Source organism: Wolffia australiana, chromosome 14 (genome assembly GCF_029677425.1).
Source record: "Wolffia australiana isolate 7733 chromosome 14, ASM2967742v1".
Classification (NCBI taxonomy): Eukaryota; Viridiplantae; Streptophyta; class Magnoliopsida; order Alismatales; family Araceae; genus Wolffia; species Wolffia australiana.
The window spans coordinates 8,665,586-8,737,674 of NC_135848.1; the positions used below are offsets into that span (position 1 = coordinate 8,665,586).

At 37.5% G+C, this 72,089-nt stretch overlaps 4 protein-coding genes across 5 annotated transcripts; 2 read left to right on the forward strand and 2 right to left on the reverse strand.

The window, feature by feature from the left end:
• Positions 1 to 23,013: 23,013 nt before the first annotated feature.
• LOC144711791 (protein STAY-GREEN, chloroplastic-like) lies at positions 23,014 to 25,787 on the reverse strand. The gene is made up of 4 exons (XM_078585848.1): positions 25,438 to 25,787; positions 24,319 to 24,498; positions 24,070 to 24,237; positions 23,014 to 23,413 (listed from the first exon to the last, which is right to left on the reverse strand). Exons 1-4 carry the CDS (start codon positions 25,579 to 25,581, stop codon positions 23,132 to 23,134), a joined length of 774 nt encoding a protein of 257 aa, XP_078441974.1. The 5' UTR covers positions 25,582 to 25,787; the 3' UTR covers positions 23,014 to 23,131.
• A 12,409-nt stretch (positions 25,788 to 38,196) lies between these two features.
• On the forward strand, positions 38,197 to 45,307 carry LOC144712016 (Mechanosensitive ion channel protein). 2 transcript variants are annotated; one of them, XM_078586191.1, is made up of 7 exons: positions 38,197 to 38,355; positions 39,642 to 40,456; positions 41,213 to 41,484; positions 43,930 to 44,030; positions 44,381 to 44,488; positions 44,576 to 44,797; positions 45,084 to 45,307. In XM_078586191.1, the coding sequence occupies exons 2-7, from the start codon at positions 39,714 to 39,716 to the stop codon at positions 45,195 to 45,197; spliced, it is 1,560 nt and encodes a 519-aa protein (XP_078442317.1). In that variant the 5' UTR covers positions 38,197 to 38,355; positions 39,642 to 39,713; the 3' UTR covers positions 45,198 to 45,307. The 2 variants fall into 2 exon arrangements, with proteins under 2 accessions (XP_078442317.1, XP_078442318.1); XM_078586192.1 differs by lacking the exons at positions 44,381 to 44,488; positions 44,576 to 44,797; positions 45,084 to 45,307 and adding an exon at positions 44,117 to 44,374.
• A 4,620-nt stretch (positions 45,308 to 49,927) lies between these two features.
• Positions 49,928 to 52,911, forward strand: LOC144712289 (BTB/POZ domain-containing protein). Its single transcript, XM_078586523.1, has 2 exons — positions 49,928 to 50,674; positions 51,745 to 52,911. Exons 1-2 carry the CDS (start codon positions 50,126 to 50,128, stop codon positions 52,651 to 52,653), a joined length of 1,458 nt encoding a protein of 485 aa, XP_078442649.1. The 5' UTR covers positions 49,928 to 50,125; the 3' UTR covers positions 52,654 to 52,911.
• A 4,568-nt stretch (positions 52,912 to 57,479) lies between these two features.
• Positions 57,480 to 61,603, reverse strand: LOC144711949 (uncharacterized). The gene is made up of 2 exons (XM_078586111.1): positions 59,975 to 61,603; positions 57,480 to 57,807 (listed from the first exon to the last, which is right to left on the reverse strand). The coding sequence occupies exons 1-2, from the start codon at positions 61,529 to 61,531 to the stop codon at positions 57,706 to 57,708; spliced, it is 1,659 nt and encodes a 552-aa protein (XP_078442237.1). The 5' UTR covers positions 61,532 to 61,603; the 3' UTR covers positions 57,480 to 57,705.
• Positions 61,604 to 72,089: the final 10,486 nt, after the last annotated feature.

Consider the following 72,089-nt stretch of genomic DNA (forward strand, 5'->3'; position numbering starts at 1 on the left):
GGGTCACACGCAAATGGTCTTTTGGACATTCTAAGATATACTTAATTTTGGGGGGGTTTTATGAAAAATACCCAAATAATATAAATAGGGGAAGGCCCTGAACAAAATTCACTCAGACTAGAATTGTTCAAGGGCCTTCCCCTTCTTCTCCCGTCTCTCCATGACTCCTCTCCACTCTCGATGCAATCGGGACAGTGTAACAACGGCGACAAAGATTGAACGGGGCTCGTCAACGAGAAGGTGGAGATCCGACATGGCGCGGACCGTGTGGATACGTCTCGAGGCTGCACACTTGAGCAGCTAGACTTGTCTCACTCTGGGACCCATGAAATCAAGGATGTGATCCATGCACAGGTTCTTCGTTTCATGATTTTTTCAATGCCGTTAGGATTCTTTTACGAGTCTTCCGATGTGTGTCTTCTTGCTACACATGAGCCAACGATTAAACCAATCAAATGGGTCCAATTGGTCCTAAATTAATCAATCTATAAGTGATATAGTAAAGTAATAATTTCAGCAAAATAAAGATTACTAGGCCATTGAAGTTTTTAAGTAGACTGATACATGGCCTTAGAGGGTCAAATGCACATGGATTTTGGTGTTGGTGTATATACTCTAAGTTCAAACGCTTTTATTAGTTGTTCCCCAAGAGGGGAACTTTTTTAAAAAATTCCCCAGGACTTTAATGAAAAATTCCCCATACAGTATAAATAGAGGGGTGCAGCCTCATTTGATACCCATGCAAGTCAGCTTGAGTGCCCCTCTCTTTCTTCTCTTCCTCTTAATTGAGTGTTGCTTCTAGTGGAAACCAAAGGGAGAGGAAATCAGATATCAAACAACAGATTTTGCATGAAGAAGACGATACCACGGCTCAAAAAATCACATGGATACAGCTAGAGGTTGGAATTTTTAATGGCTTAAAGATGTTCACTCAAGGAACCAAGCAATCATGGATTCAATCTGTGCAAACATGATGATATTAGTTTCTTTATGTTTTTGGCTTTCATATCTCAACTTACTTTGATATTCCATTGCATAATTGATTTTGAACCATGTCAATCGAAGTACCAAAATTCCCATTATGCTATACAGGTGAAAATAAAACTTTTAGAATATTTATGCATATGAAAATTCCAATCAAGTCTTGGCCCTTTTAGATACATTTAAAGAATAGATAATATTGTAAAAGCCGTCGGCATAGGATCAAATCTAGACCCCATGTCGGAAACAGAAATAATTAAGATTGGTTATATTTAAGCCTTGAGAATAATACAATAGATGCTTGACAAGGATTCCATATCAGCCTTATTCTTAAGTAGAATAATATAATTTCATATCAGAATATTAGTAATTTAATATGCACCCTATACTCATGAGAATTCGCCACTAAGATTTGACCTAGATTGGAACATTATGACTAACATTTTTTTATTATAAATATGAACTAACATGTTCGAAAATGATTTGTGGAATAACGATCTGAGGAACTTCTTATTATGGTTCTCGGTCTCCATGACTTTCTCTTATTCTTATTTTTTATTTATTTCATAGTATCACAGCCATAATGTTTTTGATGTCTGAAGAATCATCCTGCATGAAATCTCCTGCAATGAATTGTAAAAATATGCTCATAACAATTCTCCTATCATGACCATCAAAATAGAATTCATAACAATTAACCTACATGAAGACTATTGTTTTAAAAGTGATGGCCATTTGTGAGTAGAAATTTCAACTTACATCCCTCATGTCTGAAACAAATGTGAATGTCATTTTGTGGTTTACCCTTGAACCACATGGGTAGAGCTATGTAACATCTGTATATAAAGTGAAATGAATATCTTAAACTAGGTAATGGTAAAGATATAATTTTTTATCTGTTAGTGGTTCTAAAATTGCTACTCATGATAGGGATCTTTATATTCCAGAAATAAAGGTTTTTTTAAGTTTATAAATTAAATTTAGATACTGATGTTTATGTTGAATTTCATTCCTCTAAGGACAAATTTAGGATGGACTTTATTACCTGGTATCTCATTTGTGCAATCCCACAACAAGCCTTGGACAAAAGGCTAAATCATAAAATTGCCACACATGACCTGGGTATCCCCAATTCTATAGTGTGCAATATGTAATAATAATTTTGAACTAGCAATCACACATGTCAATAAACACCATGTGTCGATGATATTGTTTCTCTAAATCTCATAAAACCCTCTTGCATCATACACATCATAGTTAAAGACAACCACTTAAAAGAGTCTTTCAAAATTTTCAGGACCATCAGGTTAAACATTCTATTTTGGTTTCTCATCGTGTACATTTATTTTGATAATTTAAGTAAATATATATTGCAATGTATCTTTAAAAGAAATTTTTTATTTACTATCAATATTATTTGAATTCTAAAATAGAATGGAAATCAATTCCCCACTCAAATTTAGTATTTTCAATCAGATTGAAAATACTAAATTTAGTATAGTATGAATATATTTACTCATTCTTCAAAACACAAGGAGTAGTTCATCATGGACATTTCCGTATAGCCCAAAAAAGTTGTACATAAAACATAAAAAACTTGTCGAAACAAAACTTTCAGTACTCCATGAAGCTAGTATTCCAAAACACTTCTCGTATCTGCTGCATATCTGAAAACTTGCATCTTATGCATTCATGTATAATGACTATATTTCTTTTTATGAAAATTTTATGACACTTTCATCATTACCATGCTATTGGACTAAGAGTAACATTTCATCGTTTCTTATTTTTAATGGTTACATTATAATGATTATATTGATTTTTATTAAAATTTTATGATAATTTCATCATTACAATGCTATTGGATGAAGAGTCACATTTTATATTATTTTGAGGTCTATAATGTCCCTTCTTACTGTTTAACCTTTATCAAGTTTGAGACATTTTAACTGAACCAAATTTAAAGAGTTCAATTTTTTCTGGATTTAAAATGATGAAAAAGGAAGCAAAGAGAATAAGATGAAGATTAATAGAGTTAAATTCAACTTTCAAAGCTGAAGTATTTTGAAATTTCAATTCAAACTATTTATTCTTGAAAATAATTAATTTTCTATTTAATAATTTATTCCATTTCATGGATTTAAAGAAGATCAGATATATGTTTCAATCGAGATAATTTCATTTAAGAAATACTTATAAATAATAATATATCAAAATTTGATGTCATAGTATTTTTATGGATTTTTAATGACTTTATAAGATTTAAGTAGGCTGAAAAATAAAAAAACTATGAGTATAGGATCATGGCGGCTACTGATCCAGCTATGCCACAATATCGCTCACTTGGATGTTGTATAGAAAATTATCAATGTTATTGCATATTTATAATCTGAAAATCTGGTTCATCCTGAAGCATTGCACGCGGGGACAAAATCTGCATGGAATGGCCCTACTGATGACCGTGAAGCAAATGTGGCAGCTGTAGGTGGTAGAATAAGTTTTTTGTAACTTTTACAGATGAGAAGCTTTTAAGCATATTTTTTAACTTTGGAAAGCTTCAGATCTTGGATATTTTCAGGACTAAAACCAGGAAGAAATCACAGGGAACAGGTAATCAAGAAGGGAAAATCTTACTAACCTCCTTGTCACTCTAATTAAAAGTAGATCTAATGCTTCTCCTCCAACCTTTTGATCATTTATTCTAAAATCTTTACTCCACTATCTTGGGAAATAATCTCTACTGCACTCTCAAAGGGTGAAGCGAGGTTCGTTTATAAATTCATTAATAAGTGCATAAAACAAGAAAAATAAACATTTAATGAAAATTTTAAAATATCTAATTCAAACATAAATTATTACTAATAGGTGTCCATAAATAAAAATTATTGTTATCACCATGCATTCACAAGTTTTCCTAATTAAATATCTAAGCCAAAATGTATTTTACCCAATGATCTGTATATATTTTGTCATATTTAGATTAAATATTGACACTCTATCTTTAATCTCATCTATGGCTTAACTTAGATTCACTGTTTGTTGATAATTCACAGAACCATTTTTAAGGTGTTCGTTCAATTTTTACTGGTCTAATATTAAATCAAGCCCCATTAGTCAATCCTCCCAAATCCTGATTGAGTATAACTTCTTGAGAGTGTCTCTGATTTTTATAAACTGAAGTTTTTAAAATGGTTTTATCAACTTATGTTCAAGTTTTCCCACACAATTGATAAATCTGATGTAGAGTTTCTTCATTCTGACATTTTCATGAAAAAATAATATTGTATATTATTTGATGAAATATTATTCCCTCTGCTACTTGTGGTGCACAAATTTCATCACACCATAGAATATGCAGTGTGTGGACTAGGATTTTAACTTTCTTAGGAAATATTAAATCATGTTATTTTGAGAGGCTGTAATAGCACATGATATGGATTTTCCGCCTGATATCCGTCTGATAACCAGTATTGGACATTCGATATCTGATATCCGAAAAAAACGAGATGGTGTCTGATATTAGATATTGGACAATATCCGTCCGACAGGTGAAAACGGATATCAGAGACAGATATCAAATGGGTAAGGACAAGATGGCTATCGGATACAGTATATCAAATTTTGATATCAGGATATTTGAACCATTATGCGGATATCGATATCCAGTATAAACAAAAAAAATCAATGTTGACCATCATTTTAATATGTACAGCTCAAACTTTTTGTTTTATTCCATATGGGATAATAGTATTCGGAGTATCATGAATATTAGACTATTATATATTAGTGTGTTGTGAGGTTTTCTGAAAGATAATTTGGATAACCTTCGGAACCTATCTACTCCCATGCCTTTCTTGGTCGGACCAACCCAATCGGCGATTTACGACAAAACTCAGAATCCTATTGTCCCATATGGAAGAAAATAGTAATTTTGAGCTGTATTTATTAAGCGAGGTAGGATATATATTAAATGATTTAATAAATCATTACTATATTATTACCTCATTGAATGCGTAATATATTTAATATATCACTACCTCGTGTAATATATACAGATCAATATTTTTGTTTTATTCTATATGGGATAACAGGATTCATAGGTTAACATTGGGAAAAGCGCGAAGGGATGAATGTCTGAGTGGTTGAATGAGTCGGTCTTGAAAACCAAAGTATTTCTAGGAACACAAGGGGTTTGAATCCCTCTCCATCCGTGACATCATAAGTTTTTGGACCACTCTTCAACAGCCTCCCAACTTACCATCTGGAAAAATGACTTATCCATGTTTATTTCTTTCAGAACTGCTGTGACTTTGTAACATTGTTATCCTGCTCGTAAACTCACCCCTTTTCATCGTAACCTCATAACCTTACTTTGCCACTTCATCGTAACCGCAGAAGCTCTTTTACTTGTTTTGAAACTTTTCTTATCCGTTGGATAATCTGCATCTAAATCTTCATTGACTTCGTAACATGAATTTGAATTGACATCGTAACCCGTTCATAAACTCGTCCCTCATGCTATGTTGATGCAGCCATAGATCAAGCCCTGGAAGTCCTCTTATCCTGGTTCCCTGTGTTGATATTCGAGAAAGTAGCTCTCGACACGAGGTATTGTACCTGTCATAGATCCCCAAGTTACCATGGTCGTTCTTTTTCACATTTATCTCTTTCTATTCTTCTAAGGTAATATTCATAATTCCTTGTAATTCTGAATCCTATTATCCCATATGGAAGAAAACAAAAATAGTGGGATGTATATATTAAACGACCTACTAAATAACTTGAAAAGCCCTCTGCTTACCCGCTGGCCCATGTAATTTCTCTCCAAACCATTGCATGATGACGACTACGATGATTAAATTTTATTTTTAACAACACTTCCACATTGGATATCGAAATCCGATATCCAACTCCAATATCGGACATCATCATCCTCCCCGAGAGACAGAGGCGGATGACGACATCGAGACAGATACCGATATCGGATATCGACACTGTAGCAACCAATATCCAATACCCGGATATCAAAAAAATGGATACCGAAAATTTGATTTCAGGTCTCTAATACATCGTCCGTCTTGATACCGTAATCCAATGTTGCTATCGGGACGGAAGATCCCTAGCACATGATTTGTATTGAGCCTCTAAAATTGATATCACTACTATGAGTTGCTTTCTAGAGCTCCAGGGGATAATTTTTTCTTGAATGCAGAATATGTGTATGTTTGTCCTAAGCTTTTATTATTGATATATGCTACTCAATCTGAAACAATGATTGAAAGATAAATTTATGTACTTGGTATAGGAAGACCAGGAATTATATTTCTTTCTAGAAAGTGCTGAAGGTTTTCAGTGCTTTCCAAATATCTATGTTTAGATGTGTATCTTGTGCTAGGCCTTGTAATTATGATATATTGAAGTGATCCCATTATAACATTGTACTCAGACTCATCAAATAAGTCACTATTTTTAGTAAAAAATAGGATAACAAAAATAGAAACGATACTAATTTACAGTTTTTTCATAACAATGCATTAAAATAAAGAAGAGACATATGCATTGAGAAAAAATGTATTTTTATTAATGTGGAACCAACAAGATTCCAAAAAAATATTTTGCAAGTCTTAGATCTCAACTAGAAAATGTATCTTCCAATGGTTTCATAAATTTTTGATTTCACAAAAATTGTCACAATTTAAATGTCATTGACGTAAATCTAATTAAATATAGGATTAATATGACAAAGTTTAAATAATAATAAATTACATGTCTTCCAACCAATAAAATAATTTAAATAATGAAAATAAGATATTAATTCTCACACATGATTTACAAACTCAAAAGATATTAATTCTCCCACATGATTTACAAACTCAATAATATGTATTCTTGATGATGATGAATACCAGTCAAATCCTGAGAAAAAGGCTTAACTTTTAAAACTGTTTACCCGACCTTAGATAAACTAAAATGAATAAATAATTTAGAATTATTAGAAAAAATATGTAATTTCACAGAATAAATTTAGTAATCCAAAGATTAAAAAGTGCTAAAATAAGATTACAAATCCCAGGAGAGTTAGAGACAAAATCAACTCATCCAAATCTATTTACCAAGTGAACTCACTAAATTTTTAGAGAGAAATTTTAAATATTTTTATTAGGATGCTAAATTATTAGTGAGTATTTTTACAAATATATAATGATAAAGGCATGGGATAGTCAATTATTGACACTACACTACATGTTGACTTTAGGTGAAAGGAGATTTTACAGAAATTTAATTTTTAAAAAATAAACAAATAAAAGATTTATAATAATAAATAAATGATCATTATAATAACATGATGAGATTATTCAGAGAATTTATGGAATTACTATGAATTTTCCCAATCAATGCTTAGAAAATGAATTGATTTATGAATAATTTCAAAGTCAAGAAATTGGCCCAGCAAATGATATTATAATAGGATGGGTTAAAAGGTGTAAGTAGCTTAGTTATTGAGGATTCCAAGGGAGAAAACCTAGTAAAATTGAAGGCTTATTATGAGACAATTATGATTTGCATAACAATGTTGGAGTCAAATAATGAATGAGGGGATCAAACCTCAACAGAAATACATGAATTTTATGTCCACAGAAAAAGAAATTGGAAAAGCATCACGTTCCACCAACGCTAATAAAGAGAGGATAAATCAATGGATGAACTTAACTTTGGGGATAAATGGTGGGGCTGTTTATTCAAATTCACCAAAAGTCTCTAATCAAATAATGAAATTAAATCTATCTTAACAAAAAGCCACAGGGAATAAAATTTTCTAACCTAGAATCCCCAAAATTAGGCCTTAAATCAAGTTCAAAGGTCATTAATTACTTTTTGGGACTTCCACCTTGGTTTCAATGGTTCTTCATCTTTTAATAATTTGATGAGAGTTTTGCACCAAGAAGAACATCACCAAGTCAAAAATGTAGATCACCAAAAGTATGATGAAAGAACAATTATGACAGTTGCATTCTATTGAGGTTCTTAGGTAGGTTTGTCATGATGAGAAGGATAAATAGATTCATATATACTCAAGATTTCTTAGTCATCCCTTTGTTTAAGCAAAGTTTGACGATCAAGATGGTGATGAATCATGAAAAGAAACTAGTTGTCTTGTGCACATCATGCGGCCCATATTTTTTGCCTCATCAAAACAAGTCTGGACCATTAGATACTTATCTGATGCATCAGTTGAAACCATGTGTCAATTCAAAAATGGATAAATCCAAAATTCAGCCGCAGTCACCTGATTTTTTTACAAACAAAGATATAAGTCCACAAATTCAAGAAAGTCGATCCTCAAGTTTTTAGGTATATTAGATCCAAGCTCGTGAGTTAATATAAAACATTGAATTCTCCCCATTTTACTATGTATATCTAGAAAAAAAAATCATAATCAATTAGTCCCAAACTGGATTTATAATATCCAAACTGGATATTGGTTTGAAGAGTTTTAATGGGGCAAACAAATATCCATCTTGCCCTGAAAATGTGTGGGCCATTTGTGGTCTATCCCTGAACCACATGGGCACAGATACCCTTGAACCACAAGGGCACAGATGTGGCCCATCACGAGCCTTTTTTTCTATTTAAATGGATTTAATTCCAAGAAAAACTATATAAAATTGCAAATGTTTTGGAAGCACAATTGAAAAGCAGATGAATGATTTTTAATCGAACATTTACTTATATCAATAGAGGCTTTCTGTTCACTAGAACATTGATAAATATGAATGAAAAGTAAAGTAAGTTTTCAAAATTATTTTAAATGATATTTTCAATTGTAAATTGTTGTTTCTCATTAGGTTGAACAGAAAGATTGATGACATGCAAATTAATGGGGCGTTTATGTTATATTTAAATATTTTTGCATTTGTGTTAGCATGCTTTGAATGATCAAATATATTTTTAGAGTGATTTTCTATTTTTATGGATTTAATGGTATTTTAGGAATTTTCTTATCATCACATTATCAAAGAAATTCTATTTATGATTAAAAATATGTTTTATGGTTTTTTTGAAATTATTCTCATGGAGAAAATAATTTTTATGTGAACATATGTATATCTTATATTTTATAAAAATATATTAATGTAATTTGGCCTAAAATTGCACCCACCATGTTGTGCAATTTGATTTTATCAAATGGCACCCAATCAAAAATGTCGACAAGATTTGCTGCACTAATCAATGCAAAAAAGTAAAATCATGGCATTGTGAATCCCAATGCCATAATGTGCCACCATTCATTGACAAGTCTGTTAAAAAAAATTTCAAAGAGATGAAGTGGCTCAATAAAAAGGCATGATTTACATTAGAATGAATGAAATTCAAATAGCATATAAAATAGAAAAATTCTGATTGTAAAGTCAAAAATTGTGGATGCACACGCAGGACGCACGTGTACCTTTAGAATTGACTAAAAATAGAGAATAATGATGTTGTGGCATATGGAAATGCACCCCATATTAGGCAATAATTGGGAAATATCCCCCTTTTCTGACATGAATGACATGCTTCAGCGTATCATTAATTAGAGAATATGAAAATAAAAATCTAATGATGTGGTGTACAGCAACAGGTCGCCATGTCACAATGATTAATAAACTAAGTAGTATTTTTGTGATTTCCTTCTTTTAAAGACATTTTGCACTCTCGGAGCATGTGATTGCAGGAGACAAAACTGTGTTCAAAATGAATTATGCAGTTATCTCTATTTACCTGTAAAATATGCTGAATATTTTTGTATTCAAGATTTGTGTATATATTTACTATTTAGATATCATAAATAGATATAATCGCACAATTGGTTTGGACCTAATTTTCTTTATTCTTAATTTTTTATAGCTTCCATCATTATTAATTCTGGAATTAAAGACGTTTCATTCTGTTTGAAACAACTAGGGCCTTGGCTTAATTTATTCTCAGGAACCTGTATAATTAGCCGAGGATCCTATGTGAACATATTTTCTAATATTTATGATTGAATAATTTGTAATCAAAATTCATGACAATATTTTAGTATATTTTTTTTAAGGGTAGACATATCAGGTACATACCTTTGAAAGTTTATCCTTCTCAGCAGAAAACTGATATTAATTTCTATGATTTTCTCAGTTATTTTTATACATTAATCTAGTACAGTACCTATCCCTAAAATTCATGGTATATTTTTAAATGTATAAAATAAATCTGTTTCACTTTAAGAATGGTATTTTACTTCATATAAATTTCAGAAAACATTCAAAATAATTCCAAGAAAACGTATTCCATTAGTATGCAATCCATATTTTCGATAAACATTTACAATCAATAATATTACTATGACTCTAAACTTGGGATTAGATTTCTTCAACTACATACATATTCTAACGAACAGAAAAATATACACTGGTCAATGGTTAATATGTCTATTCCTAGCTACTCTAGATTTATTTAGATAAATTCAGAATTTATTCTATAATTCTTTGGGCCAAATGTTTTTATTTTATGTTAAATTATGCGAAAAATATGGGAAATAGTGAAAATAAAATGCCTTCAAAACATAAATGATTTGGTGCATCTAATATTTAAATGACTAAATTTAGTAAATAATAGGATTATTTGACGTAAATATAAAAGAAATTGAGAAACAGTTTGACAAAGTAATTATCTCCCACTTGATTATTACATCTCTATAAAACATGATTGGTGTTACCCTAGACAAACATATGACTCCTTAGATTTACCAATTGGAGCGCCAATGCCTAATTCATAGGGCATACTTATCTTAAGAAAATCAATACGTTGGTATATATTTAGGAAAAATCTAGGTCAAAACCCCTCATAATATTTAAATATAATCATGTTGAGAGTGAATGTGAGACACACCAAAAATTCAAACGCTTCATCCACTACTTTATTCAACCTCACCTACTCTGGTATCAAACTAGTATGCTGAATACTGAATGTATTAGTCTCAAATAATGAAAATTCCAGATAAATATATCCATATTATGAATTCTTTTATAAGGACATATGTGGGAACATCTGACAACGTCAATTTAGATAACTAAAATTATGCTTTTAGGCTTATTTTTTACCACATATTTTTAGATTTTCACTAGCATTATTTACCATTTAAGGATAAAATATGAAATTTCTTATTTATTTTCCTAATCTCCATTTTTATATATTTTATTGATTTTTGAGGCTAATCCCAATTGACTCTTTAGAGTCAAATGGATTTCTCACATCTTCTTGGAGTTTTATTTGATAAACAGGGCTTAGGTATATACAGTGGTGAATTTGAGATACAAATGGGAGGAAAGTAGAAATCTAATATATAATAAGAGGTCCAATACGCAAGAAGCTCATTCTAGAAGTCCATTTAAACCATAATAAGCAAAAAAGGGGTAAATTACACAATTGAAATCCTTTGTCGTTGTTCATTTTAGCTTAAATAATAAAATTTAGAAAACCCTAACTTAAAAAGGTATATTGATAAGTATGCGTATAGTCCAAGGGAAGCTAGTAAGGTAGTTCAATTACTTATCCAATTGAATTATCTAACACTAATTAGGGTTAATTCAATCTTCATTGAAGATCAAATTAACCTAATTAACTTAATTAGGGGTAGAAGAGATGGGAAGAGTAGAGGAATTAGGGATCTCTAAGTTGACTTATTTGATCCAAAAAAAGGATCAAAGGAGTCAAGTAGACAGATTAAGAACAAATTTTAATTTTGGTTGTTTTGGGGGGAATTTGGATATCCAAATTCACTAACAGCTATCTCCTAAACACAATGTAATATTTCCTACGTTACACTCTATGTCATGTTAAATCTCTGATTAGCTGGAAAATTTTAAAGGCATTTTCATGCCTCCTCTCTTGGCGCGCCACGTACCCCTGGATGAAATATGAAAAAAAACAGATCTACATTGTACATGCACTTGTGCATTTTTACATGCACCGCCCAATCAGAAGCTGCCACATCACCTCCCGTGTATGTGCAGCACAAGCGATGCACTTATCGCCCAGGAGAAATATTTCTCTTGACCTATTCAATACCTCAGATTCTGTTTCGACGAATAAGATCAGGCCACGTGTCCCCACAAAATCAAGATCTTAGTGTTTTGCGCAAAAGTCCCTGATTTAATACACGCGTGCAAGCAGATACGACCCAAAATTATTTGTACATATGCTCCTCTGCTTTTTGTTTCTTCCACATTTCCTAAAAAATACCGTACAAAAATCATAGAAAAAATTCAATTAATTCATTGAAACCTAAGATCTTGATTTCTTAGGTTTAGATTTCTACGGCTGCAATGCATGACCAAGAGCTGTTTTAAAGGCATATTTGAGACCACAATTCAACAATAGTCCTTCTGAATTTAGATATTATTTTAAACTCACATTTTTATTATAATTATATTTTCTATTTAAAAAGCATTTCTTCCTCGAAAAAATTCCCAACAAATCCAATAAAATTCATGAAAAAATCTATAAAACTCATTAGTTCATCCCTACATTAATTAACATTAAAATTAATTTTTATACCTGCCATTTACTTTAAAAATAGTTATTCCAAGCTTAAATAAATTCTATAAAATTCATAAACTAACATAAAATTAGGGAAACATCAGAGTTCAATTGGGAAAGTAATTAAGATGTAAATGTATGATAAAAGCACCATTTTAAACTCTTTGAATGGATAAAATTATGCTAATTACTTGAATTAAACACCGAATTTAGGGTTGTATGAAACTCCTTAAAGACCAAGGCAACTAAGGCGACAATTGTGGAACTAACCCACAATTTGAATTTAAAAGGTCTATTTTCAAATCAAAAGGAGGGCACGTGGGTCCAGGCTGGAAATCAAGGAATCCTAGCCCTCCAATCCATTGGAATTAAATCCAATGGCTGGGAGAGTTTGGGCACTTCTAATTATTCTCTTCTCCCCTCTATTTGTATCTCATCTAGGATTTCTGCTCCCAACTTATTTTTCGAGGCCTAGTGCATGAGATTTCTTTGATGAACTTCTATTCTGCAAGAGTGTGTGAGAAAGAGTTCATGGGTGATGGAGATTCTAGGAAAAAGAACACCACTTGCCTTTTAGGGGAAGTGACAACAAGGTTCGTGTGATCCCCTAAATGTTTGATTTGAATTTTCTCAACATTTTTCCATAAGATATCCTACACTTCAAGCTTTCCAAGACATCAAACGATACTAAAAAATTAGTCTTGTAGCAAAAGTTACAGCAATTTTTGTCGACTACTCATTTATGCCACAATTTCACCGCCTAGGAGGGTATTACTTAACAATCTAGGATGAGACCAAATTATTTTTGTATAACTCAAGCTAAAGTATACTTAGATGTATCTATACTTATACTCTCTGTCTTAGATAGTTTCAGTTCTTAGGTCATAATTTTTACTATTATCATGCCACTATGCAATTAATACATGTTTATGTATGACAATTCATGCATTTCTTGGGCTAAATTGATAAGTTATATTCCATATTATCATTTTATTGTCTAAAATTTCCTAAATATACAACAATAATTATTTTTTAATTAATTTTAATTAATTTGATCTTTAACATTATTTTAATGGAAAATAGAATTTTAAACAATAAAATTTGGTGAAAAATTCGTGTGAAAAGGATGAATAAATCAAAGATATTTAATTTTGAATTTTTGGAATTTACATGAATTTTTTTGAACATTTTCTTAGGTTCAATTCGCAAAAGGAGGCCCATGAATCGCCCAAAGGGAACAAAGTAGCGCTGATGGGAACACGTGGGCGCACACATATAGATGTGCTTGAGGAGCAAGGGGCGCAAATGAGGAGTTTTAATGGATTACATATGCCTTAAATTTATAATCAAAAGTATTCTAAAATTTTCCCTTATGGGATTAACCTGGCTATTTGTTTAAAAGGTAAGCGTACCTCCTCTTCTTTTGTCTTTTTCTGCAGGTCAAAGGTGCATCGATCGGATGGTCCACGAGCGATCTGACTGTAAAGCAACCAGAGCCAACAGCCAAAAAAGAACCCGATTTAAAAGAAGAGATCCAGTGGTCCAAGGGAGCATTGATCGGACGGTCCACGAGCAATCCGATTATTATGGACTCAGATTTGACGGCCAATAAGCAACCCGACTTTAAAGAAGAGATCCAATGGTGAAAAATGATCCCGATCATGATGATTGGATGATCCGACGGCTGAGAATCGTTCTGATAAAAAAAAGTGATTAAATGCCATAAAAATCATTAAAAAAAATCAAAAAATCCTAAAAAGGGGCATTTCTCAAAGGGCCATAACTGTTGACCCGGAGGTTTTTTTACTCAAAATTTTTTGGTAGTTTCCTTTGATAACTACCTATTTTCTGACCTACAGACCGCCTATAAAAAGGCCTTGAAGTAATTTTGACATTTATATTTTGTTATGTACCCAAAATTTGGAAAAGTTGTGAAAGAAAAGAGTTTTCAAAGCATCCAGTTCTTTCATTTTCGTGCAGCTTCAGAAAATGGCTAGCGGGAGTGAAACTGATGGAGCACGCCCAAATGACGTCAATGAAACATCATCGGAGCCATCATCGTCATCATCAGCATCACCGCCCGTCTATGTCCAGCCCGACCGGCATGCCAAAGCATCCGTGAAGACGCCCGAGTTTAAATACTCCTAGTAGAGCACATTTGCGCAAGTGTTCACATTTTAAGTATCTATTTTCAGTCATTTTAATTTCTGTTTTTTGTGTTCGTCACCACGAGTGCACCCTACTCATCGTGACACGTCCGTATCACCGTGTTTTTGTATCTGTTCTTATCGTTTTAATTTCACGTCGTTTTATCTATTATTTTATTCATTTGTTTCGTAAAAAGGGGGGTCTCTTATTGGAATCCCCCTTGTTGGACCCATTGTAAGGGGCCCATCATGGCCCTATTTAAGGCCATGATGGGCGCCACGTTCATACTAGATTTGGAATTTGTGGAAGTTATTTTGAGTCAGTTTCTAGATCTCACGAGAGAAGAAAAGAGGAAGGAGAAGGAGAGGAGGAAGAGGAAGAAGGGATGAAGGAAGAGGAGAAGAAGACAAGGAAAAGTGGTCGAGTGGAAAATCACTACGGCCGTCCCGCATGCCCTTCCTTCCGCCCACGGCCGTCGAACCATCGCCAGATACCCGACCGTCGCACATCATCAATATTCGCAACTTGCACCGCCAAAGGCTGCGCCGTAGAGTAAATATGTTGCCGATTGACACTAGACGACCCAGCTACCAGTCACCTGTTCGGCAAGAGGGTTTGTGAGGCCACATAGGCACGGTCGCTGGTCAACTATGACACCGGAATAGATATGCCCAGGACGCTCGTGTTGGTCGCCGACAGTCGGACATTTGCTCGACGTCACGATCGAACGATACGGCTTCCTAGGCGACTCCTGGACCACGCCAGTGGTTTAACTCTTTAGGCGTCTGTGCCAGTGATTCTCAAGGCCCGGTATTGTGCAGCAGACCGCCTCCACCTCCTTGTGGTGCCGTGTGAACATGCCACCGTCCACCACCCTAGGTCGCCGTGTGAACACTCTGTAGTGCAACAATCGGTCGCGGTCACCCTGCTGGGTGTCTTCGGCCTCCTAGACTCCTTGGGTGGCACTACTATAGATACGCCCCCGTTGCCCATTTGCATGTTGGTCACACGAACCATTGGAGGAGCCAGTGCATGTGGTTACCACGCTGCTACACTCAGCCCACCCGGACGTCATTGTGGCCGCGTCGGCTATTGTATCATGCATTGTGCCACCCCGGGGCACTACACCCGCTACCGGCAGCTAACACAGTTGTCGCTTGCATCGGCACTCCTGTCGTAGTCGTCTTGATGCTACTCTTTCTCCTCCTCGTCCACGAGTGTCTCCAACACCCTGCTCCAGCGCCGTGACCACGCCGCCTGTCAAGCTACACTGTGTTCTCCTCCGTCACGCTCCAGCCGACTTGCTCGATTGTCTCACGCACTAATGCAAACACCGACGATGGACGCCGCCACCAAGGAGGTATGCCGTTCCCCTTCACTCGTCAGTTATATTTTCGACTGCACTCCACCGAGCTCGGGCTAGATTAGGTGAGAGAATATTGAAAAACAATGAGTTGAAAGTCTACCTAGGCACGGGCCGAGCCTGTCCATTACGTGTGAGCCCCTACGGAATTATTCTGTTATGTGCCATAGTCGACGTCGTCACTCCGAGGAGGGTCAGAAGGTCACTGATGGCGCGGCACCGTCTGACACCTCAGGGTCGTCACGCGAGGAGCCAGCATCGTCATCGAGCCCGCCACCGACACGTGTCCAGCCGACACGACGAGCAGCAGCCTCGACGCGCAGCCCCGGATTCAGATATACGGCGTGATGACACGCCACCTTCGGATCGTCTACTTGTTTCTTATTTTCCTGTCTTTGTTTTTCGTCTTTATCGTTTGTCGTTGTAGCAAGTGGAAGAACCCATATGAGGATATCTTCCCCTCCCACCCACCTTAATGGGCCTTACAAGCCCTCTTATTTTCTTTCCTTTCTTCTTTCCCTTAGTTGTTTAAGGGGGCCCATTTTCATCCTTCCTATATAAGGAGGGGTGGGCGCCCCCCCAGACTTACTCTTGATTTTCTTTGGAATTTATAACGTTTGAGAATTCAGAGAGTCGCTCACGTTTATGAGAAGAGGAAGAAGAAGAAAGAAGAAGAAGAAGAAAGAAGAAGAAGAAGAAGAAAGAAGAAGAAGAAGAAGAAGAAGGAAGAAGAAGAAGGAAGAAGGGGAAGAAGAAGGAGAGAAGAGACGAAAGGGAGAAAGTCGCCGGCCCCGCCGTCCTCCCGCCAGAGCACCGTCGCGCCGCCGTCCACCGCCGTCGCCACGTCGCCGCCGCCCGCCGCGTTTCCTCTTCGCTTCCTCAGCTCCGCGCGTGTCTGCAGGCCGCGCTCGCTGCTGCCCCACCGCATCTCGCGCCATCCCGGCGTGCCCGGCCGTTGTGCGCCACGCCCGGTGTCTCCGGCCGCCCTCTGCGTTGCCTCGGCCGCGCCCTCGCCGTCTGGTCACGACCGGCACGACCCTGCTTCGTCCCCTTGCCGACTCGCTGTGCCCACCGTCTCGCCGCGTCCTGGGTCGTCCCAGCCGCACTCTGCGCAGCCTCGACCCATCCCCGCCTCCTGATCGTGCCGGGCGCTACCTTGTCTCGCCCGTGCCGACTCGGTGTGCCCGCCAGCGCGCCGCAACCTGAGTGGCCCGGGTCGCGCCTCGCACTACTCCGACCACGCCTGCGCCTTCAGGCCATGCCCGACATCGTCTCGCGCCATGCCCATGCTCGGTGTGCCGCCCGTCCACGCGCTGTACTCACTAGCGCGCCGCGCCTGCTCGCGCGCCGCGCCGTCCGCCCCTCGCGCGCTTGCACTGCGCACGCCAGTGCGCTGCGCCGCCTGCGCCGCGTCTGCCTGCACGTTGCCCCGCCGCGCGCCACGCCCGCCTGCGCACCGCATCACCAGCACTGCGCCGAAGCTCCAACTCCGCGCCTCGCAAGTAGTCCTTCCTTCCCCCCCCCCCCCCAACAGTCCGACGATGGCGCCCTCAACCTACCTGCTTTTCTCCGGATCTCATTGATACGAGATATCCGTCGCCAGCGCGACGAAAGGTACCCCAATTCTGCTACTCTTCACATCTTTTACTTTCTTCAGTGCACTTTCGATTTGCCTCCTCCGCGCTCGGCTAAGACGTAGGTGAGAGTGAGACAGGTTGAGAAAATGATGAATTCAACGAGAGTCTTACCTGCCTGGTACGAGTCGGGCGAGCCCGACGAGTGGGAGCATATTAGCGGGATATTTCCCTTCGGTGACGTACTCGCCCTCGACCCTCTCGGGCGAGGTTCGGGAGGTCCATTTGGCCTCACCCATAGCGACCCCGTCAATTTCTGGAACGGCATCTCCGCATCTCGGCACTCGTACGTACGACATGTAGGATTTCTCGCATCCACGTCATCATCCATACCTGTCCATTAGCATTATCGGACGACGTCTAACGTCATTGTCCGATATACTTCCTGATTCGATACCGAGCCGCTACCCTCGATGTCGTCCGAATGACGTCTTGACGACGTCCGGCATCAGTCACCATCATCGTCATCAGTCACCTGCTCCGGAGCTCAGAACTTGGGGAATTCCCACTCCTTGGCCCTGCATGTACACTCCCCTTAGGTCATTCGCATCCACGTAGTTACATTCACCTGGTGAATTATCCATCGGACGATGCCATCAACGACGTCCGACATCAGAAACAAAGCCTTAGGAGACATGAAGGATTGTGTTTTCATCAAAAGGTTAGTGAATTTCTTCTCTTCTCATTAGTTGATTCATGTTTGAGTAAGACGCCAAGGCACCGGGCAAAATGTACAGGTCCATGAAGATATGAACGTGAAGAGAGCATCACTCACACAGAAGTGAAAGCAAGTTTAGATTAAGAATAGATTTTGTTTTAATAGTTTTATTAGAATCAATTTAGGTTTACTTAATATCCTTAATTTAAATAAACCACTTAGATCTTTATGTTTTGATCTACAAAAGGAGATAAATACATAAAGATAATTCCATCATATGAAAAAATCTAACAATGGAGGACAACTCACTTGAAAGCTTAATCATATTAAGTTTGTCTTTTTCACCTGAGGCAGGATTCTCAAGGATTTCCAAACATTTAAATGGGAATGATTTGAAATTTCTATGCAGTGGAGAAAAATCACAGTCTTTCAAAAAATTTCTTCAAGATACTTAATATTAATGACCACTATGTTGAGTTGATGAACATATAGAAGACAAAGAAAAGGTGAGTTCACACTGTGATCCTTCCTCATGAACCTTACCAATATGAACATAAAAATAAGCAGTAGTCGGAAATGCATTGTTTAATTTTGAATAATGAGATATGCATAACCCTGATAAGTATGAGTCAAACATATGTTCCAGAGTATAATAATTTCTTGATAGCTTGTCTAAAACGTATATTCTAATACAAACCCTTTTACGATAAACAAATGTAAGCCCATGGCTACAGAGAAATAAATGACGCATGAGCAAGTAACTTGTCATTTATGATGTGATGATGTAAAGTAAAAAATAGACGGCATTTTTCTTGAAAGTTACTTCTTAAGAAATTTTCAATGATATCTCCAAACACTTAAATCGCAGACATCTCTGGATCGGTCAACGTGCAGATGTTCACACCGCCATAAGAAACAGCTGAAAGATCCAATTATGGACAATGCACTAATGTTTATTGATGTCACTCATAAACCAGAAATCATGAATAACTTTGTAGTTCAATTCTTATAGTTTATACGACAATGTTTTTACTTTTTGTTACAAGCACAATGCAAGTAAGGGTTCAATCAACTGGGAGAACAAATTGAACAAAAAAAATATTCAAAAATATATTTCCATTCAAATATTGTTTTGATAACCACTTACTAACTTAGCCCAAAAAAAAACTTAATTGAAATAAAAAGTGTGTGTGGCCAACCAAATCATGAACGCCCAATATAAGATATACATATGAACCTAAAATGCTTGTTTATGGCCATTGAGTTTAAAAAGTTAGGAAGCAATATATTGAGACTCATCTCATATTATGAACATATTGTTAGTTTGAGTGGCTTAAGGATGTCCTGGGGGATGTGAATTATGTCCTCTAAACTTTTTTCTCTCAAAGTTAGTTAACTACATGAAATACATTCCACCAATCTAAGGAATGAGATGGAGGATTGAGATATTCAGTTAATTTATTTATACAGCTTAGACTAGTCTTTAATATCATATGGGGATATCAAGACTGAGGTGATGATAAGTCCTAACCAAGTTAGTGTGAATTTCCCCAAAAAAAATTCTTGTAAATAAGGCTTAACAAAATACCAATAAAGTAAAATTCTGGTGAAGCTCTGTCCTCCTAAAATCCCAAATTCTTCGAAAAAATGATGATGCCTGATCTCCTTCAACCCAGCCCCCAAAGCCTTCTCTTCTTTAGCCCCCCAAAGCCCTTCACCCAGTTGACCCCCAAAGTCTAACAGGATACACATAAATTTCACATATTTAGTGAAAACAAATACTCACAGCTACACAGATATTTTCAACCAAACAAATTTTCAAGGATATGCGATAAGAAGTTTAATTACTAAAGTTATTTCAATGGTGAGTACTTTGAACATTTAATCAATTATAACAATATAGTTAATACACCCATATTTTAACTATGTCCTGATTCAAATATTTTATTCTTGTTATTTATATTTCCTTTTGTTTTTTTATTTACATTTAGGCTTTCACACGATCAAAATCACCACCAGTTGAAGATTAGTGAAAAAAATATTCTTCATTTTCAATCTCCCTAGAGCATTTCTGAATGTTTCCTACTTTACTTACATGTAACTTTCAAAATAATGCACAAAAAAGTATGAATTAGCTATCACCAAATAAGGAGAACCTGAAGAATAAGCAATAATTGGTTTCATGATGATGAGTTGAGTGAATATCCTATAAAACGAATATGTATTTTTTGACACTGTGCTTTGTTACCCTATAAAGTTTTGAATTATGAATCAAATTTTATTATTCTAGAAGATATATAAATTTTATGAATTTTATAAATAATCTTCTGTTCAATAAAAATTCAAAAGAAATAGCGAAAATTTCCAATTGATATTCATATCATGGTCGCTACCTACATGAATTGTAGAGCACATTTTTTTTCGTCATAATTATTTCAAACCTGCATCAAATGAATGTATTATAGATGATATATATTCATATTAATGTTATAAATTTTACGTTCAACAAAATTTAAAAAATAATTAGGAGAAATATCCAAATGATGATCTTCAGAGCAAGGTCACTAATGATGTAAATCCTGGAGTGTAATTGTTTCCCCTTGAAATTTCTCATGCTGCACCGAAAAATCGGATTCCAAAACCTATGTAACTAAAAAAATGTTGAATAAAACTTGGTGTTGAAATATTTCTCAAAGACCTATCCCGTAAATTTCTATAGAAGGAGAAATCCAATTATTGCTCTTTGTAGTGCAATTTGGGGCAAAGAGAGAGAGCCAGAGAGAGAGATGCAATTTGCCAATATGGAGTTTTAAATTAAGACGATAAGGTTTTTATTTTCAAAAACCCAACAAATGCATCTTATCTAAGAGAGAAAAATAAGAAAATAACTGTTTCAATTTCGAACTGAGAGAATTACAACTTTGCCATTCACTTCAAAAGACAAAAAGATAAATCCAATTATTGCATTTCCTCCATCAATTCAACATCAAAAAATTATTGAAATTTTATTTTATACATCTTAAACCATATTCTTCAAAATATTATCAATATTTTGTCATGAAAATATTGAGGCCTAACTCAATGGTTTGGTCTATTGACCAGACGGTCTAACATAACATGTCTTTATATATGTGAAGGTACCATGTGAAAGTTGTCTTCACATGCATAATTGCTAATATGAATAAAGACATAAAAATAAGGAGTGGCACCTGTATGATCTTGTTCAAATCCTTATCTGTAATTATTTCCCTTGTCCACACTCTGCCTACGATCCCAACGGATCACAGATCCCTTAAGGGATTTCTAAAATATGCGTTAAGGCTTTGTAATTTTGAAAAACCCAGCAAATGCATGTAATATAGGAGAGAAAAATAAGAGAATAACTGTTTCAATTTCAAACTGAGAGAATTACAACTTTTCCATTCACTTCAAAAGCCAAAAAGATAAATCCACAAATTACATTTCCTCCATCAATTCAACATCAAAAAATTATTAAAAAATTGTTTATTATATCTGAAACCATATTCTTCACAATATTATTAATATTTAATTTATTGATATATTTTTAAGCTCTTGCAAAATAATGCTTTAATGCAGATATAAATATCTATGTCATTTATAAATATATGGGTTGAGAGTCCATGTTGGCCGTCATGCTTCACATGTCAAATGACACGTCTGATTCACATAAAATTTGACCAGAGACATAGGACCTGTCATCAACAGGTCAGAAAAATATTGAGGCCTATCTGGATGATTTGGCTTATTGACCAAACGGTCCAACATAACATCCCTTTATATAAGTGAAGGTAGCATGTGTAAGTTGTCTTCATATGCATAATAGCTAATGTGGATAAACACATAAAAAATAATGAGGGCTTACCTGTCATCATGTGCTTTGAACACTCGTCAGAACACATAGCCTTCATCTTCACATTGCAGACCCCAAATGCATAAGAAGCGAGAGCACGGGGTGGCATTTGTATGATCTTTGTTCATTTCCTTATCTGTAATTATTTCCCTTGTCCTACACTCGGCCTATGATCCCAACAGATCGTAGATGTTAAGGGATTTCCAAAATATTTCTTTGAACGTTGCAGATGAATCACAAATAATGGGCTATTTCCAAAATTTGAATCAAAGTAATCGATTGTTTTCCAAAGTAACAACCCATTAGCTAGCTATAGTGCCTCGTTATTGAGAACTTTTCATCAAACAGACTTGCGCGCTCTCACCCTATCCCTGGTCCAGCTTCAGGCCCGTTGAAATGAATAAGCCATAGAGATCTTCAATCGTGAAGAATGGAAGGTGGATTGTCAATTCGCCGCGCCGACGCTTCACTATCGTCAAGATCTTCTATGATACTACAGCGACGTTTAATGATACTACAGCGACGTTCTCATTGGTGAAGCCAAATGGGAACAAAGATCGCCATTTTTCAATGAACTTATCACTTTTCCGCAGACGACGGAATTTTATTTTTTCTATAAGATTGAAGAGTCAAATGGCATGTCTTGTTCTCCCTCTGGATCAATTCTTTTTCTTCCATAATGTTCAGTTTCAACTACTGCACCATCAAAAAAAATCTGGGGATGGCCCCAAATTGTTTTTTGCGTGGAAGAGAAACGCAAGACGTGGAGCTCTCATCGGCCATGCAAAGTGAGAAATATAAAAATGAATGTAGCTATAATAATCGAGTTGGAAACGTATGGTACAAGGTAACTCCTAATGAGAATTGACATTTACAACAGCATCTTTGCGTTCTGTACACGTTTTTCTCCTTGTTTAAGCTTGGTGTTGCTCAAACTCTTGCGGCCATGGAATCAAGCTCTGAGCTGGGAAGCAGCAGCTGCAGCTGGCGGGGCACTTTCTTGGCATGTCCGACGGGGGGACTAAGTCGGAAGAGTAAGCGCTGCCCACGCAGGCTGCTTCTCTGAGAGGACCCCAGCACTCTATCTTGTTGTATTGCGGCAGACTGGAGTGGAAATAGACCCAGACGAGGGCCTCCTCCAGCTCAGGGTGGGCTCTGAACAATGTTTCATCTCCATGGACGAAGGCCTTTAGCACCTGCCAACACCCGCAAGAGAAAAATATCAAAACCCTAAACAAGACAAACCCTAATATGATACTTTACCCCCCCTACAAGACTAAACCTTAAACAGTACTTTCACCCAAAACATGACTGAATTTTAAAGAAAGACTTCACCATAAACAATACTTTCACCCTAAATAAGACTTGAGTTTTAAAGAAGACTCAACTATAAACAATAATTTCACCCTAAACATGACTGAATTTGAAACAAGACTTAACCATAAAGAATATTTTCACCCTAAACAAGACGGAGTTTTAAAGAAGACTTAACTAGGAACAATAATTTCACTCCAAACACGACTGAATTTTAACCAAGACTCGAACATAAACAATACCCCCACCCTAATATGACTGAATTTTAAACAAGAATTAACCTTAAACGACCCTTTATCTAAGTGGGGAGATTATACAATGTCGCCTACTGTAGGAGATCAATATCCTGCTATGTTAGGAAGCTAGAGCTATGGCTTTTAGCGCAGTGGCAAGCTCAAGAACTCTAGCATGGTGTCAGAGCCAAGGCGTTGTGGGGCAGGGTTGGAGGTGCCTAAATCTTAAGAAGATTTGAGTAGGACCCTTGGGGCAGAGCCAAGGCATAAACTATAGCTTTTACTCTCAAATTCTAAACACTAACCACGGGTAGCTCCTTGGAGAAGATGTAGTAACGGAGCTTTGCAATGAAGTCTAGCAAGAAATGGCCGCCGCTAATATGGCAGTGAACGTGGAGGGACATATGTCCCTGCACCTTCTTCCATTCCGCAACCACTTCATCCCGTTGCAGCCGATTATACCATCCCTGCAACTGAAACAGCGGACAAAGAACAGAAAGAATCAACCCACCATCGCCGATAGATCTAGAGAAAAATTGCCTGAAATTCCCAACCTGAGAGCGATTGACAGTGTGGGAGACGGCTAGCGTGATCTTGGCGGTGATATCGCTGTGAGTTAGCGTGTATGCTCTCGCGAGATGACCAGGGTGCTTCTCCTGGTCCACCCCCAAGAACAGGACTTTAAGCTTTGAGGCCTCGAAGATCGCCGGCCCAAACAACCTCGCCACCGCGGCCTTAACCCACATCGCAACCCCATCAGTGATCGCTTCAATCAGGTGAAATTTTGAAAGAAAGAGAGAGATGGAGAAAGTAGAGGGGGAGAAGGAAAGAGAGATGGAGAAAGGAGAGAGGGAGAGAAGGAAAGAGAGATGAAGAAAGGAGAGAGAGAGAGAGAGAGAGAGAGAGAGAGAGAGAAAGAGAAAGAGAAAGGAGAGAGGGAGAGATTGAGAGAGAGATGGAGAAAGGAGAGAAGGACAGATTGAGAGAGATGGAGAAAGGAGGGAGAGATTGAGAGAGGAGAGGAAGAGAGAGATGATGAAAGGAGAGAGGAAGAGAAAGATGGAAAAAGGGGAGAGAAGAAGTGAAAGATGGAGAAAGTAGAGAGGAAGTGAAAGATGGAGAAAGGAGAGAGGAAGAGAAAGGCGGAGAAAGGAAAGAGGAAGAGAAAGGAGAGAGGAAGAGAAAGATGAAGAAAGGAGAGAGGAAGAGACAGACGGAGAAACTTTATAGAAATAGAGAACCGGAGAAAGGAGAGAGGAAGAGGGCGATGGAGAAACTAGATAGAAATAAAGAGCTGGAGAAAGGAGAGTGGAAGAGGGAGATGGAGAAACTAGATAGAAATAGCGAGCTGGAGAAAGGAGAGAGGAAGAGAAAGATAGAGAAACTAGATAGAAATAGAGAGCTGGAGGAAGGAGAGAAGAAGAGGGCGATGGAGAAACTAGATAGAAATAGATAGCTGGAGAAACTAGATAGAAGTAGCGAGCTGGAGAAAGGAGAGAGGAAGAGGGCGATGGAGAAACTAGATAGAAATAGATAGCTGGAGAAACTAGATAGAAGTAGCGAGCTGGAGAAAGGAGAGAGGAAGAGGGCGATGGAGAAACTAGATAGAAATGGAGAGTCGGAGAAAGGAGAGAGGGAGAGAAAGATAAAGGAAGGAGAGAGGAAGAGAGTACCTTAGATCCGTGCCTTTGGCCCTTCATCTGTCTTCTCCCCCAGTTCATACCCGATGATGGGCTCTTCTTCTTCAGCTCATAGGCGGCGCCGCCGCCCACCTGCGCCGCCGGTGGCGGAATTAGCGACGCCGCCGTGAATCCCATCTCGCTTGCTCAACGCAAGATCTTCAATTCAAGGCCCTTAATTGATGAAAAATTAGAAATCTCTTCTCCAAGTGCGGCTCCCGCGTTCCTCTACAATTCCTTTATAACTTCGACTAAACTTACTGAAATACTTTTGAACAGTTAGAAACATCCGGAGAACTTGGAACCGCACGTTATTTCCACGCGAGTGTCAAGAACAAATACGCCCGTTGCGTGTGAGTATGGGAAGAACAGCGTAGAAGTAGGAGAGGCGTGCCGCAATGTCCGACACGTGGCGGGCCCTGAGATTGATACCTGGTAAATTTCTATCCTGACGTGGCGGCTTGGCAAGAAGATGGAGGAGGAAGCTCCACGGCTGCTTCTAAGTATTTGACCCGTAAAACAATCATTGACTCACTTTGCACCATAGCTTTAATTATGGCGACATCTTTTATTCATACAAGTATTCTTCTGAAAAATTGACACAAGACGATTAAGGAGAGAATTGTTCTTAGGAATATAATCATTTGGAAGATTTTTTTTCAATAATGGTATTAGCAAGACGTCTAATTGAAAGTCAGGGTCATATTGAATTGGGGCGAGTCGCCAATTGAATTGGATTTTATTTATTGAATTTGATTCTTGGATGACGATGACATTTTGGGCTGATTAATGAGGTGCTCGGTAGTGACTACAAAGTGATTAGTCGGAACGTCAGGATTGGATTAGATAAAACCTCTTAAGTATGATCTTGATTAGGGGAGGGTGGTCGGTGAAAAGGTTTGAATTTGGTACCCGCATGAAGATGGATAATAAGGAGATTGTTATGGATTTTAAGATTCTATAATGACTGTATTCTTGAGAAGGGAGTTTGTCGGTGAGTAAGGATGACGACACTGGGACTTCCAACACGGCAGTCATAGCGTCTCTCTATCTTCATTTTTCTCTCTCTCTCTTTCTTTCTTTCTTTCTTTCTCTCTGTGTCTCTCTGTCTGTCTGTCTCTCTCTCTGTCTGTCTGTCTCTCTCTCTGTCTGTCTGTCTCTCTCTCTGTCTGTCTGTCTCTCTCTCTCTCTCTCTCTCTCTCTCTCTCTCTCTCTCTCTCTCTCTCTCTCTCTCTCTCTCTCTCTCTCTCTCTCTCTCTCTCTCTCTCTCTCTCTCTCTCTCTCTCTCTCTCTCTCTCTCTCTCTCTCTCTCTCTCTTTCTCTCTCTCTTTCTATCTCTCTTTCTCTCTCTCTCTCTTCTCTCTCTCTCTCTCCCTCTCTCCCTCTCTCTCTCTCTTCTCTCTCTCTTCTCTATCTCTCTCTTCTCTCTCTCTCTCTGTGCTTCCGTTTTGTCTTTATTTATTTTCTCTTTCCCTTGATCTATCCATTCTCTCTCTCGCTTCTCTTTCTTATCACTAACATTCATTATTTATTTTATTCTTTTCAGATCTCTCCCAACAGAGAAACGTGCGTAAAGATACTGACACAGAATAAGAGGGTAAGAATCCGGGTATTGCTTTCCCCTTCCGTCCGTCTCTTTGAGAGCTTTTCCATCTTTTCCTCTCTACATGAATATCTTAAACCAACGCGACTTATGAAAGACCTAACACACGCGTCCAAGTGATATATCTGAGTCTAAGATACTATCTTATTCTCTTATCTGAGTCAAAGACTCCATATTCAAAAGTTTTCATTCTCATACTTAACCGTCAAATTCCCTTCTGTAAACTTAATATTTTAGCTGTCGGATTAAATAATGAGCATCTTGGGCACTAGTTTCCTCTACCGGATTAAAACTTGAAAGTCTTCTTTTAAAGTGCCAATATCTTTGCCGTGCACGGAAACTGGGTCAAGTATGGGGAGTCTGGACATGGTTAGGCTTCCTCGCCTAACTCTTTGGTATTCTCAAGTTGGAAAGTATGGCCCTATGCGGCTTGCCTTTAATTGTGTATTGAGCCCGTTTTTAAGAAAATAGAGAAAGCTCTTCAAATGTAACAAGAAGATGTTTTTTATCATGCGGATATTTCGTGGGGATCTTAAAATAAAGTTGTCTTCATTGACCTAATCATTGAAATCTGGGTTCCCTGCATGAGCTAAAATGAGACAGGACCCACATAATAAGATTATTATACCTGAATTATGATCAAGAAATGTTGATGGTCTATAATGTTCCCAAAAAACTAAGAGGATGAGTGACGTATTTTATCTTTCCTTTTATTCGAGCATTAGAAAAGCTACTTACTAAACCTCTACATGTTTCAAATGAAAGATGTACAATGAAACAAGGATTTAGACAGTTTCAGAATAGTATCTAGTTTTATCTTGGATAATCTTTTTTCCCAGGTAGTCTAACTCTGTTGGTGGAACAAAAGTAATAATTCTCAAGGGACATAGCGCCAGAAAACTATTCTTTGACCAATGGTGTACATCAGTAAAACAGTGATAGCAGATGTTACGTCAATCCAAGGATGCATACACCAACATCAATCCAATGGTGCATACCCCAACAAAGAATATATAACATCAATCCAAGGATGCATACCCCAACATAAAATATGTTCTCGTTCCGGACCCATGTTGTGAGATATAACAAGATAGAAGTGCAGAATGATTATCTCTTAATGAATACATTGAATAACCAATTATCAAACATGTTTATCCCCAAATTGAATAAAGTTTGAAACAAATAGGAGCATATTTTGGATAATGGCAAGATAAATATCATTGTTTTTTTCATAAATTATGTATCCATCAAGCAGCTCGCCAATACTTTAATATATATAATCATCATAAATGAAGGCAACACAAATAAATAAAATAAAATTGATTGGAGATGGGGATCTTGAAATCAGCAATCCATTGGATGTAAAAAAAAATTTGGACATGGTTACCCATTTTCAAAGAAAATTCTTTTTGTTAATTTTCAACTCTCTAAAACTGAAATCAGTTAAAACTGGATTACCCTAAGTTAGGTGAGCAGGGGTAGGAGCATCGATTGCCCCCCCCCCAACCTTGGTATGCATCCATGTCCGTCATTTTCTATGCTAGTGCAGATTCTGGGTATTCGAGACCTCCTTCAATGCCTTCTTGAGCCACCCAAACCTCCTTGGAGTTGTCACCCTCTCCAAAAAAATTGAATAGCCAAAGCTCAGACAACCCTCTCCCCGTTGTGTTATCTAAGTCAGAAGATGCTGAAATTAGGTGTCGTGGACCCCGTTTAAAGTGTAGGAAGGACCTTCCCTGGCCGTCGATCTCATGGTCTGGCCTTGGGAGTCCTTCTAGGGCAACCTTATGGTGTGTGGTCCGTCCTCATCATCAAATCTGTCACGCGGTCGACGTCCAAAAGTATTGGCGATGTCCAAAAGAACTACTTACACAAACTCTTAAAACTTAAGTATATCTTCCGACGTCCAAAAGAACATTTGCATGTGACTCTCTATGCCCATGTATCAGTCTAGTTAATGACTTGAGCGGCACAACAACATTTATTGGCCTTCCAAATTAATTAACTCTATATCTACAAATAGATTAATTAAATTCGGATCGATTTAATCCAATCAATAGGTTGAGTCTCCAACACATGGGGTACCAAGATACACCTCATGCTCTAGAATATACAAAGACGTGAATATCGACTCACTCAATGAACTTTTTCATCATCACTTATCATGTACATATAATCCCTCATCCGCCTGATGTTCTAGGATATCTTAAGGTGTGGTCAACTATCAAACTATAATCGGTCATCCAAGTTAGTAGTGATGCGTTCTAAAATCATCGAAGAACTCTTCTCTAATATTTCACTACCTTAGTCAGGGACTTCATTGCATCGTCTTTCTTGAGTTGTCACCTCTTATACCGAGGGTGGACGATCCCATAGTGACCATTCAATCATCTGTGTCCCTACACTCTTATGTGTGTGACCCTCGTATATCATTCTAGTTAACTATATTAACATATAGATTATGTACCTAATGATAGATTTGATCCATTACATAGGTTAAGTTTCTAACTCGTGAGGTGCCATCTTATACCTCATGCTCTAGAAGATGTCAAGTAGTGTATGTTTGAACTATTCTATAGAACCTTTACCGTCATCAGTTATCGTATATGTGTAATCCATCATTCGCACAAGACTCTCCAATCACTTACCATATGGTTGATCGTCAAACCCTAATCCATCATTCGACTGATAATAATGCCTAATGAGGATCATTCAAAATTGCATTTTTTAATATCCTCACTACCCTAGCCAGGGATTTAGCTACATCATCTTCCTTGAGTCAATATCCTCTTATGCTAACGGTGAACTATCTTGTCTTGAACATTCAATCATCTTCGTGAGGTTCTTACTACATCCGAGCTATGATTTTTTTGAATCCCATGATTAGAGGCTCGTCAGTCGTAGTTATAATATAGTCGTCCATCTACAAGATGTCCTTAGTGTCTGAGGTTAATGTATCAATTATACGACCATGACATGAACCAACCTCATTGACGTTTAGGTATAATACCATTCAGGAATTCTTCAGATTAGTTCAGTGAAGTCTTTATCCAAAGAACACCCACTATTTGTCCTTGGTGCCGCTACACAAATACCCACATGATCAACCATAATTATCGTATAATTAGGGTCATATAGGGTTATGCTATTTCGATCATTTGATGCTCATCTTGAATATCCATCGAATAAGAATATTTAAAATACATATTTAAAGACCAGTGATCATTGTATTATGATATCATCATAATTCACTAGGTCATTGTAAGTATTCATGGACTTCATTGTAAACATTACATCATAATAATAATGAACGTAACATTTTATCCAACGACCTTAAACAAAACATAGTGGTGCGATTTAGCTTGACAGCCACATAATACTAAATATATTTTGAGAAAAACTAAAGTGAAATATAAATAAGTGAAGGGACATTCATTTCAATGACCAAGGCCAGCCACTATGATCTCTTCTCTACTCAATGAAGGAGAGAGTTCTCATGGTGACAAGATGTTCAAGATTTTTTTAGAAGAGTTGGAGAAGAAGTGGAAATTCAAGAGCAACTTGACCACGTAGATACTTTTATATGTCAGGCACATGAAAAGCTTAAGAACAATGTCAGAGTGAGCAAGTCAAGGGTGGAACAAAGTCCCCACATGTTACATATGATATATTTATTTAAAGATTGATTATAAATTGATGATAGCTTTGGTTGCATAGAAAAACTTTGTTTTCTATGATTGAACCAAGGCACCAAAATCCAACTCCAATAACATTTATTTATCAATCTTAATAATAAATAAATCAAAATATTGATTAATCCATCAAGGATGGATTAACCCAATTGATAGGTTAATATTTCAGGTCATAATTAACCCAATCGTGTACTCTAGAAGATTAAGAGTAGAATTAGAACCCCCTAATGGAACCTTTTACGTCATTGGTTTCTGTAAATGTCTAGTCCTTTAGTTGAGCGAGACTCCCAAATGATTTAGGTATGGTTAATCATGAAAACCAAAGCCAACATTTGGCTAGTACTAATGTGTAATATGGATCATTAGAGAATACATCCTCCAATATCCCCACTACATTGGTCCAATATGTAGCTGCATAATCTTTCTTGAGCCAATCTCCTCCTATACTGAGGGTGGATGATCTTGTCTTGACCACTCAATCTCCTTTGTGTACTTCTTGATATATATAAGCCAAGACTTATTTTAATCCCATGCTTGGAGACCTATTAGCCATAGTCATAACATTACAATCCATCCATGAGGTGTCTTTAGTGCCACACACCAACGGATCTCTTATACAACCATGACATAAATCAACCTCATTCGCGACTAGTTATAATGACATTTAGGGATCCATACTGACCAATTCATTCAACTCTTTATCCAAAGAGCACCCACCATGTGTCCTTTGTGTCTCCTAGTCATAGGATCCGCTATCATTATTATATAAGTAGGATCAAATAGTGATGTTCTATTTGGATAATTTAATGTCCATTTCTAATTTCCATCGAATAGGAATGTTTTTAATACATGTTTAAAGACAAATGATCATTATATTATGACCTGATCATAATTCAATTGATCATTGTATTTATTCATGGACTTCATCATAAACATCACACGAGAATAATAATAAATAAATGTTTCTTTCAATGACCTTGAATAAAACATGTTCATGTGATTAGCTTGATGGCCACATAATATCCATCATGGAAATCCAACAGTCATCTAATGAAAAGTCAATATAAAGGTATTAAATAAGATTTCATTACTGCACATTTTATTCACATTTCATATTAAATCCTAATTTGGAGCATGTGCATTTTGTGAAATATCTTGTTAGAACTATCCACATGTATTCATGTTTTAAATATTATAAAAGTATAGTTTTTTCACTTAATGTGACCCACTTGGCCAATCAGAAAAGTGGGTTGAATCTAACCTCTTCTTTGTAGAATTTTGGACCTTTTATAAGACTAGAAAAATTGTTCTCATGAAAGGACCAAGGGACTTTTCATAAAGCAAAAGGAGTTGACATTGGGCTAATGAGCCTCCCTCTTGAGAAAAGACCTAGGAAGGAGCTCCACAATACCCTTAAAAAGGATTCAGATCTTCTGGAAGGGGGACTAATGGGCCTATGGCTTGCCCTAAATCTCACCCATCAAATTGATCTATTATCTAAGGCGTGCCTATAAATGCTTTATACACTTTTTTTAAACAGGCATCCTGATTTTTTATTTGGAATTTGTGTGAAAAGTTGAGAAGATTCTTTTCTTTCTCTCTCTCTCTAGAGTTCTGAGAGTTAGTGCGGGCCAAGTGGAAGGTGAGCTGACAAGGCCTAGGTGGGAGAGAGAAGTCCTCTCTTTACTCCCTCTCCCAAGGGTTCCCTCCTCTCTCTCTCTCTCTTTACAATGGAGCTACCAAAGGATCCAAGAAGTGAGAAGCGTCTAGGGATGATGGAGGTGGAAGGGAAGGCATACTAGCCAGGTACGCCAATTCTTTCTTTCACTACCCTTCTCCTTTTGGACTAATCTCGAGTTCTTGTGGTAGAAATCAAGATTAGTGGTTCTTTCTCTCTCTAAACCACCTGCCTTGTGGGAATTGGGTGTTCCTAGCCCAAGAAAATATGCAGTTGCATTCAAAACACTTGCATATCCCACAAGTATGGGGTGACAGAGAATCTTGCAAATTTTGGTCAAAATTCAATTTCTTCTGCATTTCTTTCCAATTTAATTCTGACGAACTAAATCGGGTAAAATATCTTTAAAAATACCTAAAAATCACTAAAACATATCTTCAACTTACCTGAATTTTTTATCAATCATTAGAAATCATTTAAACATGGAAAGGCATAAGTCACTGTCGCTTACACTTCATTTAATCAAAATAAAATTGAATATAGTTCCTAAAATTCTTACATACCTGTTTTTAGTTTAAATCCACTCATATTTGGTCTAGTGCTATGTGTGATTTGACTCTCACTCGCCTATTAGTGAGGAACATAAATTTATTTACATGTCTCGTTTGAGTCCGTAAAAGCAAATCATTGTCATTATTATTCATGTGTCATGTTTATTATGAAGTCCAAGGACATGTGTAATGATGACTGAATTATGGTGAGATAATGTGTCTTTAAACAACAATTCCAAGTATTCCTATGATGGAGATATATGTGCCTAAAAATCCAGTCACACATTATAGTGCATATGTATTTTTAATAATGAAGCTTTAGAATAAATGATACAACTTAATGAATTATCATGAGATCATGATACGGAGATCACTGGTTCTTAGACATGTGTTCTAAATATTCCTATCTGAAAGATACTCGCGAATGAAAATAATATATATGTAGAGAATAGCACTATCTAGTCTCAATTATATAATAAGGATGGGTGATCTCGTAGCCATTAAAGTGGAGACACTATGCCCAAATAGAAAGTATTTTTTGCAGAAAGATTTCACTGAATTGATTCGTTTGAATCCCTGAATGGTTAATACCAAAGTATTAACCAGGTTGATTCATGGCATAGTTCTCTAAATGGTCCTTATGCATGAGTCAGAAAAGATGTCTTATGGATGGATGGTTTTACTTTGACTATGATCTACAAGTTCCAATTCATGAATTTTTAATCCCTCTTAGTTCGGGTGTAGAAAAAAGTTCAAGAATATGATCGAATGTTCAAGATGGGATCATCAACCCTCAATATAAGAGAAGACAGCTAAACAAAGAATATGAGATGAATTACTTGGTCAAGCTAGAAGAACAATCCAGAAAAGTTCACCAATGATTTGTGAACACACTATTACTAACTTCGACGACTGATTAGGGTTAGATACATAACCATACCCTAAGCCATCCTAAGAGAATCAAGCAAATGAGGTACTATACTTAATACCTAATAACATAAATGTTTCATGAGTGATTCAATACGCAACTTTCTATCCTCTTGAGCATGAGGTAGTTTGGCATCTAGTGGGTTAGAAAGGCAATGTGTTGATTGGGTTAAATACATAAATAATTAATAAATCTATTTGATAATACAGATAATTCATTTATAAGGTCAATAAAGGTTATTAGACCATGGGAGCTTTAACTAGACTAATACTTAGGCCTAGAGGGTCATATGCACATGGTCTTTTAGACCTCAGAAAATAGACTAAATTTTTTGGCTGTTTATGAGAAACACTGAGTTTGTATAAATAAGGGAACTTCATGTATGAAATTCAGCCTCACCATAATTTTTCTGGCTCTAGCCTTACTCCCCTTCTCCCCTTCACTCGTCTCCACTCCAAATGCAACTAAAAAATGTTACAATGATGGTGGAGCAATACGATGCTTGTGAAGATGAAAGAGGAGATTTAACATTCCACATTTTACATGGATATTTATATATGTTGTGCGCTTGAATTCAAGACATCTCACATAAGAACTGAGAAATCATAGATATGATCCATACACAAGAGATTTGATCAATATGTTTTGAATTTTGATATGATTCTATTTATCATTTTCCAATGAATGAATCAATTTAGTTTTATCTTAACAAACACCATAAAAAACAACATCTTATTCAAAGGATAAGGGTGTCGATTTGTCCAACAAGAATTGAACTGTCTAGTATCGTTCATATGATATGGCCAATCCCATCACCATGTGCGGTGGAACATTTGAGGAGAGATAGTGGGTGTAGTTTAGGTAAAGTGATCACATAATTGATCTTTCTGGATGGATTTATTATATTATACCTAAATATTAATCAGTGTGATTTATATAATGTTTTCTAAGTCGTCCATAGACCCCAAGACACCAAATACATATTACATCTATAGGGTTATGTGTTGACCATTATAAGTGAGCTCACAACTGCATGATTCAAAACCATCCTAATATAGGTGCAAAAAAAAGCACATGAAATTGATTTTATGGTCAAGAGGGCATTGATTGTCTATAGCGTAATAAGAGACATATCAAGGAAGACGTTTTCTTGAAGTGTTAACTAAAGTACTGGAATATGATAGTATTCATCCAATGATTTTCCAAAAGTATCAATAATAACTTGAATGACTAATTAGGGTTTGACAATGGACCATTCCCTAAGTCATCCATCCTCCAGTATGGAAGTAGCTTTTAAAGCCTAGTTATGTAGTAGATCCACAAAACATGCTCCCTTTGACTTGGCCTCCAAAGCATATTTAATTTGAGTTTTAACTCCTTAAGTATAAGGGATTATTTCTGATCTAGATTTCGGCTAAGTCTTCTCCTTATTTTTCATCAGAATTTTATAGAAATCCAAGAAAGTTGTGCAAATAATCCACTTTATTCAAGAGAATCAATTTATGTTAGTCCCAAAAACCAATAAATGTTGTAAATGGAAGAGTCAAGATGTAATTTATGTGTTTCCATTTTTAATCATATATAATGGATGGTATATATATGTATCCATAAATAATGGTGAATGATTAAATAATACATAATTATAAATAATAGCATTGTCTCTTTGATATTATCAATACTTCTTTTTGTCAGAATATTTTGATGTCCATCTTGAATATCATTTGAATATGAATATTTAGGATATGAGTTTATAGATAGCTAATCATGCTGTAGTGTATCATCATAATTCACCTACGACTTCACATATCATTATACTTAATAATAAATACCTCGGATGAAAAAAATTGATCGTGATTTGTATTAATAAATTCAGATGAGCCTTGGATGTAGGATTAGCCTGTAGGCCATAAAATTCCATCATTTTGTTGATTTATTATAGTATGCAGCCTATAAATTTATAGATTTCCATGATTCATGGCTCATTTATTATGAAACCTATCATAGTCCATCAAAATACAGTTAAAGTATGGCCCAATTCCTGAAATTATTTATCATGTCTATAAAAAAAATTCATTTTTTCTACTTATCCAAAATTTTATCGCCACCTTGATCAGAGATGATCAGTGATCATCAAACATCTACCAGTCATGTATTATATCCTTTTGAAAATAGCCAACAAATCTTCTTGCGAGTGCCTATGTGAAAAATATATATAGCACAGGTTGTAAAGCATGATGTTGGGTTTTCATAAAACTATAAATGCATTCATAATATTTTAAATGATTACTAATATATGAAAATTCTGATTGCGCTATTTAATTATAGGTTCATATATAATGAATCATTAAATACAACATTCAGTGGAATTATTGCTTAACACAGGCACAAAGAACATGATATATGATTTTTTCAATGTTATAAATTAATTTTTAACTTTCACCTTACGCATAATAATGTTAACATAGTAATGTATTCATCATTTGCATTCCTTTGACTTATTAGATAAAATAGTCCAATTTATTTATGACTTGTAGATGGCCAAATAATGTTAACTTGATATTTTCTAACAGTATTTATTCAACAAGATCTATCACTTCTCAGTTTTGGTAAATTAGTTTAGTCATTTAAATTATCTGAAAAAATTATGATGCTGAACTTTAATAATATTCATATACTTGTAGTGTAATAGAATGCAACAGAGAAAGTAATCTTTATTTGAATCAGAGGAAATTCCTTGGAGTATAATTTCCCAAATTATCTGAGATTAACATAATTAAATATGAATTGTAAATTATGATCATTTAGATAAAAGTACATTTCAAGTGATGAGAGAGACGAATTTAACTATAAACTTTGCTCAAATTTTAAGGTATATGATCTTATGTATAAATATAATGAGCTTGATAGGTTGAGCAATGTTTTTTTTTGCATTTAGACTTTATTGAGAAAACTGAATCGGGAATCACTCATAAGAGAATTATTGGAAATTTTAGACTATTCATCTGTAGATATAAAATGAGATAATATCTGTAAAAATATTTTACACATATTTTCTATGATTCATCAGTGCCTAATTATTTGAAGAATTGAGGAGACATGAAAAGATCCATCCCATTGTTTGATGATTACTAAGACATGGAGATCGAAGAATTCATGCCATAAGTATGCAATCTTTGAAGCTCAAACCTAATTATTATTCATAGTCTAGCCCTTCAAATTTCGAAGTCGATGGGGAGAAAGGATGTTCCTCTTAGTGACCAGACATAGCCTGAAACTCAAATAAAATCCTGGTATTCCAATTTTATTGTAATAAAATCCAAATCTTGTTTTCATTTATCTCTTTCAACTTAATGTAATGTGTATTAGAAACCAAGGAATCTCTGCCAAATCAAATAAAGATGAAGCTCGTGAATTATTTTCTGGTAAAAGCTTTTAGCACTCAAATCTCATGAATACACCAAGAGGTTTATAAATCTAATTAGGTGCAGCAAAATATCGTTACACAATACAACAAGTGGGTCTTTGTATCAAAGATATAAATAATTCTTGTTTCCCAAATGAGGCCATAAAATATCATTTATCTAAGGTTCCATGTCAAGTAAGTTTCAAAAACGTCTTGTTAACCTTTAATATCATATCCTTGAATATTCATTTTAATTTCAATCTTTAGTACCATATGATTCTTAACCTCCAATATTTCCTTAACAATTTAATATCATATCTTTGAATATTCATAGTGTTTGCAATCTTTAATACCATTACCATCACATGCTTCTTAGCATTTAATACCATTTCATTAACCTCTAGTATCATTACCATCACATGCTTGTTAAACTTTACTACCATTTCTTTAATCTTTGATATCATATTCTTGAAGATTCGTATTAATTTCAATATTTATTATCATATGCTTATTAACCTCTAATATCATTTCCTTAAGATTTAATATCATATTCTTGAAGATTCACAGTCACTTCAATCTTTAGTACCATTACCATCACATCCTTCTTAACCTCCAATACCATTTCATTAACCTTATCATAAATTTGTATATTCATATTATTTTCAATCTTTAGTATCATTACCATCACATGCTTGTTAACCTTTACTACCATTTCCTTAACGTTGGATATCATATCCTTGAAGATTCATATCAATTTCAATTTCTTGATATCCCTTATATCATGAAATTCCAAAGGATATTTAGAAATTGACCATTCTAGGAATTGATGTTTCTACCATAGAAATTTGAATATGAATGAGATAATGTTGCTTTGTATAATCAAACCGTTAAATGAACTCAAATCGAATTTGAAATACATTAAACCCAAATTTTTAACCCATTCAAGTTTTAAAAAAATTAGAAGATCAATCATCGGCGCTTCCTCGGAGCAGATCGAAGCTTCTGAGAGGGGATTTTTCTCGATTCCTGTTACAGTACGTCGCCGCAGGGTAGTGAGGTAATGATATCTCTTCTTCTTCCGATCTGTTTCATCTTCGAACGAGATCGAGAGTGGAATTTAAGAGGAAAATTGGGGAAACTGAGATAAAATAGGAAAATATGTTTGCCCTAATCATTATTTATGTTGCTTTCTCATGGACCAGCGTGCAATCCTCAGCTACTCTTTGGTTTCGTGGCGTCTTCGCTGATTATTGATCATTAAATTCCAAATTTTCTAAATATTTGAATAAGAGTTGATTGTGGTGTTTTTCTAATGTAGTTTCTATTCTCGTGGCGTGTTAAGATACCGTAAGTTTTTTTTTCTTCCGTCCGAAAGAAATGAAGCCAAAGTTATTCGACATACAGGAGGCATAATACTATGATTTTTAGTTAGTATGTGTTTCATAATCATTTTTTTTTTCAATTCAATGAATTATTCACTTCTCCAGTAGTGTAGCGCTGCATGGTTTTCGGTAATGTATTTTGGCTTGCGAGATAGATGAAATGCGGCAGTTTAGTATTTTTTCATTTTTATCCAGGAAACAATAAAAGAATGAACAACATTAGTCATGATTTTGAAAGGTAAATTACAAGTTATTTTTTGGATATTGTGTTTATTAAATAATTTGATACTAAGGCACGGCTGTAGGTTTCCGGTATAACAAAGGTTAGTGAAATGTTGGTTTATAGATTCTAGCCATGAGAACTTCATTGAGCCACTTTAGTCTTTGAATCCTTTTGCTCAAATGAAATAAGAGCGTAATTTTTGTATGCGCCGGAATCAATACATTGTGCCACTTAGATTTTGTTTATCATTAAAATTGCTGACAGTCCATAGGTTGTGGTTGTGAATTGTGAGGTTAAGTAGGATATCAAGGTGAGTTCGCCTTAAATGGGAAAGTCCACTTAAAATATAATGTAAAAGCCTCATCTAATTTAAAAATAGCATCATGGACCCCAATTCTTGCATTGGCTCTTGGCTGTTCTTTGATATTTAGTATCTTTGAGAAACATTATGGCGATCATGCAAAGGGGTTATTATGATACTTGTCAGGATACAAAGTGGACTACTTTTCTTCTTTTTTTGAAATATTTTTAAGTGGACTTCTAAACCGCAGCATTCGTTTTTCTGTTCATTCTGCTTACATTTAGGGGTTTTTTCACTGTATTCTTTTGAAATGTCTTAATTCCTTCTTTTCTATAAACGCCACGAACGTTTTTACTTGTTTAGAACTCAATGTTTTAGCCTTCCTGTTAAGAATATCTATTTTCCAAAGTTGAAATTGTTTTTTTTTCTTCTTGCAGAAAAAGTCTCTCATCTTTTCTTGAAGATGTCAACTGCGCATACGTAGTGGAAATTGGATATTTCAGGACAGAATGGCATCTATCATTGGAAAACACAAATCTTTTCTTGGCCTAAGATTTCAGATATCTAATATCTGCTTTGCAGCCTATTCTCATTTACCTGGAGATGCTCCAAAGTTAAGTTTAAGAGTGAAGGAATGGCCATCTTCAAGTCTTCCGGTAAAGAGACGCCACAAAGCAATCAGTTGTTTTGGTTGTCTACCTCTTCAAAACGTTTCTTCAGTGTGTAATGCAGTTCATTCGACTTCCAGAATGTCTTTTCCTGCCTTTGGAAGTCATAGCTCTGCCAATAGAGCGTATTCTTCGGCAGCCGGTAATAATCGTGATGCCATTGAATTCACTCCAGCATCGTCAAAAGCAGATTTTCCTTTACAAAATACAGATGCCGGTGGAAAAAGCTTGACTGATATCTTCAATCAAGTGTACCAATCCACTCTTGATGCTGCTAATAGTGCCGGCAAGATAGTTGACGAAGCCGCCAAAGAAGCGGGTCCTTACATTGACAAACTTTTTGAATCAAATCCATATCTTAAAGAAATTGTTGTTCCTGTTAGTTGGACTTTGTCGGCCTCAGCCTTGGCTTGGCTTGTTCTTCCAAGGATGTTGAGGAAATTTCACCATTATACCAATCAAACTCCCTTTGCAGTACTGTCAGGAAACTCGACTCAAGAACTTATTCCATATGAGAAAAGCCTGTGGGGTTCTTTGGAAGATCCTGCTAGATATCTTATCACATTTGTTGCGTTTTCTCAGCTGTGAGTATCAAATTGATATATGTTGTCAATGAGGCATTATAGATTTAGTAAATGTTGAAGATAAGGGCTTTCGCTGTAATTTTTATTCAGGATTTTTACTCCTATGTAGTGGTTGGAAACCCGCATTGTAAAATGAATATAGGTTCCCATTCAGCCCATTAAGGAAATGGGCTGATGGGCCCAACTGACACTGCCACGTCGCAAGCCCAAAATGAAAAACCAAACATTCAACTGTGGAGAAAATGATTATACCACAAAAAAGAGATTCAAATGTGGACCCAACATTCGTCATCTTCATTGCCATCCTCTGCAGCTTGAGTGACAATGATGATTTGGTCATCATCGTCATGAGCCTCCCTACAGACAAATGACGATGATGATAAAAAATTTCATCTTCTTCTGTCATCTGAGTGAGGTTAACAGACAGAGGCAAGAGCTTCAGATGCGATAAAATCGCCATCATCACCCTGGAGTGGATGAGGGATGAGGACTATAATGATTCATCATAGTCGAGATAGTTGTCGTTGTCATCATTGGCATCTTAACAAGGACGAATGGCAGTGACAACTAACTTTACTAATTATTGGGCCAGATCAATAATCAGATCAAGAGGACAGTTTGAATATAGGTCAAGGCCTGAAGGAAGGAACTCACCATCCTGCGATATCCCGATGAAATTCAACCCCAATGAAATCTATCTACAATCTATCTACCCCGATGAAATTCAACAGTTAAGCGTGGCCTTTTCTTGTACAGGAGTGTCTTTATTGTACCCAGTGTCTCCCTGTATCTTTCTCAAGCATGGAGGGGTGCACTTGTTCTTTCAGTTGTTTGGTTTTTGCACCGATGGAAGACTAGCCTGTTATCAGTTGCACTGGCCAAGCGAATATCTTCAGGCCCAGAACGTGACAGGCTTGTTGCTTTGAACAAGTTATCATCAGTAGGTTTATTTACTCTTGGCATAATGGCCCTGGCTGAGGCTTGTGGGATAGCTGTACAATCTATTCTGACTGTTGGTGGGATAGGAGGTACGTACGTGGCTTATCTATCATGTCCTTGTTTTTTTAAAAAAAATTGTTGTGATACTGTTATGGTCCCCGATCCGTATCGGGGGTATTTAATGTTATTTTCTCTCATAGTAGTTCAATTTTGATGACATGTTTACCTTCTTAATGAGGGTAGTTGCAAACTTCTTGCTGAAGGAGATGGGAGATCGATTAAGTCCATCAGGGGACCTATCGAAATAGGATCAGAATCATGGGAAACTGAAAGAAGAGGGAGGATGAATGGCTGAAGCAGGAAAGCCAGATCTCAACGAAGTAGATTGGGGATCGCGCTGGAAGTGGCTTGAGAATTCACCAAGAACTCCAGAATTCACTATTCATGTCCATAACATTTGGCTTTCATCAGATACCGGCCCATCTACAAATATTGTGATGTCCTTTTCCCTCCCACTCTCCAGGAGGCCCTTACCCCTTGCGCCAATTTAGGATTTGTAGACGGATGACAGATCATCATCAGTTGCATTCAAAACTGTCATCCTATCCCATCCAGGGACTATTCCAACAGAACCCCTTGGGCTGGAGCCAGTTAGTGGAACGAGCCAGTATACGACAGGCTTCCAGTCAGTTCGTCTGTCCCATACCAGCTCTATGAAGGGAGGGTGAGGTCGTAGTACTTAACAGTGATATGATCCCTCTCTCCTTAGGAGCAGCCTTGTCTTTTACCTTCTTCATGTTCCCTTTAAATAGGGCACCTCTCCCTTTAGGAGGCCAGCCAGGAAAAAGTACTTTGAAGTTGAATCTCCTTGTCTCTCCTCCCCTAAATGTCTCAATCCTATCTCTCCCTCTTCAATCCTTGCCCCTCATGATTATCTCTACTTCGCCACATCTTCAGGGGGCTTATCCCTGGTCGATCCCTGCCTCCTCAAGTTGACCCATCCTCTGACAATTCCCTTTCAACTCTCATCCCTAGGAACCCTTAATCTCTCTTTTCCCTCGCCTTCTCTATCGCTGGATGCGGAATAGAGACTGAATCAAACCATTTCATTATAGTTGGTTCTGGGAATTATACGGAAGATGATAAGACCTATGTCGATCGTATCAAGCAGCAGGCAGGAGACAGAAGCTAGAGATCCCCTTGATGAACAGCCTCTTCCGAGGAAGCCTTGTGGGTGATGTTCAGGGACTACATCTACATCAAGTCCAGGGAAACCACCATGGTTATTGCCACTACCTCCCCCTGTCTTCATCACCAGAAGCAATCACCGTCGCTGCTCCCCCACACCAGCTTACTGTCCGTTTCCATTGCGTCCTGTCTCGTCCAAGGGTCAGGACGGTGTCAGTTCAAATTGGAACCAGTTCCTGGACGCATGTCATTTTGACAGAATTGTTTCAGGATAAGAACCAGTAATGGATAAATTGCGTTTGGGACAAAAATTACCCACAGTGGATGGATAACTAACTTAGTGCCCCATCCTATCCATTCCATAATGGTTTAGCCATCCATCTGCAAACCCAATTGTGATAGGTCTTCCAGAGGACCCTATCAGAGATCCTTCCAGAGGGGGCGCAGGCATTGATTTGGGTTTGTTGGTATATTGTTTCTTCTTTCTTTCTCTATCTCTCTATCCACCCTTCCAATATTATTTCTACGGGAGACTTGCCCAAGGTCCCTATCAGATACCTAGTTGTCAATTATGCTGTTATGAAACATGTGATGTCATTTATATGAACAATTGAAACGACAAACATGTTATGGCCTGTCGGGTGGAACTATGTTGCATGTAATTAAATGTGTGATAAGTTCTATTCTAAAAAGTACATGAGGAGGAGGAAGCAGAGGACGGTCAAAGACAGTTGACGACATAGCTTACTAGTGGTCGATAGGAGCAGACACTATAAATAAAGAGGAGGCGTTGAGGTAAGAGGCAGGTGTTTTCTTGAAGTGCAAGCCGGCGGTTATTCGTGGGAGGCGGAGCAATTTCCGATCCAGAAGCTGTCAGATCCGGCATTCTCACCGTCGGAGAGTCGTCTCGGTCGTGGCTGCAGAAGGAACTCCACCTGAGGGTTGAGTCGTCCAGATCCACGCAGGAAGGAACTTCACCCGGAAGAATCCAGTCCAAGACCTACGTTCTACTATTTTCTCAACTATTCTTGTTCATTCGAACTTTGATTGATATTGGAATTACATTGCTAGTTGGTTCATCAGTTTCGAGTTCCATTGATACAAATATAGTGTATCAATGTGCCTTTGGTCTTTTGACCTTGTTCCTTGGAGTTCCACTAAAAATTTGGATAAAACATGAATTTTATAGCATAGGGTTAGGTATGACTTTAGGATATATATGGATATGTGTCAGTTATGTTAACAGAACACAAAGAAAACTCTGTACTTAATTTGCATTTTCTGTCTCTATCATAGTTTCTAGTATCATTCGTTTGACGTCTCTCACTCAATCTTTTTGTATACAGGGGTGGCCACTGCATTTGCTGCCAAAGATATCCTAGGGAATCTTCTCAGTGGGCTTTCTTTGCAGTTTTCACAGCCCTTCTCACTTGGGGATAGCATAAAGGTTTGGAGAAAACATCATTGGTGTCTGATTTTGTCTTATATGTGATTATAGTATGTGAAATAATCTACTGGATAATATTGGATTAGGTAACTGGGAAGACTCAGAAAGACAAAGTTGTAACGCATGTTCAGAAAATTATGGGCTTTTGTTTCAAGTGTCATCGTGGTTTGATATTTCAGCGTAATACTTTTGCCCTTCACTTGAATCAGCCTGCAGGGTGGAACTGCGTTACTTGTATAGAATTCTTTGAACCATTTAATGTTTTCACCATTACATTCAGTTATAGCGCTCATTCACGTTATTTCATCATCATTCTTCAAACTTAGTTGGACCCTGTTGTTAAATTTAAGGCTGGATCAGTTGAAGGCCGGGTAGTCGAAATGGGTCTTACAACGACATCTTTGATTAGTCCAGAGAAGTTCCCCATCATTGTTCCCAATTCCCTATTTTCCAGCCAGGTAAATGTTCTAACTTCCTCGTGCTTTTATAACAAATCCATTATTTTGTAATCGATGCATTTTCATACATCTTTATTTAATATTCAGGTGATTGTAAATAAGACTCGAGCTCAATATTTGACATTTGTGAAAACGATCCCTTTTTCCTTTGAAGACTTGGAAAAAATTCCAAATATTTCAGAAAACGTAAAATCAATGCTACAATCTCATCCCGCGGTGGCTTTGGAAAGGGAAGCTCCCCACTGTTTCCTGTCGGGTATAGAAGATTCTTATGCTGCATTAACATTTGGCTGCACTCTCAGAAACAATGTAAGATTTGATAAACTCTTTTGCGTGCCTTAATTTGAACATGATGAATTATCAATTCATCTTATTGCCGCATGTTCAAGTAATTCCAGAATTAACTGTAGTATTATTTATCATGTAGACCGCATCTGTCACTTCTTCACTCGATTCAGTTATCATGAAACATTGTCTTTAATGTACATATATGAGATTACGAAAAAAAATTTGGTGGTCACTTGTACGGGATTGATGATAAGAGTAAACGATTTATTTAGAATGATTTAATGTTTTCCTGTGTCATTGATCTCAGGGGAAGGCGGACTTCTATTCCACAAGCCAGGACCTACTGCTGCAAGTGACCCAGATTATCCTTCAGCATGGCGCCAAACTGGGAAATACTCAGACCAATATTAGCAACCGTTGACTTTCAAGAGTAAGAAAATAAAAGAACCTGTAAATTCACTCAGGAAGTCTTTTTTGTGAGATTACATTGCTTCATAAAATCTTATTAATGGCAAAAAATGTGACTAAAAACCTGATACGGTCCTTACCCTTAACGTATCAAGAATTATGTTAAAGTGAATAAAATCTAAGCGATGATAATTTATCTGGTTTATGGAAAGGAGATATGATGGACAAGAATTAGGTCTAAGTCAAACATAATGAGAGGAAATAGAGAAAATGAACGATAGGGTGTGACTATATATGCCTCTACATGCATTTATTGATTTCATTTGGACATCATTTAGAGTTGAGTACTTCTATCTGTGTAGTATTTGGAGTTATGAACTTCAAATAAGGGATTTTCAGTTCTGGGTATTCCGTAATTGTGAAAAATCTACTCCTAGAATTTTGAAAAATCAGTATGTGATTGGACATTTCCGTGACAGACAAGGCAAATGACGGGAAAAGCTAGAGTTTGGGGATGGGAAAACGTGTTAGTCAGTTCATTCCTAGTACCTTGACTTCCTGTTAGTCAGTTCTCTCTCTCTCTCTCTCTCTCTCTCTCTCTCTCTCTCTCTCTCTCTCTCTCTCTCTCTCTCTCTCTCTCTCTCTCTCTCTCTCCCTCCCTCTCTCTCTCCCTCCCTCTCTCTCTCTCTCTCTCTCTCTCTCTCTCTCTCTCTCTCTCTCTCTCTCTCTCTCTCTCTCTCTCTCTCTCTCCCTCCTTCCCCTCCTCCTCTCTCTCTTTCTCTCTCTCTCTCTCTCTCTCTCTCTCTCTCTCTCTCTCTCTCTCTCTCTCTCTCTCTCTCTCTCTCTCTCTCTCTCTCTCTCTCTCTCTCTCTCTCTCTCTCTCTCTCTCTCTCTCTCTCTCTCTCTCTCTCTCCCTCCCTCCCTCCCTCCCTCCCTCCCTCCCTCCCTCTCTCTCTCTCTCTCTCTCTCTCTCTCTCTCTCTCTCTCTCTCTCTCTCTCTCTCTCTCTCTCTCTCTCTCTCTCTCTCTCTCTCTCTCTCTCTCTCTCTCTCTCTCTCTCTCTCTCTCTCTCTCTCTCTCTCTCTCTCTCTCTCTCTCTCTCTCTCTCTCTCTCTCTCCCCCTCTCTCTCTCTCCCTCTCTCTCTCTCTCTCTCTCTCTCTCTCTCTCTCTCTCTCTCTCTCTCTCTCTCTCTCTCTCTCTCTCTCTCTCTCTCTCCCTCTCTCTCTCTCCTCCTCCCTCCTCCCTCCTCTCCCTCCCCTCTCCTCCTCTCCTTCTCCTCCCCTCCCCTCCCTCTCTCTCTGTAATTGACAAGGATCTGAATGTCATTCTTGCTCTCTTCTCTTACTCACACATGCACACGCGTAGAGGGGGGAATCATGAAGAAAGACTGATCTGATCCAATCTGGGTATGATAAGATCATGATCACCATCAGATCATCAGGACAATGTTGAAATCAGATCATGATAAAGCATGAGTGATTTGATAACATCTGATGATCAATCATGTTCCGGGCCACTGTGATCAATGGTTTTCTGATCAGGATCGCACATGATGGGAAAAGGCCCCCCAGGCATCGTCATCTACCCTTCTCATGCCGGTCTTCCCCCTCTCTGTCTACCCTCCTTTCATTGTCAGTTTTTATGGTCTTTTGGCTGTTGCCTGGTTGCCATTAAGATAAAAAATAGAGATAAATGTGATGTTGAGATGACAATTGTTAAAATAACAATAGTAGATGTATGTCAAAATATAGGGACATAGAGATAGTAGAGATATGAGGGATAAAACAAATGTCGATGGATGCAATAAAAATCCCATCTTAGATCCTTACGTTCACCCAAGATCAAAGTGGTTTAATGCTGAAATAGAGGCCCTCCATTCATATTTTGTCTTCAATTATCCTTTAATGATCTGCAGCAAGAAATATTGATGGATCATAGAATTGTGCTCTTTCATTAGGCATACAATGTAGGAGAAATTAGAGGATGATATTTACATGAATACGTGGTTCCATTTATAGATCAAATAGTATGTATAGATAGAGGAGAGAGACAAAATTAGACTCAAATTTTAGCTTGAAATTCTTGGGTCGTTTGACATGGCATTCTTGAGATAGATCAGTTTGAGCCATTTACTGTTTATTTTTCTTCATCAATCCACGTCATATTGTGTCACAAAAACCTCAAAGCTGCCAAACATTCTGCTATAAATTTCTATGTTTGATCTCTGATCTGATGTTTGTTGCGTCAGTGAAAAGTGTGTTCTCTGATTCTCTAAATTGTGCACCTCATTGTTTTTGTGAATTGAATTAAAGAAAATCAGAAAATGAAATTCGTTGTTGGTGACATTTTCTGATTTTCTACATAAAAAATCCAAGATTAAAGTTGTAGAAAATATGATGGGAAAGGGGTTCACGCGTCAGTAGGAGAAATTTTGGCCATTAAAATCACAAAAATATGATATCAAAGTCAACATAAAGCCATCAAGGCTGAATGATGTTTTATTGCGATTTTAAATGCCAAATTTTCTCCTAATAAAACATGAACTACCTCCCCATCACATTTGTTACGGATTTAATATTATATTTTCTTTCAATCCCATGTGTTTGACATATCAATTCCCATTTATAATGAATTAGGTCCGAATGTTTTTTTCTTATCAACATATAAATATGCCCGAAGAAAAGTAAAATGTTAGTTTCTGACTGGTGCATCATGGCATTGTGAATTGGAATCCCTTAAAAGTTGTCAACTCTTGATTGGCCATAATGACATCATTATTTTTGATGCCATACTTGCCTCATTTTGCAACAATTATCAGCTAATCATTCACAAAAATGCCGATTGGTCGTCTTTCAATCAAATCAAAGTGAGACATGTGACAAGGCAGAGAATAACTTTAGAAACCATTAACTAATTTTGAAAATTAAATTATAATTCATCAAAAATATGTGAATCCCTACCTAGGTAAATCATATCTCTATGAATTTAACGTTAGAAAATTCTAGAAAAAATAATATGACTCAAAGAATTAGAGTATTTTAGAAAATGATCTTGGAAAACTAATGCATTTTAGAACTCAGAGAGACAATCTCTCATTAGTGTCTCCACACTAATGCCTATGGGATCGAACCTACTCATCATAGGGGGGGACCATATACTGTTATTTCTTATGGATATTTTGATTTCCTTCTTGAGTATCCTTCTCTTATGAATGTTTATAATATATTTTTAAAGGAAAGCAATAATCATTTTATGATATTGTCATAATTCTTTTAGGAATTAATTTATAAGCATTGTTTGTGCATTATAATGAATGTTGAATGAGATGTGGAATATGTTAATGACTTGCATGCCACATATATTTCCAGCAATACGATCATAATAAACTTCACAATGATGCTACATGTATTGACTCAATTGACTTGAACAACAGAGATATAGGGTTGTTTAATAAGAAATTAAATATTCTCCAAAATAGTTAGTATTTTGAGTCAATATGATATCCAAAACATTAGGTGACAGCTTCGAATGTGAATCTTACACGATTTATTGAACCATACACATCTGTTTGGTTGAGCCCATAAGTAGTTTTAGTTACGTTCTTTGGATTAACAAGATTTTACTACTTTTTATTTTACAACACTTTTTAGGATAATAGCAAAAAGACACTTCTCGTGTGAAGATGAAATAGATTATCCCTGGTCGAGAAAATCATGTCAAAGAGCATTCAAAAAATCCAAACAACGATTGTAAAGAAGCTATTTCCATTTCATTCAATCTTGCCTGTTGGAGTTTAGATATCTCTCTTTCTTTCCCTTTTCCTCCTCAAGCTCACCTATCTCTCTCGCTATACCACTCACTAGTTCTCTCTCTCCCGTATTCTCTTGCCTCTAAGTTCATCTCTCCCTAGCTCTCTCTTTCATTAACTCTTGTCTCTCTAAGTTCATCTCTCTTTCTATCTCTCTTCCATATTCTATTGCCTCTCTGAATTCATCTCTCTCTAGCTCTCTCTTTCATTAACTCCTCTCTCTCTGAATTCATCCCCCTCTAGCTCTCCTCCATATACTCTTGTCTCTCTGAGTTTCTCTCTCTCTCTCTCTCTCTCTCTCTCTCTCTCTCTCTCTCTCTCTCTCTCTCTCTCTCTCTCTCTCTCTCTGTGTCTCTCTCTCTCTCTCTCTCTCTCTCTCTCTCTCTCTCTCTCTCTCTCTCTCTCTCTCTCTCTCTCTCTCTCTCTCTCTCTCTCTCTCTCTCTCTCTCTCTCTCTCTCTCTCTCTCTCTCTCTCTCTCTCTCTCTCTCTCTCTCTCTCTCTCTCTCTCTCTCTCTCTCTCTCTCTCTCTCTCTCTCTCTATATATATATATATATATATATATATATATATATATATATATCCCTTATATTTCCTCTTTATGGGTTGTATTCCTCTCTCTCTCTTTCTCTCTCTTTATATATATATATATCCCTTATATTTCCTCTTTATGGGTTGTATTCCTCTCTCTCTCTTTCTCTCTCTATATATATATCCCTCATATTTCCTATTTATAGGTTGTATCCCTCCCTCTCTTTCTCTCTCTACATATATATTTCCCTTATGTTTCCTCTTCATGGGTTGTACTCCTCTCTCTATATCTATATATACCCCTCATATTTCCTCTTTATAGGTTGTACCCCTCCCTCTCTTTATCTCTCTATATATATCCCTTATATTTCCTCTTTTCTGGGTTGTATCCCTCTCTATCTCCATCTCTCTCTCTCTCTCTCTCTCTCTCTCTCTCTTCCTCTACCCTCTCTCCCCACCTTGTGTCTCTCCACTCTCTGTCACACTCTCACTTCTCCGCTCCCGGATAGTAGCAGGTCCATCCTCTGCAGTCTGCAGCGAGCTCCCCCTCCCTCCCCACCCCTTAACCGCAGCCGGGTTCCTCCGAGAAGCAGCTCCGGACCCATGGACGGGGCGGCCCCGCCCTCCCCCGCCATGGCCGCCGGCTACAGCAAGTTCAACTCGGCTCTCACGGCCGGCCTCCTCAACCCCATGTCCCCCCCTCCTCCTCCCCTCGACCCCCGCCTCCGCTCCAGCCTCACCCTCTTCGACATGATGGCCTCCGAACCCACCTCCCTTCCACCCCCACCAGCTCCCATCTCAACCGTCGGCCTCCTCCAGCGCCTCCAGACCCGCATCTCAGCCGTCCAATCCTCCGACGAGCTCTCCATCCACGGCCCAGGAGACGTCCACGTCCACCTCTCCTCCCCTGATGGCCTCTCCACCTCCCTCTCCCTCCACCGCCATGTCCTCGCCTCCCACTCCCGCTTCTTCTCCTCCAAGCTCTCCGACCCCCCCTCCCTTGCCCAGCAACGCAGGCAGACCCACCTCGTCCAGATCGCCGACTGCGACGACGTCGAGATCTACGTCGAGACCCTCCGGCTCATGTACTCGAGCCACCTCCGGCGCGGCCTCCTCCACGAGCCCGTCCCCCGGGTCCTCTCCATCCTCAAGGTATACATACCCGTCTCCTCGTTGATAGACATGGGTGTTCTGTTCTGTTTGTTTTCATCGAACAAAAAATTCACACAAAAGAACCGCACAGGGCCTTGTTCTTTGTTCTGTTCTTTTCTTTTTTCAAAAAACGAACAAGATTCGCACATTCGCACAAAACTAGAACAAAATTCGCACAAAGCAAACAGAAGAACTGCACACAGGTCTGTGCGATGTTCTGTTCGAATTGTTTTTTGTTCTGTTCTGTTCGTTTTAATCGAACAAAAATTCGCACAAAAGAACTGCACAGGGCCTTGTTCTTTGTTCTGTTCTTTTCTTTTTTTCAAAAAACGAACAAGATTCGCACATTCGCACAAAACTAGAACAAAATTCGCACAAAGCAAACAGAAGAACTGCACACAGGTCTGTGCGATGTTCTGTTCGAATTGTTTTTTGTTCTGTTCTGTTCGTTTTAATCGAACAAAAATTCGCACAAAAGAACTGCACAAGGCCTTGTTCTTTGTTCTGTTCTTTTCTTTTTTCAAAAAACGAACAAGATTCGCACATTCGCACAAAATTAGAACAAAATTCGCACAAAACAAACAAAAGAACCGCACACAGGTCTGTGCGATGTTCTGTTCGAATTGTTTTTTGTTCTGTTCTGTTCGTTTTAATCGAACAAAAATTCGCACAAAAGAACTGCACAGGGCCTTGTTCTTTGTTCTGTTCTTTTCTTTTTTCAAAAAACGAACAAGATTCGCACATTCGCACAAAACTAGAACAAAATTCGCACAAAACGAACAAAAGAACCGCACACGGGCCTTGTTCTTTGTTCTATTCTTTTCCTTTTTAAAAAACGAACAAAATTCGCACATTCGCACAAAACTAGAACAAAATTGGCACAATGCGAACAAAAGAACCGCACACGGGTATGTGCGATGTTCTGTTCAAATTGTTTTTGTTCTGTTCGGAAAACCGAGCAGAACGAACAAGTCGCACAAAATGAACAGAACAACCACGTCTACTAGTCATTGACAGTAATTCAGCCTCGGAATGGCTTCAATTGTGCTCTGGGATGGGAATTGGCGCAGGTGGCGGCGGCAATTGGGTTTGAGGCCGGCGTGGCGGCGTGCTTGGAGCACCTGGAGGCCGCGCCGTGGGCCGAGGACGAGGAGGAGAGGGTGGCGGCAGTGCTCTCGGAGCTCCGGCTCGAGAACGCCGGGGTCAGGGAGGTGCTCAAGAGGGTCTCCCCCGCCTCCCGGCCGGAGGGCGTCCTCGCCCGCCTCCTCCCCCTCGTCCTCGCCGGCAAGGACGACAAGGCTCGCCGCGAGATGAAGCAGCTCGTCTCCAAGATGCTGAGGGAGTGCGGCGGCGGCGGAGAATTGGCCGGCGAGGCGGAGAATTCCCTCTACGCCGCCTGTGAGAGCTGCCTCCGGCAGCTCCGGCGGAGCGCGGTGGGCGGCGGCGAGGCGGCCGAGATCCCCCGCCACGCCGACAACCTCCAGTGGCTGGCGGGGATCCTGGTGGAGAGGGAGGTGGCGGAGGAGCTGCTGCGGACGTGGGCGGGGGAGACGGAGCTTGCGGCGGCGCATTGCCGGGTCCCGGCGGTGCACCGCTACGAGGTCAGCCGGGTGACGGCGACGCTGCTGGTGGGTGTGGGCAAGGGGAAGGTGCTGGTGGAGAAGGAGGCGAGGTGCCAGCTGCTGAGGACATGGCTGGAGCCACTGTATGATGACTTTGGCTGGATGAGGAGGGCATGCAAGGGGATGGACCGCCATCTAGTGGAGGAGGGCCTGGCCAACACCATCCTCACCCTGCCACTGCCACTGCAGCAGGAAATTCTGCTGGCCTGGTTCGACAGGTTCCTCGGGGCCGGCGACGACTGCCCCAACATCCAGAGGGCCTTCGAGGTCTGGTGGCGGCGGGCCTTCTGGTGGCGCCCCGGAGAGCCCGAAGAACCGCCGCCGCAGCCGAGGGTCTCCTCTGCTGACATTCCATAGCTGCCTCAGCTGAGGAGTTCAAACTAGAAAGGCTCTTTCTTTGATCAGGTAGGGAGTTGAGCTATGAAAAGATGGGTGTGTCAGGCTCATTGGAGTGGAGACGATTAGAAAGCTTGAAAAGGAGGTTGCATATCCTGTGAGTAATGGGATGACATTCTTGTGATTTTTAGTTCCAAGAATTGAACATAGATATTTTGGATTAAACAATCCAAAAGTTGCTACACATTGGAAGTTCTAAAGATTGTTCCTTTAATTGCTTGACTGTTGAATGGGAGAGAGCATCCTCTAAAACTAGAGGGGTGATCTTGATGCCTTCTTAAGTTTGAATTCGTGGTGTCAACACATGGACAAATCTAAATTAGCATCACAACTGAGCATATCTGACTTTAGATTTACTGTTTTGATATTTGAGAATAAAGCGACTTTTTTTTACTGTATGCACATTAACTGAGATAGTCGAACTTCAACCTTATAGCCAGCGCCAAATGGTATGTTGGTAACTTCAAAGTTTAAACGTTAATACATTATTTGATCACAAAACATTCGTAAAATGTAAAGATATTATGGCTCCAAATTCTCCAATAATAACTTAATTCAGCCCATGTTGTGAATTAATCAAAACTGAGTTTGTGAGGCATTGAATTATGCATAAGTAGACTCAATCAAGAATAATAATTATTTTTGAACTTTGATTTTTTATTTAGAACTATGAGAAAAGATTGGCTACAGATAGCCGTGTTTTAAAAGTTCAAAGTAATATGCATCAAATGTTACATTGGCTGAAGAACGGATGCAAGGTAAATTAATTTATTCTAAAATATGAATTTAGTGATTATTTAGGCATGTTAATTTTTCTTTGAAGGTTTTCTTAATTGGTTAGAAGATTCATTCTCAAACTCCTTTTTTTTTCAGAACAACTGAAACATAATCAGCGTAACTGTACTTGGTTTTTAATATGTAAAATATTTAGAAAGTTGGGCTTGGACTCAAATTAAAAGATTCGTTTAATCATATAATGAACTGTTTTTGACACGGATGGCATTGACCATAAATTTGGGATTGGAGCAAGATATGGTGTCTTAATTTGATTATTTAATGTCATTAATATTTGGAAATAATGAAATTCTTTCAAATTATTTAAATAGGGATGTAAAAAAATAAATGAAGATTAAGGCTTACGAAAAATGGTGACACTGAAAAAAAATCAATATATCAGGCCCTTGAACACACACTGTGGTTCGATTTAGAAAATGAATCTTAACTTACCTAATGTATGAAAGAATCTCTCCCGGATTATAAGAGACAGGATGGGTATTATGCTACTCCGAAAAGTAATATTAATGGAAAAGAATGATCCGAAAAGTAATACTATATGAGGAGTTCTTTGGGAGTCAACTATTTATTTGAAACATGATATCAATTTTCTTTTAGTTTGATTCCTTGTGATATTGTTATTGTAAATGAGATGAAAAGGCTCAACTTTATAATCGGAAAACCTGGATTTTTGTCAGAAAAATTGAAGACATTATGAGATTATTTTTGGAGCTACAGATAAATCATGAAAACAGTTTACTAAATTAGTATCTAATCATAATTCAAAATATAATCCTTGAGATGATAGTGGATGGAGCTAAACCTTAGAAAGAAGGCTCGTGTGTCAACTAAGTGATGACCAATATTCAAGTAAACGACAAGAAATTGGTCAGTCATGATTTTAAAAATTAAAAAATTAGGGAAAATATTTTTTATCTCATCCTCTAATGCAATATAAAATCTCTCACATTTATAAAAAAAAATTACATATGATTAGTTAAAATCTAAGGTAAAGGCACTAGCCCGGGTTGACCTGGACACATAGATCCAACAAGTTTTAGTGATATATATAAATACATACATTATATGGGTATCAGCACATATGAAATTATGAAAACCTTTTACATATTTATTTATAACGGGAATAACCCATTTACACATACACCTTAAAGTTCTATGAGGATAACTAGGTTTCCCAAGATTATTTAGCTTTCTAACAACCTCTCTCCACTTAAATGGTGGATGGCAAATCAAATTTTATTTTGAGGAATATGATTGAAGATAAAGAACTTATAAAAACAAAGAGCATAAAATGGAGTAGGTCACAATTAGATGTAATGTAGTATAACATGAGTAATAACCTGAATAGTGAGGGCTTATCAACAAAGCCAACAATCATACTTTTATATGAGGTTTTCCAAATAAAATTTTCCGGCATAAAAATATCAAAACTATATATTTATGTGATATTTATTTCAACCGAGTACTTAATTATATGTATCTGTAAATATAAATAATTTTAATCATATGATTCATCTACTGTACTAAATGGGCGTAAATCAACTTTTGTTAGTAGCCTCTATGGAGAAGGATTGAACTGGTTAATAGCATAGAATATAATATACGCATTAGTTTTCATTCACATATAAATAATCACATAAATTATCCTTATCCTAATGTAGTCTCCATTACACTTATCATTTCACATATTCATTATAATACATGTGTGTGATGATTATAAATAAACAGCGTTAATGCATGCAAAAACTTAGTGTATTTTAATGGGATCATAATATGGTGATTATGTATTCTTAAACATACATTCTAAATATTTTTATTCTAAAAACTCCAGAAGGACTATTTACTCCCACTCATATATGAATTTTCAAGGTTGGATTTATGTTTGTATTAATACAACTTACAGAAGTATTTTCAGTAATACTTTGATGTCAGAAAAAATTTAAAATAAGAAAAATTCTAAAAAGTATTATAATAGCACTCTAATAATTGTAAGCTTGATGATGCATATATATAACCATTTTCAATGCAAATAAATATGTATTTTATTATACAAACCTAATAATCAATGTGTTATCAAGACTATGATAGGCATAATATTTGAAGTGGTGGAGGATGTGGACATTGAGTCAAAGGTAGGCGATGTGGTTCTCTTTTTTACCCATAGTAGAAGGAAATATTCTAAATTTGTCTTTGATTTCAGGTATGCACAGTGAAGACAAATAATGCTTCATGCAGTAAGAAGATGTTTAACATTATTAGTGGAAACTATGGCTTATTAATGAGAATTTCAGCCTAATTAAGGAGACTTTTTTATGTACGAGGCGACATGATCATCTGGTATTTTTATTTTGATCTATTTTTATTTCTATCATTTCTACTGAAATCAATGTTGGATCATCAGTCTAGCCTACAATCCTAATAGAGGTGTCAAAGCCAGGTTGAGGCATGTATTTACAAGTTTTAGTTCTGGATGTTGCTGGTTATACTCAAATTTCAGAGAATTCTATGAAAAGTCCCTAAATAGTATAATAGGGAAGTGCAGCCTTTTTTGACTCCCGTCCACTACATCATATTGTTTCCTCAAAAGTCTTTCTTCAAGGGAGACTGTAAGTTGAGGATATCCTCTCATATTTCAAAAAATGATGTTTGAGGCAACGATGAGGAGGCCCAAACTTGCAAGTATCTCATGGATTCATCTATAAGCAAAACACCTGAATGGCTCATAGAGAATCATACAAGGAACCTGTGATAGTGTAATATGCTATTTTTTAGGTAATATGGTCATTTATTGATTTGATTTCAATCCATTGTCATTCACTCCATTTTTCTTGCACGAATCATTTCGTATTTTCAATATAACCTAAAAACTCAAGAAGTTCACCCGTTTATCCATCAATACAGCATCATTCCACCATCCCCCTATACATCTGCCTGTATTTACATCCATCTATCATTTAAGTATTGTTAAATCTTTCATAAAATGAAATTATTTAAATATATGGCCCTCTGATGACCATGGTTGCAGATGAGGAGGGCATTATGCCTGAAACATGAAGATATATAGGCACATAGATATAAAGTTCAAACAGTTGCTAGAGATAAATGCAAATGGTAGAGTAAAATATAGAAAATTGGATAGTACCATACCAAACATAGTCTTATAACGCCATGAATCTGGTGAAAATTGGATTGCTCTAGAAGGAAACCAATTTAGCTAGTGATTTGAGTTCATTCTTCAATCAATAAAAAATATAAAATTTTCATGAAGAATATTGTATTAGAGGAAATCAATCACAGTTTTGGATTTTCCGCCATTTAAAGGCCACAGTAACCCATTTGAATCTGGTTAAAAGTGATTTCATTTGCCACACGTTATGCATCCTCCCATCCAAAAAATCTTATAAAAATGGAAAAACTAGAAAATATATCCACATGGATCAACCTTTACTCAGCGTGCAGAAGAGTTATCTTTTTTCAAACTGATATTGAGATGGTGGATACTAATGTACGGGTTGATTTCATTACATCTTTGAGAAAACCTATTCTTCCAACTTTTGATAGATTCAACCGTGCTAGCTAGTTCTTGATATATTTTTGTTGCTTAATGAGATTGTGTTACATTATAATCGTCAGAGTCGCGTCTCAATTACAATGTTTCTAGGTGAAATCGTTGATATTAATATGTTTTGTGCCAAAAAAATCTCCAAACCCAAACAAAGTAAATATATTTCTTACTCCCTTGTAAAATATTACTTCGTTCCTTTCTAAAAAAGAATCATTACATATTTCTGCACTTGAAAAAATTATACAGCACAAAGAAGACGAAGTTGTTTCAAGAAAACAACAACTAAGGCTGGATTAAAAGTTAATCGCTCTTTAATTTAAACCCACTTGGGGATTGCATATAAACCATCCAAATAAAAATAATAAATGTTTATTTTTTATAATTACATATAATAAAAATATAAATTGTGACCGAGTGCATTTAAAGGTGAGCAAAACAGGATAATAGTAGGAACTGCGACTTTGCTTAACGTTATTTACTAGCGCCTCAAATTATCTGGGGGGTTTTTTACTTCAATTATAAAACAGTGTTTTTTTTTTTTCTAAATAGGCCCTGCCCTCAATTTATCTCCTTCCTGTAAGAGCATCGCCATCCCCCCTTTCTCATATGGCTGGGCAACAAGATCCGACGGTCTCTGTTTCTCGATTGATCATCTAGTTTGGCTCACTGATTTCCCCCTCCCTGCAGATGCCAACCTCCACACTGATCTCCTCCTTGGTGCTTCTCCTCGCCCTACAGCAGTTTCTCCTTGGCGCCTGATCCAAGAAAAGTGAATATGATGATAATGATGATAGTATTGGCACTGATGATCATGACTTGATAAACATCATCTTAAGCTGATGATGATGATAGTATTGGCACTGACGGTCATGACTTGATAAGGATGTTGGTACAGGAAGCCATGAGGGAGAATATTAAGATGATGATGATGATAGTATCGTCACTGATGCTCATGACTTGATAAGATGTTGGTATAGGAAGCAAAGAAGGAGAATATTAAGATGACGATGATGATGATGATGATAGTATCGGCACTGATGTTCATGACTCCAAAAAGATGTTGTTATAGAAACCCAAGAAGGAGAATATTAAGATGGAGAGGAAACGAGGATGATGGCTGATACTCGTAACTCGATAAAGAAGATGGAGATGAAGAGGAAATGATGGTGATAATGAGAAGACATTGATGATTAGCATGATGTTCGTGACTTCACAAAGATGATGGTGATGATGATGACAAATTGACAACAAGGGAGGAGGCCAAGAAGATAGGATTAGACTTGTTGTTCCTGACTTGATACATATTACAGTATGAAAGACCAAGAAGAAAAACTAGAGTAAAGAAGATATGTTGGTGATGATGGCATCTAACGCGTGATAAGGGCCCCATCTAACGCAAGAAACATCCAGCCTCTGAAGATGATAGTGATGGTGACAACAAAGGCATGATAAAGGTGACATGATTTAGATAATAGAGTGGTGACAACAGCAACAATGATATGATAATGATGATGGGAGTGATGATGATGATGATGGGGATGGAATTTAGGGGTACCCGTTCCAGAGAAAGGAAATTATGGTGATAATGATAAGGCGATGATGATGATAATGATATTGAAAACGAGGATAAGCCGATGAAGACGAAGAGGAAATGATGTCAACAATGCGCCAAATCTGAAGATAATACTGATAATGATGATAATGATGATGATGATGATGATGATGAATGATGGGGATAATGATGGGGATGACAGTTAGGGGTACCCCGTTCAAGAGAAGGGGATCGGCGCGCTTGTAGATGAAGAGGAAATGACGGTGATAATGAGAAGGCAACGACGATTAGCCTGACGATGATATGGAACGAAGAACCTTGAAGACGATAATGATGTTGACAACGAAGGCATGATACAGTAATGATGACGGTAATGATGATAATGATGATTGAGATGATGATGATGAGGATGATGATGATGATGATGATGATGATGATGATGATGATGATGGGGATGAAAGCAAGGGGGGTACCCCGTTCCAGAGAAGGGGTTCAGCGCGCTTGCAGATGAAGAAGAAATGATAGTGACAATAAGAAAACGATGATTAGCATGATGTTTCTGATTCCACAAAGACAATGACGATGGTGATATGGAAACGAGGAATAAGACGACGAAGACGAAAAGAAAATGATGTTAACAATGCGCCTCTGAAGACGATACTGATGGAGACAACGAAGGCAATGATGATTGGAATGACGATAATGATGATGATAACGATGATAATGATAATTGGGATAATGATAATGATGACGATAACGATGATAATGTGATGATTACGATGATAGTGATCATTGGGATAATGATAATGATGACGATAACGATGATAATGTGATGATAACGATGATAATGATGATTGGGATAATGATAATGATGTCGATAACGATGATAATTATCATTGGGATAATGATAATGATGTCGATAACGATAATAATGAGATGATAACGTTGATAATGATGATTGGGATAATGATAATGATGACGATAACGATGATAATGCGATGATAACGTTGATAACGATGATTGGGATAATGATAATGATGACGATAACGATGACAATGTGATGATAACGATGATAATGTGATGATAACGATGATAATGATGATTGGGAAGATGATAATGATGATTGGGATGATGATAATGATGATTGGGATGATGATTGCGATGATGGTGATGATAATGATAATGGGGACGATGATAATGATGATTTGGATGATGATTACGATGATCGTGATGATAATGATAATGGGGACGATGATATTGATGATTTGGATGATGATTACGATGATGGTGATGATAATGATAACGGGGATGATGATGGGGATGATGGGGATGATGGGGATGATGATGGGGATGAGAGTTGGAAGGGGTACCCGGTTCCAGAGAAGGGGGTCGGCGCGCTTGAAGACGAGGACGCGCTTAACAACGACGGGATCCTCAACCTTCCAGCGGCAGAGGGGGTGCGGCGGCGCCGCCGGGTCTCTCTCATACCTCGTCACCGTCGTCTCGCCGTGGGAGCCATTCCTGGCGACGCGCGCGGCGGCGATGAAGAACACATACGGCTTCTGGCACGGGTTCCTCGCCACGGGCCGCGTATTAAACGCGTACCCCTTATAATCCTCCCTCCTGTACCAGTTCAAAAACGTCCTCGTCGGCATCTCCGCCTCCCTCGGCGACATCACCCCTCTCATAACCTGCACCGCGTACCCCCACGCCACCGCCACCGTCCACTCCCCCTTCACGTAGCAGATACTCTGCTGCAGCAGCCCGGCCTCGTCGAGCCGCGCCGGGCCGCGCACGAGCCGCCTCAGCGCCGCGACCCGGCTCAGCCCCGGCACCACCGGCTCGACCACGTCGAGGTGGTGCAGGGACACGACCGGCGCCACCGGGTGCGCGGCCAGCAGCCCCTGCAAGCTCCCGTAGACGTCGAACTGGTGGAACCCCGCTTCTCTGGTTAATGGCACGCCGAGCTCGGCCATGCAGGCCTGGACTCGGTCGTCGCTGCCGTAGAGCCCCGGGTATCGCGCGATGCACCGGTCCTGGACGGGCTCGAGCTGGGCCGCGAGCGCGCGGCTCACGGCGAAGCCGCCTCCGCCGTAGGCCATGGCCGCCGAGAAGCGCATGTTCTGGACGTGGCTCTCGGAGGGCGCACCGATGTAGAAGGGCTGGCGGTGGTCGTACTTGCGCAGAACCTTGACGAGGTTCTCGGGGAAGAAGACGGTGTCGTCGTCGCCCATGACGAGCCAGCGCGCGTCGGGGGGGAGCTCGGGAAGGCGGAGCGTCTCGGAGACGATGCGAGAGATGCGTATGGCCGCGCGGCGCCCGCCTTTGTGGGTGTAAGGGAGGTGGGAGGTGTTGCCGGAGAGCTTCGGCGGGGGGAGCGCGGCGGTGTCATCGTCGGAGAACTCGACCGGCTCGTCCAACCAGACGAAGCCGCGTGTCCTGCCCGGGCGCCACCAGAGCTTGACGTAGTCCTTGCGAGTCGACCAGAGCTCGGCGGAGGCGGCGATGCCGAAGACGATGTGGCGGAGAGAGGTCGGCGGAGGCAGCGGCGGAGCGGCGGGGGAGATGGGGCGGAGGCGGCGGAGGTGGAGGAGGTGGAGCGCGTAGAGAGTGAAGAAGAGGAAGGAGATGAAGAGGAAGGATTTGCGGAGAGAGTGGGAGAGAGAGAAGAGGTCGCAGATCAGCCGCTGCCCCTTCGGACTCGGCTTCTTCCCCGCGGCGGCCTTCATCTGTTCTTTGCGGGAGAGCGCAATTTCAGCCGGCCGGAGTGGCTTCTCCGTGGAGGAGATGGAAAGCTTGGAAAAGTGAGAGAAAGTGGAGAGAGAGAGAGAGAGAGAGGAAGAAATGAAAAGTAGAGAGAGAGAGATAAAAGAGGGGTTGCATGCAGTGGTGACAAGTTGCGGCCTTCTCGTGGAGGAAGTTGCCATGCGACCATTCACGCGAGCTTTGCTCTGCTGTGGGGAAAACTGTGGTAAGGCCCCGTGTTTTTGGACAATGTCTGGAAGACTAGATCTACCGCGGAGGAGAGAAAAAGAGAGAGAGAGTATTTAATGAATCTCTGTCGGAGACTGTTTCTGATCTGGTAGAATAGCAGCCTGTTTAAGAGTATCACAAACATGGATCCATAGAATAATTGACCGATCGAGAGAGGGAGGGAGGGATGGAGGGATAGAAAGATAGGTTACATAGATTGATATAAAGAAAGATAGATAGATGGAAAGATAAATAGATAATAGATAGAAAGATAGATACATAGATGGATACATAGATAGATACATAGATACATGGATAGATATGTAGATCCTAGATAAATGGATACATAAATAGATAGATAGATAAATTGAAAGATACATAGATGGATACGTAGAAAGATAGATACATGTATACATAGATAGAAACGTAGATAAATGCATACATCAATAGATCGAAACAGATATCTGGCGATCGATCTCTTAATCATACATATGGAGAAATGAAAAAGGAAAAGAGAGAGAGAGAGGGAGAAGAGAGAGATATAGAGAGAGAGGGGGGGAAGAGAGAGAGTTAGATAGAGAGGAAGAGAGAGAGAAGGGGGGAAGAGAGAGTTAGATAGAGAGGGAGAGAGAGAGAGGGGGGGAAGAGAGAGAGAGAGGGAGAGAGAGAGAGAGAGAGAGAGAAAGAGAAAGGGAATGAGAGAGAGAGAGAGAGAGTTAGATTGGGAGGGAGAGAGGTAGAGAGAGAAGAGAGAGATAGAGAGAGGGGGGAAAGAGAGAGAGAGTTAGATAGGGAGGGAGAGAGATAGAGAGAGGGGGGGAAGAGAGAGAGAGTTAGATAGGGAGGGAGAGAGATAGAGAGAGAGGGGGAAAGAGAGAGAGAGTTAGATAGGGAGGGAGAGAGATAGAGAGAGAGGGGGAAAGAGAGAGAGAGTTAGATAGGGAGGGAGAGAGATAGAGAGAGAGGGGGGAAAGAGAGAGAGAGTTAGATAGGGAGGGAGAGAGAGAGAGAGAGAGGGGGGAAAGAGAGAGTGACTTAGATAGAGAGAAAAAGAGAGGGAGAGAGAGAGAGAGAGAGGGAAAGAAATAGAGAGGGAGAAAAAGAGAGAAAGAGAGGAAGAGGGAGGGAGAGAGAGAGAGAAAAAGAAAGACTGAAATAATGAAAGAGAGAGAAAGAGCAGTGGTGAAGACAGGTGTAAATGATGGCGGACGAGGACCGCAGCGATGAATGGATTGGAGAGGAAGACGCCGCTACCGACGGATCTGAGGAAGTAAGCCGTACTGGGGCACCAACAACAGTACAAAACAAGCTGGAGAAATGTGAATATCTATTGATATCCTAAAGAATTCAGATAGATACAGTAAAAATTAATTGCCGTCTTTTGTAGGTTTGAGTACAATAACTCTCCATACTTTTTTTAAATTGCCTTGTTTTAATTTTAATATTTCCGTATGTCAGCATATTGATCATCCGATGTCTACCTTTTCAATGTCCACCTTTTAATTACCATTTCAATGTATCTCTCTCAATCTACTAATGTTTCTATCTATATAGGTTTATCTATGCGGTTTTGTAAAAATTAACACCTTCATATTTCACGCATAATGGCCTAACAATGTTCGCCCATGGTCATCTCAGGGCTACATATTTTCAATAATTCCTCCATTTTAAACCTTCCTAAACGATTTCAATATATTATGTATATACGGAGATAAGTGACGTCGACCATCCAGTCAATGAACCTATCCTTAGTTTAGAACTCGATGAATACATTACAGTATAGATCTTTGGGTAGGTCAGACATCATTTTTGGGTAGGTCAGACATCATTTTGGGAAAACAAAAATAAATTTACTTATTTTATACTCTGAATCATTTGATGTCAGAATAGATGATCAATTTTATATATAGAGGTTTTTAAAGGAATGGTAAAACAAACATTATGGGAGTTTAAAATGACTGGGTTATTTCTACCCTATTTTCTCTCTCTTATTTAATGCATGGTATCATATTTTAGATCCCAAATGTTGGTACCAGTTCTGATTATTTCAAAAATACAAATATCTATGTTCTGGAGTCTTTAGTTTCTTTCACCCCTTCTCTCCGTATGCATGAAAATTGTACTCCAACAAGCAAGAGACAAGTCTCACTCCTTGAAGAATTCTGCACGCCATTTTTTTAGTGTTTCTGCAACGGTACACTCTTTAATGGAAGATATTTTATTATTCATATATCCATCTAAATCTCTCATCTGGCTTAAATTATTTCAAAACTATATAAAAACAACTCTCCAGATATTATCGAGTAGCTAATAAGAATTTTCTTAAAGAATGACTTTCTGGCGAAGAGGAAGAACAAAAATTATTCAAAATAAGAGAAATGTCACTGAATTAGAAGTCCAAATCTACAAAAAAAAAACTTTTCGGGAGAGAGGAAGGTCGGTCTCCAGTCTGCTTATTACCAAGGAAGCATGAGTGGTGGGGGGTGAAGGTAACATTGGCTGTGAAAACAGGAGTCAAAACCAGATATACAAGTGTTAAGGCAGGAACCTGATCACATACCTTTGGATGTCGGTGGAGCAGAGGGATAGTGAGATTGTGCAGTGAAATTTTTTGTCAACCTTGGTAGGTTAGGGTGCCTGAAAGATGCCTGGATTACTGAGACATGATGCACAGGAGTTTATTTTTTTCTCTTAATGTGAATAAAACGTGTGTTACATCCTTGTCATCTTCCTTCCTCCCTATTAATGAACACCATAGGTCACCTAGTTGACTGGATAAGAGTTAGTAAAAAAAAAATTAGAGAGACTAATTCCACACCCCCCCCCCTTTAGGTTATACATTGAACACATAAGTTCAAAATTCTAAGTCTGATGGTGGTATAGAAAGAGGAGAAAGGAAGATGAGGCCCATAATTGTTTATATATAAGCATTCTGAATAGATGGATTCACTTGTATATGGGATATGTGTTCCTTTCATTCACAACATTTCACAAGATGAAAAATGAATTCCTTGTCAAAGAGCACATAAATAAATATTCCCATAATTTGGTCAAGACGAATGTTGTAATGTTTGTTATCACATTTTGCAGTATTTCATCAGTAGTGAAAGTTCTCCAGTGTCTGGAGTTTTCACATAAAATTATTGAAGGGTCGATGAAGAAGAACACCACAAACAAGAACCATTCAAATAGCTTGAGAATGGTTGCATAATTCCGATATATCCAACTAATAAAAATTAATAATTTGAATAATCTAATTCAAGAGATGTATTTATTTATAAATAAATATAAAAATTATTAATTCATCTAATCATTAATTTTTTCAATGATAATGATTATATTAAATATATTATCCACTTACAAATTCATGAGTTTTAACATTTATAATGATGAAATCTTATATATATATATATATTAACACATATCATTTAAGTACATGTGTTTTGGATTTAATTCCTTATGGACCCTTTTTATATTTTTTTTAGTGAGTGACGAGTCAAATTAGCCTTTTACTATCAAGGAGAAGAGAAAAAATCTTACAAATCATTGTCCTTAACAATAGAATTCTTCACAATAGAATTTGACATTATAATATCAATAAAAAATGTGTATGATTTTAAAAAACTTAACTATATCATTGGTTCCTAATGCTAAATTAATTCTTAGCTTTTTTGTGATGAGTACTTCTCAACAGAATTTTTTTGATAAAGTTATATACGTTGTGTTTTGTTCATTTATATTTGGTCTAATGTTTTTCCAATCACAGATTGAGGATATAAGGAAAATATGAAATTGTCATTTCTTATGATAAATTATCTAATTATTTTTTCCTGTTGTTAATGACCCATATTTTGATATTTTAATAATTTTTTTCACTTTTATGATTATTAATTTAATCAATTTTATTTTTTATTTAATCTTTTTTCACTTTTATGATTATTTTATGACATTCAAGCATGTTTATATATTATACAATATAATCAGGATATGAAAAAATGTATTCCCTGAAATTGAGGATGGACAGAAAAATGGGTGGAGCCTCTTCCCTGGGAGATGTATTTTGATTATTTGAAACATGTTCATTATAGGGTTCTCGATAGCGACAAAATATGAATGCTGTCCTTCAGAGATAATAACAGTGGATCATTGTTGATCATCTCAGAATAGGAGTGAATCCCGTCAACCAGTCTCGAACAAGGTCGACCGTTGTCTCCTTAATAATCAGAACCAAGAAATCTGAATTAACAAATGTTAAATTTAGTTTAATCTCTCACTTCAAGGCTATCACAACAGAGTTAGTGCAAAGAATATAAGAGTATTATATCTGATATAACCCTTTTAAGTCTAAGTTAGCCTTATGAATTAATGCTAATTGAGTTAGAAATCAAACTAATCAAGGAATTGGTGAAAAAGTGATGTATTAACATCTAGTCCTGTCTTCGCACCAATTTCTCTCTCTTACAGAGCCCTTGATCACGCTCATTTTTTTCCTCATAAAAACTTTCACTAATGCTTTAAGTCAATGGATTTTTTTAGGATCTCAGCATTTGAATAAGCAGAAATACTTTCTCTGACTTGATGTAGATCTTTAAAAATGACTGATTTTTCTTAGTTTGTCTTAGTTTGTCAAGTACATTTGAATATATATAAAGATGGATGGTCGTCCAATTGTTATCTGCCAACTAATATTTTCAGTTTTCTTTCGTAATTTTACATATTTTCCCTGAAATTTGGCCATTGTTTCATGTTTTCTTAAATTTGGTCAACTCATCATGCTTAAGTCAACTCGATCCTTCTAAAAATTACACTATATTTTGAATCCACTTGCGCTGCACCTGAAACTCACTAGATCCAATATGTTTGCCCATTAGCCTACTATTTCACAAACCAACGCAGTCTAAGAAAATCTCAGTAGCCCATAAATCTTGAAAAAAATATAAATAAATTATTAAATAGAAGATATAATGTTATATAGAAATTCCTAAAAATCTGTAAATGACATATAGAAAGTTTAAAAATAACTGTTTGATTCATTTTAATGCAGAATATATTGATTTAATTATTTCTAACTGATAACACCCTAAATTCGGTCCTTATTTCATGCTATTAGCAAAATTTTATGCATTTAAGGAGCTTGAAATGGGTTTTTTATCATATATTTACATAAATTTAATGTTTCCAAGTGATTTCTGATTTTTCCCTAATTTTCTGTTAATTTTATGAATTTTCTAGGATTTATTTGAGCTTGAAATAATTATTTTTAAACGAAAATGGTTATAATTTAATTTTGAGCCTAATTATTATGGGGATGAAATACCAAATTTTCTATAATTTTCTGGAATTTTCAAGAATTATTTAGACTTTAATTCGATTTTTCGAGATTTATTTCAGTGAGTAATGAATTTTTAAAGAGGAAAAGGATATATTTATAATGAGAAAATGAGTTTTGAAGCAATTTCTACTATTCTAGGGGCTTTTCGTAAATTTCAGTTGCAATTATGCCCTCAAAAACAGCTCTCGGTAGTGTATGCAGACGTAAAGCTATTATTCAAACATTCACAGGGTTTTATTGCAATTACTTAGTATTTTTAAGTGGTTTTTATGAGAAATCAGAGGAGAGAATGCGCGAAGGACATATTCACAATTACTTTTGGGCGGCATCAGGCTGCAATTTCAAACTTTATGAAGGGCTTCTACGCAAATTATTCAGAAGAGTTTTTTGGGAGTCAATGTGGCCTCATCTCAGCCGTAGGCTGAGAATCCGACGGCGTTTGATGATGGGCGCCACCGGGAGGTAAGTTCACCGCCCATGCGACTCATACAACGCACGCACACGGGCGGTAATATGGCATTTGTTGATTCGCCCATGCTGCACAAGATGCACACTTCAGTGCATAGCAAAACGTACCACGCTCATTTTTTACACCTTTTCTCTTTGTTTTTATTTTTTGCCAGGGGGCACGTGGCGCTTGGAGATCAAACCCAATAAACAAAATTTAAAATGCGCCTGCCAATCAGCGATTGACACATCATGGCGTGTTAAAGAAAATTTAAATTAAATAAATGAAAATTGATCCAATGGCTATGATTGGTCAATTTTCATTTATTAATAACTTTTGATCCTGAAGTCCGATTGAGATGATTTTTTTATGGATTTGCTCGTCTTGATCCCTCTTTGTATCTTTGTGGTTGGATCATTCAGATCAAGCCTACATTTATAGATAAAAATTAATTACTAAATGGGGATAAATTGGTAATTTTTACCATTAAACCTAAGTATAAAAGCCAAATTTCGAGAGGAGGGGGTCATTCTTGATGGTGATCTATCACATCTGCAAGACAGAGAGGAGCTCCAGCTTGGATCAACTTATGTGGTACCTTTTTCTTTTTTGTATTTGAACTTTCGGTGTATTTTGGACGTTGTTAGTTGAATTTCTTAATCGTTCTTCTTGATCCTTGTCTGAACTTCTAAATGGCTTGGCTTGAGCGGCATGTACAAGCCCTGATTAGGATTAAGAGGAGAAATTAAAAGATTTACCTAACTATTCCAAGTGCATATCAAGAAAACTATAAAAAAAAACTTATAAAAAGGGTTAACTTTCTAGGAGATTAGGTTTCCCATTTTATTTTCCAATAGTGTAATTATTCCTGAATTATCAAACCTTAAAAACCCCAACCAAAACAAATCAAAATTTTCTTCTTAATCTCTCTAATTGAATTGTTTGACCCTTTCAATTGGATCAATTAATTCAATTTAGAGCCCCTTATTTCTTCTATTCCTCTCATCTATTCTACCCCCCTTTCTAAATTTCATCTCTAATTAGGGTAATTTGATCTCTGTTGAAGATTAAATTAACCCGAATTAGGTTCAAGGTATTCATGAAGAACATCAATTGGATTCCTTACTAGCTTCCCTTGGACGATACTCGTACTTACCACTACACATCTTAAGTAGAGTTTTTATAAATTTTATTGTATAAGCTAAAATTGACAATGACAAGGGTTTAAAATTGCATAAAATTCACCCCTATGTTTGGCTTATTACTAGCTAATATAAATATTGAATAGCATGGTTATGCATGCATAAAATAAATGCAATTATGCATTATTTCTACAATTGAATTGCATAAATAATGATAAATGATGAGAAACTCCATGTTTTGAATTCATGTCATCGCTTATTGGCACCCATCCTGCAATAATCCTAGCCAATGAAAATGGTTTTTATAAGTTTTGAAGGTCAAATGAGGCAGGTAGTGAACTATGGATGTGCCATGTATGTGTAGAAGTTAATAGTCTACATTATCTGGGAGGGAAAAAAAATTTGAAAATTAACTAGGAAGGAAATTATATAATGAGAGTGGATCTCAACAGCCAATATCACATAGAAATGTCTAATATAATTGATATTTAGAACCATGGGTGATAGTTCAAGATGATATTATCAAAGGTGTAGTAGCACCGTACGGTGCCATGTATCATGGTTAGGTCCAGATAATTCTGTTAGTTACTTGATGTATGAGTACTTCACTTCTCTTTTCAATGATCCTCTCACATTTTATAATAATTTTACGATAGGTCGTAAAGCCAAGCTGTATCAAAGGTATCAAGACTCCATGTACGATGTCGTTTGTGTCCATTAGTGACTAAATTAGGGAGAAAATTGTCCTCTCCAATATTTCACAATTTTTAATACAACTCACTTTTGGACTTGACATCCAAATTCAATTGCTTTATGCATTCAAAAAAGTCCACAGTTTATTTTCAGTTATATCTCTTTGTTGTCACCAACATGCACTTGATTTTGCCATCAGGGGATTCGACACAGTTTTCATTATATGTTTTGATCCAAAACCAAGCATTTTAATTTCAATTGTTCTCTTATGTCAAAATGTAAGTATAATGATGTAATATATAAGTATATATAGCAGAAATTTTATTTGTATATTTTAAATTAAGATATAAATTTAGTAAGCTATATAAATATTAGTAGAGATAATATTCTTACTCGGGAATATTCTTAGATAGGTTATATGTATAATAAGATATCTAGGTACAGTAATTGAAAGAAGATTGAGATTTAGGGACATATTAATAGGTGTATTTTCTTTTTTAATAAAATACAAGAGGAGGAATGGAGAGGAAAAGGAATATGAATAAGATGAACAATAAGATGTTAATTAAGTGTATGTTGGGACATTAATTAAGTATAGTAGGAGATCTAGGTACAGTAACTGAAAGATGATAAAGATTTAGGGGCACATTAATAGGTGCATTTTCTTTTTTAATAAAATATGAGAGGAAGAATGGAGAGGAAAAGGAATAAGAATAAGATGGATAATAAGATATTATTTAAGTATATGTAGATTGATGAGGTAAAGGTAGATTATATATCTGATTGGAGTTTAAGATCTACATAGATGAGGAGAAAATGTATTTTAATTTGGAAGAGGATATGAGGAATTAGGTAGAGTAGAAAAGGGATAGAAGATAATATAGAGTAATTAGGTAGAGTAAAGATGAAGAAGAGCAGAATACATTATCTTTTAATATAAGATGAATCAACTGGATTGAGTAAAATATTTGGATGGGTAAAATATTTAGATGAATCAACTACATCTATTAACATAAGACAAATATATGTAGAATATTTACTATAGTTTTTGACATTTTTTAGGATAGAAATTAAAAATAAATTAGAAGAGAGATTTGAATGAACTCCAGGTGTTTGACAAAATGCCTCACAAAGGCAAACCAAAAATACTCAAATAAAAATCAATTGTCAATTTATTTTGAACTAAAATGTTATCAAAAAAGACTACATACTAATGATCAACTGGATTGAGTAAAAAATTTTACCAAATATGTGCTTATTTTGATGAGCAAGGTCAAAGGGCCCAATCTCCACTCCCTAACTTTGGCAAACTTCTTTGTGTGTCCTCTGTGTTGGCACAGATATGAGTCTTCCTAAAACTTCTCCAGAGCCAACTTGAATTATCCAGTTCTTGAGAGGCCTCACCACCCGTGGATGCATTGAGCTGCATTAGAAAGGAGCATCAACTGTTCTTCTTTTCTTGTGGCATGAAATGGTGAAATCACAGCAAGAGGCTATGAATGGATCAAGAGAGACCTATCTTGATCATGGATCATGTAGATAATCTCTGAATGGATCTCCCAGGAGCAACAGGAGCACATTTGGCTTCCAGTCATCGGCCTCCATGGGCCGACTAAAGGCAATGATGGCTTAGGGTGGAGAAGGATGGCTTTACCCTCCCGCCCCCTCCTTCCAATCTCCCTAATAAGGAGATAATTCATAGCTATGGACTCCACTTATTTTGATGTGCCCCCACCCTTTTCCATCTATGTGTTCATCCCCATTAGCTTGTGGATCCTCATCATCATCCACTAGCCAATCACCATGCCACTCGTTTGGGCCTCACCATCCTCTTCAGCCAACCAGACAATTCAAAACCTGAAAAGACAGAAAATAAAATTGAAGTTAGACTGGTACTTATCAACTTGCCCTTTATGGCACAAGATTTGGACTGGGTCAGCTCGAAGCCCGATAATTCACTGTATCTGATTTCTTTAAGGTCTCATCTTGTCGGCCCTTGATTCATCAATTGCTCTTCATCAGCCTGCCCCACGATGAAACCAAAAAAAAAATGTGTAAATCACATGTCTAAATAATAGAAGCTTACAGGATATATAAATTGAGCCCATTGTTGCATGTTGAGTAAAATAAATCTCCTTCGCTCGCGCACAGGCTCTGCATTGTGACTGGCCTCTCTTCCAAGGGCTATTAGGGCCGACTTAGAACCATCACCAAGCCCCCCCAGGCCCCTTGTGTCCCTGCTAGCTGCACGTAGCTTGCTCGAGTGCTGGCCCATGGTAACTACTGCTAGCTTGAGCATATTTTCACTCATTGGATGACAGCTAACTTGAGATCTTGGTGTGCTTGCTCTCCTAGCCACCATTGGCTCCTCCTTCCCAATATTTTTGCTCTTTTCAATTTATTTTTATTTTATTTAAATATATCCCAGTAATATAGAGGTTAGCCCAGAAATCTGTTCCATCTCTTAAAGTCAGTAATACAAAATGTAGGGCTTGTAAATCATATACAATGTATAAAACTGTAAAATTAATATGATTGACCAATGATCTATGAAATGTAATTCAACATTAAAATGAGAATAATGTGGGCACAATGACATCAAAATAGCCTTAAAAGGTGTATGAATGCATGCATCAAATTGGCGTTAAAAGGTGTAGAATGTAGTTATAAAGTAATAAATACCTGATTTGGGATAGTTTTCTAAGAACAAAACAATTATTATCCTTAGCAAATAATTTCAAAGAGTGCATTGATAACATGATATACAAGATATCTACTTTTTTTAAGCTTTAACATGTGTCATTCCATGAGGAATTGGTAGTAATTTTTTTGTATCCACGACCTGAAGCTTTCATTTGGGCTAATTATATATGATTGTTCATCAAAATAATTCAGCC

What these genes read in the sequence shown, in the direction of transcription:
- LOC144711791 (XM_078585848.1), bottom strand. Translation starts at nt 25,581, where the DNA reads ATGGGATTCACGGCGGCGTCGCTAATTCCGCCACCGGCGGCGCAGGTG. An exon ending in GCCAAAGGCACGGATCTAAG is followed by an intron (nt 24,499 to 25,437) that starts GTACTCTCTTCC and finishes ATGTGGGTTAAG; the next exon opens with GCCGCGGTGGCGAGGTTGTT. An exon ending in TCTCCAAGGAGCTACCCGTG is followed by an intron (nt 23,414 to 24,069) that starts GTTAGTGTTTAG and finishes GGGTGTTGGCAG; the next exon opens with GTGCTAAAGGCCTTCGTCCA.
- LOC144712289 (XM_078586523.1), top strand. Translation starts at nt 50,126, where the DNA reads ATGGACGGGGCGGCCCCGCCCTCCCCCGCCATGGCCGCCGGCTACAGC. An exon ending in GGGTCCTCTCCATCCTCAAG is followed by an intron (nt 50,675 to 51,744) that starts GTATACATACCC and finishes GAATTGGCGCAG; the next exon opens with GTGGCGGCGGCAATTGGGTT.
- LOC144711949 (XM_078586111.1), bottom strand. Translation starts at nt 61,531, where the DNA reads ATGGCAACTTCCTCCACGAGAAGGCCGCAACTTGTCACCACTGCATGC. An exon ending in ACCCCCTTCTCTGGAACCGG is followed by an intron (nt 57,808 to 59,974) that starts GTACCCCTTCCA and finishes TTCTTGGATCAG; the next exon opens with GCGCCAAGGAGAAACTGCTG.
- LOC144712016 (XM_078586191.1), top strand. Translation starts at nt 39,714, where the DNA reads ATGGCATCTATCATTGGAAAACACAAATCTTTTCTTGGCCTAAGATTT. An exon ending in CACTTGGGGATAGCATAAAG is followed by an intron (nt 44,031 to 44,380) that starts GTTTGGAGAAAA and finishes GTTAAATTTAAG; the next exon opens with GCTGGATCAGTTGAAGGCCG. An exon ending in ATTCCCTATTTTCCAGCCAG is followed by an intron (nt 44,489 to 44,575) that starts GTAAATGTTCTA and finishes TTTAATATTCAG; the next exon opens with GTGATTGTAAATAAGACTCG.